Genomic DNA, 70,735 nt, shown 5'->3' with positions numbered 1-70,735 from the left:
TTGCTTTTGCTTTTGAGAGTGAGAGAGAGAGCACGGGGGAGTCAGAGGGAGAGAGAAAGAGAATCCCAGCATGGAGCCCAACGCGGGGCTCCATCTTGTGACCGTGGATCATGACCTGAGCCAAAATCAAAAGCCAGATGCTCAACCGACTAAGCCACCCGGTGCCCCTTTATTTGCTTTTTGAAGGCTAGTCTCGCTGGACTTCAGCTGTTGGTTGAGAGTCGTTACTTCCAGTGTTTTGTAGACGGCACTCTGCTGTCCTCCACCCTTTCTGGGGTGAGGTCCCCCGTTGATCTCATGGAAGTCTCCCTGTGCATTTGAAGTAGGTTCCTCTCCCTACTTTGATTACGTTGTTTTTGTTTTTGACTCTGGTCAGTTGGGCCCTCGTGTTTAGGTGCAGATCTCTTTGAGTTCAATCTACCTGGATTTTGCTGAACTTCTCGGATACATATAATAATAGTTTTCATCCAACTTGGGAAGAGGGGGGGACATCATTTCTTCAAATATTTCTTTCTGTCAAATTCTCTCTTCCCCTTTTGGAGCTCCCATGATGCATATGTCGGTGCGAGTGAGGAGCCCTCGCCCGCTCACTGCCACCTGTGACCCCCAGGCTGTCGCGGGCAAAGGCCAATCTCACTGTTTTAATGCTCATCTCCGCGGCAGTTCTGCGCAGTGTATAACTGCCTCCTTCTTAGAATAGCTTAGTCGAAATATGATCCACATACCATAAAATGTTCCATTTAAAATGTTCAATGGCCTAAGGGGTGCCGGAGTCAGCCAGACATCTGACTTCAGCTCAGGTCATCATCTAGAGGTTTGTGAGTTCGAGCCCCGCATCGGGCTCTGTGCTGACAGCTCAGAGCCTGGAGCCTGCTTCCGATTCTGGGTCTCCCTCTTTCTCTGCCCCTCCCCAGCTTGCACTCGGCCTCTCTCTCTCTCTCTAAAAATAAACATAAAATAAAAAAAAAATGTTTGATGGCCGTCAGTATCCTTGTAGAGAAGTGCAGGCAGCACCACAGTCAACTTCAGGACATTCGCACCTCTGAAAGAAGCCCCATGTTCTCTACTGTCCCCCCACTGCCCTGCACACCCCCAGCACCCCCAGAGCTAAGTGGTTGCTAAGTTCTTCTCGGTCTCTAGGGATTTGCTTGTTGTAGACATTTCGTGTATAGGGAGTCATACAGCATGGAGTCTCTTGTAACTGACTTCTTTCACTCTGAGCCAGATTTCCAAGGATCGCCCGTGTCGTGGCAGGGGTCAGGACTTTATGTCTTGGCGTGGCCAAATCATAGTCCATTGTACGGAGAGATCACATTTTGTTTCTTCATTTGTTAGCTGATGGACAATTGGGTTATTTCCACCTTTTGGCTATTACAAGTCCTTGTCAGGCAAATACTTTCGTCCATTATGTGGGCTGTCTTCACTCTTTTGGTCACGTCCTTGGAAGCAAAAAATATTTTAATGTTGACACAGTCTGATATTTCTATCTTTTCTTTTATTGCTCTGGCTTTTGGTATCATCTCTAGTAATTCATTGCCAAAATTGGAGATCATGAAGATTGATCCCTATGTATTCTTCTAGAATTTTAGTGCCTACGTTTAGATGTCTGATCCATTTTAAGTTAACTTTTGAATATGGTGTGAGGGAGGGGGTCCAACCTCATTCTTTGGCACACGTCTCTTCTGTCACCTCAGAGACATCTGCCAAAAAGGCTATTCTTTCCCCATTGGGTGACCTTGGCATTCTTGTCAAAAGTCAGTTTACCATAGACCACATGGGTTTCCTTCTGACCTCTCAATTTTATCCTATTAGCCTGTATATCTAACCACATGCCAGCACCACACCGTAATGATTATTGCTGCTTTGTAGGAAGTTCTGAAATCAAGCGGTGCAAGTCTTTCTACGTTGTTCTTTTGAAAATTAGTTCTTAGGGGCGCCTGGGGGGCTCAGGCGGTTGAATGTCTGACTTCAGCTCAGGTCATGATCTCACACTCATGAGTTCGAGCCCTGCATCGGGCTCTGTGCTGACTTCTCAGAGCCTGGAGCCTGTCTTCAAATTCTGTGTCTCCCTCTCTGACCCTCCCCTGCTCACACACACACTCTCTCTCTGTCTCTCAAAAATAAATAAAACATTAAAAATTAGTTTTTAGCGATTTCGTATTGAGTTCCTTGCATTGAATATGAGTTTTATCGCCCACTTGCCGGTTCCTACAGAGCAGTCAGCTGGAATATGGACACGGATTGTGTCGAACTCAGATTAGTTTGGGGGACATTGCCATCTTGACAGCATTATGTCTTTTAGTCCATAAATATGGGATGTTTTCTGTGTATGTAGAGTTGCTTTAATTCCTTTGAACCATGTTTTGTAGTTTTCTGAGTATAAGTTTCGCACTTCTGTGGTTAAATTTATGCTGAAGTATTTTATTCTTTTCGATGCTGTTGTAAATGAAGTTGTTTCTTAATTTCATTTTTGTATTGCTTATTGCAAGTATACACAGGCAATTGATTTTTTTTTTGAGAGAGAGTATGTGTGTTAGCAGGGGAGGGGCAGAGGGAAAGGGGGAGAGTGAATCTTAATCAGGCTCCGTGCCCAGTGGGGAGCCCACTACGGGGCTTCATCTCACAACTGTGAGATCATGACCTAAGCAGAAATCAAGAGTTGGATGCTTAACCAACTGAGCCCCCCAGGCGCCCCTACAATTGATTTTTGTATATCGATCTGGCATCCTGTAACCTCACTGAACTAATTTTTAAGTTCTAACAGTATGTCAAGTAAGTGTCTTAGAGTTTTCTCCGTATAGGATTATGTCAACTGCAAACAGAGATAATTTTACTTCTCTTTCCTAATGCGGATGCCTTTGATTTCTTTGTGAATTGGGCTGGAACCTCGATACAACGCTGAGTGGAAACGGTGAGAGCACACATTGTGATCTTGGTCGTGGTCCGACAGGCGTCCGGGATTTCGCCAGCAAATATATAGCGTCCGCTGCAGGTCTTGCACAGACACCCTTTGTCATTTCGAGTAAGTTCCCACCGATTCCATCGTGAAGGGTGTTGGATTCCGTCATACGCCTTTTCGGTGCATGTTGAGGGCGTCACGTGGCTTCCCTTGCTGTATATTGTATTAATTGATTTTGGGATGTGAAAGCAGCTTTGCATTCTTGGGATGCATCCCACTTGGTCAGGCTGTAACATTTTTGGATAATTGCTGGATGAGGTTTGCTGGTATTTCGTTGTGGATTTCGCATGTATATTCAGAAGAGATATTGATCTGTAGTTTTCTGGTGCTGTCAGGCTGATGCTGGCCTGAAGGAATGATTTGGGGAGCACTTCTCCGGCTTCCATATTTGCAAGAGTTTGTGAAGAATTGGTATTGACTTTTTAAAAAATGTTTGCCCCCTAATTCTTACGTGAGTGCAGATTCGCTGTTGAGTTTCTCTTGTGACTGTTCCATTTCAGGCATGGTACTTGTGACCTCCAGAATTTCTACTTGGTTCTTAATTTTTCCTTCCAGTTTGGTCTCTCTCTTCCATGACCTTCTCTGCTTGGGGAGACGCAGTTGCTGTACTTCCCTTTAATTGTTTAAACAGAGTTTTAAAAGCTCTTTGAACATAGTTACGCTAACTGATTTAAACTGTTTGTCTCTTAAATCCAAAATCTGGGGGACCTTAGGGACATTTTCTGCTGGCTGCTGTTTTGCCCCGTGTGGGGACCACATTTTCCTGTTTCACTGCATGTGTCATAATATTTATTGAAACCCGGACACTTAAAACAACATATTGTAGCAATTCTGTCATCATCAGTTCCTCTCTCTCCAGGGGCTGGTGTCATTCCTGGGCTTGTGTGTTTGTTTGCTTGCTTGCTTTTGTTTTTCCTTTTTTTAAAACAATTTTTTAATGTTTACTTTTGAGAAAGAGACAGAGCGTGAGGCAGGGAGGGGCCGAGAGCCAGGGAGACACGGAACGAAGCAGGCTCCAGGCTGTGAGCTGTCAGCACAGAGCCTGATGCGGGGCTCAAACTTATGAACCACAAGATCGTGACCTGAGCCAAAGTCAGACACTTAGCAGGCTGAGCCACCCAGGCGCCCGTGTTTTCCCTCTTGCTGTCTGTGGGTTTGGTGGCTTTCCTGGACCAACACTGTATTCTCTGTAGTGTGAGCCACTGAGTTCTCTGCTGGCTTTTTCTTTAAGTTCCTGTTTATAGTTTCAAGCCCGGCTCCTAGGGCTCCTCCCTGTGTGAATACTACTTAGTGCTTAGGCAGTGATCGATGGGAAGCCTTCTTTCCCTCCCTTAAGCATTGGTTTTCCATCCTTTGTCAAGGTTATCTGTGCCTGGCGGTACACCTTTAGACCTCAGGCGGTTTACGAGTTGTCTGCAGTTTTCACGTCCTGCTTGTTCGGGGACCTGCCAGTCAGCCAGAGGGTCTGCCCCTTTCCCAGGTCCTTCCCGGGGGTGGACGGAGCCCCGTGCGTCCACACCGCCGCCAAGGTTCTCAGAAATATGCCGGATCACTTCCAAGTTCCCTTCGGCCTCCCGGTTACCCCGGTCTTCCCTGTACGTGTTTGGCCAGGCTCAGGTGCCCGGACAGAAATCGAAGCCTCAGGCAACTGTGATGTTACCATCAGATTCTTTTTTTTTTTTTCTTTTCCCTTTTTCAGTAATGCCCCGGGCACTGGGCTTTATTCACAGCACTGAGCTCACAGATCAAAGAGCAACAACACTTGGGGAGTGGAGCTTTCCCTGCAGATCCTAAGCTGTAGGTCAAATCACCTACTGCTGTGGCTTCCCGCCTTGTGACAGAACTGCAGCACCGAGGTGGGGGAGGAGCAGCCCCCGAGTTAAAGAGCCACAGACCCACTGTGGTCACCCAGCTGCAGCAGTTTTTTCTTGAAAAGTCAGGTTTCGATTTGTTCTCTGCCTGCGGTTAATTTCCAGAGTTCCAACGCTGAAGTTAACTGTCTGACAGGCATTTTTGTTGCCGGGAGGGTGGGTCCCTGAGTCTCCAGCTCCGCCAGTCTTCAGCGCCAATGCTTTGGGTCCCAGGTGACAGCAGGTGGCTTCTGGTTTGGTGTAGCGGTCCTGGTCCGTCGTAGGGACGGCCCCCAGGTTCCCTACGCATTCGCTGGTTGAACAGGTATTTTGTGTCATTTCCGACGAGGGGTAATTATGAATAAAGCCACCACTTACTTTCACCTACGGGTGTCTGTGTGGCTACACATACTTCCATTTCCTCTGCATTAATGCCTGAAAGCAAGATCGCTGGGTTATGGGGAAAGTGTATGTTTAAAGCTGTAAGAAACTGTCAAACCATTTTTACAAAGTGGTTCGTAACGTTTTGCATTCCAGCAAAAAACGAGGCTTCTGATTGCTTCACGTTCTCTCCAACACTGTGACACTAGGGTGGAATTTTTTCCTCTTAAAAGTTGTAGCAATTCTAATAAACATACTGCGGTACCAACCTGTGGTCTTAAATTCCACATACCTAATGCTTAGTGATGCTGAATATCTTTATCTTGGCTAATTTTCCATCTGGGAATCGTCTCTGGTGAAGTGTATCTGTTCAAGTCTTTTGCACATTAAAAAAAAAACTTTTTGAAGTTTGGGAGTCTTTTTATATTTGGGATATAAGTCCTTTCTCAGAAATGTGTGTATCAAAGATTTTCTTATATCTGGGGCTTCTTTTTATTAATATTAATAAACCAGCCTTTCAAAGATTAGAATGATTGATTTTGATGCGGTCCGTCCATTAATTGCGTTCACTTGTAAATTGTGATTGTCGCGTCCTATATAAGAAAGCTTTGATGGGCTTGAGGAAGGATACAAAGATTTTCTCCTCTATTTTCTTCTTTTTATTTACTTATTCCATCATTTCTGCTATACTGTGGGGGCTATTTTTATGGACAGTTTTACACGTTTTATATATTTTCTTTCTTTGTTCTATAATTTTAGGTGTTGTATGTGGATCTCTGGTCCATTTCGAGTGAATTTTTGTGTGTATAGCATGAGGTACAGGGTGGGTCTCGTCATCGGCATTTGGATGGCTCATTACTCTGTCAACTATTTGTTGAAAGGACGATTTTTTTTTTAGCCATTGAGTTGCCTTTTCAGCTACGTCCATATTGGCTGCCTGTGTGGGAATCTCTATTTCTGGAATCTCTTATTTTTTCCCATTGATCTGTAGGTCTGTGCCTTCACCAGGCCACGCTGTCTTAAATTTTATTTTTTAATGTTTTATTTACTTTTGAGAGACTGAGACAGAGAGTGAGCAGGGGAGGGTCAGAGAGAGAGAGGGAGACACAGAATCTGAAGCAGGCTCCAGGCTCTGAACTGTCAGCACAGAGCCCGACACGGGGCTCGAACCCACAAAACCGTGAGATCATGACCTGAGCCGAAGCCAGACGCTCTAGCGACTGAGCCCCCCAGGCGCTCCCAGGCCACGCTGTCTTGATTACCACAGCTTTATAATCAGCTATTAGGATCGGTGGTTTAAGTCCTGCAACTTTAGTGCTTCCTTTTTCCAAAACTATTTTGGCTCTTCCAGTTTCTTCTCCTTCTGTGTAAATTTCAGAATAAGCATGTAAATATCTGTCAAGTATCCTTTGGGACCTATGGGTCTCGTTGGAGAGATTTGAAGGCTTGACACTAATCGGTCTTCTAACCGATGGGCATCACTTCGCTTACATCGGCCCTCATTTGTTCTACCCGGTGCCCGGGGGCTGCGCGGACAGACCTTGCACACGGTTTGCTCGACTCCTACCTGAGAACTCTACTCACGTGCGACTGTTAATGACCCTATTCTAGGGTTTTCTCCGCTTTCATAGACTGTAGAGACATGACTGATTTTTGTACACTGGCCGAAGAACCTTGGTAGATTCACTTCGTTCCGGGAGCTTGGGATTCCTCGGGACTCTCCATGTAGACGACATACTTCCGTGTGCCGAGGTCTTACTGCTCCTGTGCCCTTCGGGAGAGGCGTCCGGCACATGCCTCTCACGAGGCTGGAGACCCCCGCTTTGCTCTCCTGTTCGGGGAAAGCGTTCAGTCTCTCCCAAAAGGCCGTGCGCCGTTAGCTGTGGGCAGACACGGAATCAGCGTGCCCGCCCGGGGAACGACTCACCTGAGATGCTTGTATGTTTCAGTTCTAGAATTTCCATGTCGTTCTCTTGGGAACGTTCTCTTTTTCTCCTCTGGGATTCTGTGTTTGTTTCCTCGTTATGTACGCATCTTTCTTTAAATCCAAGGCCATGTTTCTAGTCAGTGCTATCTTTTTTGCTTACTTGTTTCATCGTTTCTGCTGTAGTTTGGGGTCTATTTTTACTGACAGTTTCAGGAGTCATGGTTTTCTTTCTTTTTCTCCTTCTTTTTTCTCCCCCAGGGTTCTGGACATGATGATGCTATTTTGCTCAATGCCTGGTTTTGTCTTCTCCTGCTTTTAGAACGTTGATTTTGTTCCAGTAGGTAGTTAATTTTCGCATGGATAAGCTTTTTCTTCTGGAGACATTTATAAACAGTGTAGCCTTTACTCTCCGACTGCTTTAGTTCTGCTTTTCAAGTGTAGCTTCCAGCCCCCGTCACTCTGGCCAGTTGGAGAGCAGCCATCTGAGCCCTGGAGGTTGTCAGCCTGGAGGTCCAGGGCGCTCCTCGCCCAGCCTCGTGGAGCTGCACCGGGCACACGCACAGCCTGGTATTCAAAGACCCAGAGATTTCTGCCGCTCCTTTGCTACAAGATCCCTCCCCTCTTAAACCTGACCTTGCAACGTCCTAGCAGCCTCGGGAGCCCCGGACTCCAGCCCTGCCCCGCTCATCCCCACAAGACCGCTATGCTCCTTTCCATGTCCCTTCCTCCCTAGACTTGACCTCAGACTGGTTCTAGGCAAAAAAACCCAAAAAACAACTGGTTAATTTCATTGTTTATTCTTTCCAGGGACCCCCGCCCTGTACTGCTCGTTAACCAAAGCCAGAAACAGGACGGTATTCGTTTTCTGGAGCTGCTGCAATAAATTACCACACAGTCCGTGGCTTAAAACAAACAGACGTCTATTCTGTTCTGGTTCTGGAGCCCACAAGCCCTCCCGCGCTCCACGGGGCTAAACCCAGTGCTCGCCAGCGGGGGGCGCTGGGGGACAGACTCCCCGTGCCTCCTCTGGCCTTTGTATCCCTTGGCTCATGCCCCTTCCTCCCGATGCCCGCCGGCGGCATCTCACGGCAGTGGCCACACCTGCCACCTTCTTCTGGATGGAGCCCGTCTCCTGTGAGGACCCGGCTGATTGGACCTGGGGGCAGCCTGGCTGAGCCCAGGTTATCACCCCGTCTCACGACCCTTTAATCAGATTTACAATCTCGGGAGCAAAGCATGAGCCAGACCAAACTTCTCACCCTGGAACTTTGAGTCATCCGGGCCGACCCAGTGAGATTATGGCCGGGCACACGGAGGCCGCGGAGAGCAGTCATGTCTGGGCGGGACTGGGGCCGAGCCCTGCGGAGGGAGTCAAGGAGGCCGGAGATGCTCTCGGGGGGCCTCCCTCCCTCCTCCTTCCTCTCTCCCTCTTTCCTTCCCTTCTTCCTTCTTTCCTTCTCTTCCTCCCTCCCTCTCCCTTCTTCCTTCCTTTCTTCTCCTCTTCTCTTTCTCCATATCTTTCTTCTGCAAAGAGGTGACATGAATACGTACTTGAGGGATCTGACCTTGAAGTTTAGGGTATAAGCAATGTCCCTTCCTTCCCTGGCAGGTCCCACCTCAATCTCTGCCTCCCCTAGTGACTGCCCACAGCACCTCCAGCGAGGGCTGAGTCGGCCCCTCCCACTGGACAGGACGACAATGTCTTGTGGCCCCAGGCTTTGACGCCCCCGGCACATGAAGACCGGTGCACACTGGAAGGTGGCCGGCACCCACTGCAGGGCTGGGCCTTGCCCCGGGCGCACAGGGAGGCCACAGCAGACCCGGGACCCTAGATCACTCCTGACCATCCGGGTCCTAAAGGCTCCCCAGTCTTCCTAGAAGGAAATGGGCTCAGGGACAGGAGGCCATGGAGGAGGGCCGTAGGGACAGGACAGAGCATGCCATCATGGGAACCGGCCCTCACAGTTGTCCATGTGACACCACGGGGAGAACTGGACTGGACAGGCCGCCTCCTTTGAGTCCTGGGGCCTGGGAGGGACTTTGATGGAAGCCAGACTCAGGTTGGAGGGGAGACTGAGTCATGGGAGAGGGCCAATGGCAGTGCCAGGCTCGGCCGCCGCGCGTCGTCCCTTCCTGGACGTGGCCCTGGGGACCTTGTGCGGGTGAGCCCGGGCCCCGTGTGGCCGTCTCCCTCTCCCCCAGCCCTGTCTCTGCCTGCTCACCGGTTCCGGAGGCGTCAGCCCCAGGCTGGTGGCCGTGGCCGCTCGCTGGCGGGCCTCATCTCACCCCCCCATCCCCATACTCCAGACCGAGGGGCCTGCAGGACGGAAGCCGTCGGCTGGACCGCCAGGGAGTCGGGCTTTCAAAGAAACAGCAAATAAATCACGGCTGGGGCTGTGGCCCCGGCACGAAGAGGCTGCCACCCTGGCCGATGCGACCGCGTCCGGCACCCTCGCCAGCCCTGAAGGAAATAACCGGTTTTTGTTTTGTAAGCCATTTGGAAAATGGAAATCGCATGCTCTCCTGCTCAGCGCAAGCTCCTGGGCACACACTCATGTGTTTCAAAGCCCGGTGGTGCCGCTGTTCTGGAGAGCTCCGTGCCAGTGAGGGCGAGCGGGGCCAAGTCCTCGCGGCCTCGAGTGACCCCGGGGTCCAGGGCTCCTTGTTCAATGTCTTGCTGACAAAAGGAAAGCACAGTGGATCTTGGGGTGGCCTCTGAAGCAGGGAGGCACTGTTGTTTCTGACTGGCCTGGGTACCCGCCTGGGGGCCTGGGCGTCCATCTGGGGGCCTGGGTGTCCACCTGGGGGTTTGGGCGTCCACCTGGGGGCCTGGGCATCCGCCTGAGGGCCTGGGCGTCAGCCTGGGGGTTTGGGCGTCCACCTGGGGGCCTGGGCGTCCGCCTGGGGGCCTGGGTGTCCGCCTGGGGGTCTGGGCGTCCACCTGGGAGCCTGGGTGTCCATGTGGGGGCCTGGGTGGAGGGCCCCAAGGGCACCATCTGCAGCCCCTCTGGAGACGCTGAAAGACTCCCGTCGCCGCCGGACTCCTAGAGGCCAGCAGCCGGCCTTGGATGCTTCTCACGGCCACACTAGAAAGCTGCAGACAGCTGTCCTGGCCCTGCAGGGGCGTCCGGGACCTGGGCCGGGACCGGAACCCTCTCCGGCCCCCTGGACGACCTGTTGTCGGCAGTGAGGGAGTGCCCGGGGCCTCACAGCCCCTGTCATGGAGAGGTACAGATCCCGGACACTCCTCCTTAGATGAAGCCAGCTCGTCTCCTTGGCCCTTCGCGCAGGACAGTCATGGGCTCGTTCCCGAGCTGGAAGGGATCTTGCCTCCTCCTCGTTCCAAAGATGGAGAAACTGAGGGCCAGAGAGGGCCAGTGACTGACCTCTGGTCACACAGCAAGGCGGGTCTCATGCCAGGCCAAGAGCTGGACGTCCGCCCTCACTCAGCTCGCTCGGCTCTGCCCCCCAAAGACACCCCGGATTGGCCATTCCCGTTGGCAGAGGGAGGCCTCCTCTGGCCGAGCGGGCCGCTCTGCTCCTGGCCAGCTGGCCCCCGGCCGCGCTCACTCCGCACCCCCAGAAGAACACGGGCAGCCCTGTGATGCGGCCCGGCCTCCGACCTCGGAGCCGCCTGCCTGGGCCCCCAGCCCCCTGGCGGTCCTTGCCAGGTCAAGAGCATACCAGTTACCTCCAGAGGCGCCCAGGGGGCTCCCCCGGGCCCCTCCAGCTCACGGTGACCTTGCTTGAAGCCGGTCCTCCAACCTGATGTGTCTGTCCTGCTGCATGGATGCGGGGTTCAGGACAAAGTTTCCTCCTTTCTTTCCCGGCCCGGGGAGCACAGACCCTTGGCACAAGCCCAGCGCTGAACAGAATGGGGACCGTCCTCTCCTGAGGGGGCGCCGTCGGACCTGCCGGCGTGGCGAGCAGACGACTCCCCTTAGAGCAGGTGAGGAGCTCAGAGAGCTCTCAGGTCGGGGCTTTTCCTCATGATCCGTGGAAGAGCGGGGCACGGAAATTGGACCAGGAATGACCACGCCCCACGACTCATGATGGCAAACAAAGGTGACCTCGGGTGTCTTTGCCTTGGGCTTGGACAGGGTGACAGGGGAGCAGATGGGCCGGAGCCTGGGGCCAAGCCAGTGGTCGGGCCGACTGAGGCCCAGGGACACAGGCAGCTCGGTCCCCGGGGTCATCAGGACGAGGGCGGGGAGGGTGCCCCTCAGGGTCCCCACCTTCTGCCCGGACACCCTGACAGCCGCGTCAGGTCGGCAAGATTCAGACAGCTTGGCTTGATTTCACTGATACAATATTTAACATGGAAGGTCTTTTTTTAATTTTTAAAAATGTTTATTTACTTTTGAGAGAGAGACAGAGCACAAGGTGGGGGAGGGGAAGACAGAGAGAGAGGGAGGCACAGAATCTGCAGCAGGCTCCAGGGTCTGAGCTGTCAGCACTGAGCCTGACACGAGGCTCGAACTCACGAACCGTGAGATCATGACCTGAGCCGAAGTCGGGTGCTTAACCGACTCAGCCACCCAGGAGCCCCTAAGTTTTTTTTTTAAGTTTATTCATTTATTTTTGGGGCATCTGGGTGGCTCAGTCGGTTAAGTGGCTGAATCTTGGTTTTGACCCAGGTCACGATCTCACGTTTTGTGGGTTCGAGCCCCGTGTCGGGCTTTGCGGTGACAGCGTGGAGCCTGATTGGGTTTCTCCCTCTCCCTCTCTCCCTGCCCCTCCCTGGCTCAAGCACACTCTCTTTTTAGTATTTTGAGAGAGACAGTCGGAGAAGACCCCTCCTCCGTCGGCAGCCCGAACCCTTCTCTCCAGGGCGATCACCACCAGAGGTCGGTCGTGTCTGTTCCAGAACCTCACGGAACGCACCTGTTCGTACGTGGCTTCGGACTTCTCTTATCTGGCAAACCATTCTGAGGCTCACTCTCAATGGTGCGTGTAATTCTCCTTTTACTGCTTAAAGTTATTTCGTATGTGGACAGACCGCAGTTTTCCCGTTGGTGGGCGTCCGGGTTGTTTGTAGTTTGGGGCTGTGATGGGCAAAGACGCTGCTACGAACATTCGCACCAAAACCTTCTCGTGGGTTCATGTTCCTCCTTCTCTGGGAGCGGAACCGCTAGCGCCCAGCGAAGCTGTGTGGCTAATTCCAGAAGACACTGCGAAACCGGTCCCAGCGCTCCGTGGGGTGAACAGTGGTGCCTCGCTGTGGTTTTAATTCGTATGTCCCTGGTGGATGGACGGATGCGGCATTTCACGCACCAGGTATCCGTTTGGATGCCTTCTTTTGTGAAGCGCCTGTTCGACCCTGTTGCTCATTGAAGTTTTTCCTTTTTATTATTGGATTAGGGAACTTGTTACTATGTGCTGGTACGTGTCCTTTCTCAGATGCATGTATCTGCAAATATTTCCTTCCCGTTGGTGGTTTTCCTTTTCATTTTTTAAAAGTTGTCCCTATTTTGGTAACTTTTTAATTTTTTTTAAAGTTTATTTATTTTATTTAGAGAGAGAGGGAGAGAGCGCACACACGCACACGCACACACGCATGGGCAGGCATCAGCAGGCGAGGGGGAGAGAGAGAGAAAGAGAGAGAGAATCTCAGGCAGGCTCCGCCCTGTCAGCACAGAGACTGACGCGGGGCTCGAACCCACAAACCGTGGGATCATGACCTGAGCAGAAGTCAAGAATTGGATGCTGAACCAACCAAATCACCAGGAGCCCTGACTTTTTGGTTTTGATATAAGTTTTCGAGAATGGTCTCAGGGCCTCCCCCATCCACGCTTCCCTCGGACTCACAGTTGACATTCGATCACATTTTCTGGATGCTCCTTACATTTCTCCTTTCCCTCTGACGTACGAAGGAACACACGCATGTGTGGGTTTATCTGTAAACACATTTATATGTATATACATATGTGTATAAATATATCCACAGACATGTAACATATACACAGGGGGGGGGTGTGCGTGCACACGTGTGCACACGTGTGTGTAATCTGTCCCCCGGGACTGTTTGTGGAAAGGTTGGGAACATCATGACCCCCTTACTGCACAGTGTGTGTGTGTCTCAAGGAAAGTGACTCTTCCGTACCCACAGAGGAAGAATCAAAATCGGAACATTTGACACTGATACCGATTTATCGTCCAAACCACAGCCTATTTTGGGATCTCATTAACTGATACACAATGTGCAGAGCAGCGAGGCCGTTGCGAGTCCAGGACCCCCGGAGGACGGTCAGGAGCCCTCCGCGTGTTTCTTTGGCCTTGACCGGTTCCTCGGCCTCCCTGTCCAGTATCTGCGTCCTCGGGTTTGGAGGAGAGCAGGCCAGTTGTGCTTTGCGGTGTGTCCCCCAGTTAGGGGCGGCCCCACGCCGCCTCCTGAGCACATCCAGACTGTGTGCTCCTCATGGGGGACACTGATGGGGAGACTCCTCCGTCTAATGCTCACGCCGCGTCAGGTGCAGGGCGCTGCCGGGAGCCCGAGGACGTCCACGCTGACCTCCGTGGTCAGCTGGTGTTCGCCCCGGCCCCTGCTGGGCCGTTGTGATTTCCTCTTGTGATTCCTAAGTGACACGACTGCCAGGCAGCTCAGGGACCAGATTGGGAGGTCACGGTCCGCATGGAGATGTGCTTTTCTCCTCATGGGGGAGCCTGGAAGTCCAAGGTCCAGGTGTGGGCAGGCGGGCCTCCCCGGACCTGTCTCTCCGGCCCCCGCACCCCTCGCTGGGTCCTCCCGTGGCCTGTCTTCCGTGCTCCCATCCCTGGGGTCTCCTTCCTCGCCAGTAAGGACACCTGTCCTTCCCACAGAGGGTCCGCCCACGTGACCTCACGGCGCCTCAGGGACCTCCTTCCTGGAGCACTTTCTACGGTAAAGGGGGTCGGGAGAAAGCTCCGACATGGGTGTTTTGGGGGGACACAAGCCTGTGAGTGACAAGGACGTTTTGAAACTGAGCACGTGTTCCTCCCCCAGCAGGACCCAGCCGGTGGCTTGAGCTCATGCGGAGAACTTTCTGGCTTCGTCTTTCTCTCCCTCTGCATTTATGAGCAGGTGTTCTGAGGGGCGAGCTCCCCCTTCCCCACGGGTATTCGTGTCCGTGTTCATCTTAGTGTCGCCGTGTGGGGTTTACTGTGTGCCGTGGGTTACAGCCCATTGCTCTCGCTCTCCATTTCTGTGCTCCAGTTACTCTAAATCTGGCCGGCCGAGCTCCTTGAAGCTGGTTTCTGGCTTTTTGACACGTCCCTTTTATTTATTAATTTATTTGTGTATTGCTCTATTTTTAAGAGGCATTTTAGGCTCCCGGCAAAATTGAGCCGAAAGTACAGAGATTTCCCATAAACCCCCACCCTCCCTGCACACAGCCGCCCCCGTGTCATTGCCCCGCGTCCTGCGCCACGACGTTGGAGAGCCGCCTGGCATTTGTAGGCTGCTTCTCACTCTCCGGCACCTTCGGGCGTTTTCATTATGTCCAAATCTCAGAGCTGTTTTCCGTAAGGAGTACGTGTGTGGTGATGGTTGTGGGGAGCGGGGTCTTTCACTAGGGGGTGACCGCCCCGTGCAGGAAAGTAGAAACGCTCCCTATTTCTCTCGTCGCCTCAGCTGATCATCTGTGCCTTTTACTTGGCGGCATTGGTCCGGGTGCAGTTAGTGAAGTCACTGGTGCGGTCGGGGTCAAGTCTCAATCTCCTCCCTTGTTCCTTATGTGCTGCATTCTCCTACTGAATTGGTTCCTTTGTTTCTTCCCCCCGCCTGCTTTTGGGTTAACTGATTACTCTCTGTATTCCACTTAATCCCCTTTAACAAATTTTCAGCTCTGCCTCTTTGTGTTATTTTTAGTTGCTTCTCTGGGATTCCCATAGTCCGGCTTGAATGAGTGATGCGTCATCTCACGTGTAACCTAAGACGCCGCCATGAGAGAATTCTGTGTATTCTCTGCCATCTTTGGGACTTTTGTCGTACATTTTACTTCTAAATACGTGATAAGCCCTATTGTTTATCCATTCGATAATTAACCATCTTTTAAGGAATTAGAAAAATCCCGTTTTATACCTACTCACACAGCAACCATCTCCAATGCCCCATACTCCTCTCTGGAGAGCGGATTCCCGCCTGCCGCCATTTTCCTGCCGCGGAAAGAACGGCCATTGGTACTTCTCCAAATGCAAGTCTGTTGCCAAGGGATCCTCTTGGATTTCATTTGCCCCAGAAGGTCATTATTTGTCCTTATTTTTTAAAAGACCTTTTTCTTGCTGGATATACAACTCTAGATGGCATTTTTTTCTTTTACCATTTTTTAAAGATGTTCTTCTGGTACCCATAACTTCAGTGATTTCTGATGGATAGCCAGTTACAATGATCATTGTTCTCTTGTATGTAATGTGCCTTTTTTCTCTGACTGCTTTTAAGACTTTTCTTTTTCTCTTTAGTTTTTACAAGTTTTACTATGGCATCTCTAGGTGCAGTTTTCTTTATATTTGCTCTCCTTTGGCCCACTGAGATTCTTAATCTGTCGGGCAATGCTTTCTGTGAAATTTTGACATTTTTTTCACTATGCTTATTTTAAATATTTTTTCTTCTCTTTTATTTCTCTCTCTTCTTCTTCAAGGACTCCAATCACATAGATATTAGATTGCTCAGTGGCGTCCTTCAGTCCACAGAGATTCTGCTCGAAGTTTTAAAATGTTTTTTCTCAGGGTGCCTGGGGGGCTCAGTCAGTTAAGCATCCAGCTTCGGCTCAGGTCATGATCTCATGGTTCGTGGGTTCGAGCCCCACATCAGGCTCTGTGCTGACAGCTCAGAGCCTAGAGCCTGCTTCAGATCCTGTGACTCCTTCTCTCTCTGACCCTCCACTGCTCATGCTATCTTTTTCTCTCTCTCTCAAAAATAAATAAAAACCTTTAAAAATAAAATAAAATAAAATAAAATGTTTTTTCTCTTTGGGTTTCAGTTTGGCTAATTTCTGTTGACCGGGTTTCAAGGTCACCGATGCTTTCTTCTGCAGGGTCCAGTCTGCCCCTCAGTACATTTTTCATCTCAGATACTGTTTTCCAGTTCTAGGGTTTTCATTGGATTCTTCTGTAGATTTTTCATTTCTCTCTTGATATTCCCTCTCACAGTGGGAACATCTGCAGTCTGCCCATCTTTTCTTATACAATTTTTAGACGTTTGGGGACACCTGGATGGCTCAGTCGGTTGAGTTCCAACTTTGGCTCAGGTCATGATCTCACAGTTTGTGAGTTCGAACCCTGTGTCAGGCTCACTGCTTTCGGCGTGGAGCCTGTTTCGGATCCTACCCCCCTCTCTCTTCCCCTCCCCTGCTTGCATTCTCTCTCTCAAAAAGAAGTAAACATTAAGCATAAGTATCTATAATACTTATTTTAAAGTTCTTGTGAGCAATTCTAACATTTGGATTTTTGTCAGTTTGCTTCTGGTGAGCAATGTTTTTCATTTAATTATGAGTCACAGTTTCTCACTCCTTTACATGCCTAGTAATTTTATTTCATATTATTAATTTAATTTAATTTTTAAGAGAGCGAGAAGAGAGGGACAACCAGGGGAGGGCCAGAGGGAGAGGAAGAGAGACAGACAATCTTAAGCAAGTTCCTCTCCCAGTGTGGAGCCTGATGTGGGGCTTAATCTCACAGCTGTGAGATCTGGGACCTGAGTTGAAATCAGGAGTCAGAACCTTAACCGACTGAGCCACCCCGGTGCCCCGCACGCCTGCTAATTTTAGATTAAACAATGGACATTGTAGTGACGTATTTGTAGAGGCTCTGGATTCTGTTATTCTCTTCTGAAGAGTGCGGCCTTTTGTTCGAGCAGGTAACTAAACTACCAGCAATCATCTCAGACTTGAGGAGGTTTGGATCTACTCCCTGGAAGGGCAAGTTCATCCCAGTTTCCCCTCAGCCCGACAGGGTCAGCCGTAGTCCTGGGACACGACCCTCACACCTGAGGCACAGCCCTTCTTTGGCTTCAGCTGAAGGACTGACATGGCAGAAACTGAACTTCAAATTCTGTCTCTCCTAAACTCATCAGCTGCTTGCGTCTCTGCTGCCACCTTTCGGGTGCCTGGGGCTGCTCTTCCTTGAGGTGTTTGGAGTCCTATCCTGTGTGTCTACAATTTGTAGGAGTCAGTCAAGGTTTGGAAGAAGCATTTGTATGCGAAGTTCAGGATACCTCCTTCCTCCCCTGGCTCTCTCCTCTCCTGGATTTCCCCTCTGGCTTTCTGGCTCCTTGGGTTTCTCTGAACTCAGACATTGATTCCTCAGCTTCTTCACATTGCCTCTTCCTGCTTGAGCTCATTTCTGTGAGCCCTGTGAACTGGGGAGCGCCTCTGGGGGAAGGCCCTCATGCCTGTATTTCTTCTGGGATTTCACTTGTTTTCAGGGTCAGCTCCTCTCAAGTTTTAGCCTGCTTTGGGTTGTTCTTAAGTGTCTTTGAACCGCTGTTTCATATATTTTCCAGAGTGCAGTCATTGTCAAGAGAAGGCACGGCCTGTTTCAAGCCCCTCCACTGCTATTGGAGTATCCAGACTTTGACTTTACCTTTAAAAAATTGTTACAGACTCCCTGGAAGTTGCAAAAATACACAGAGACCAATAATATGTCGTTCTTTCAGTTTCTGCAGTCGTGATAACTCATGCACGGTATCCAGTAAAGGAAACTGACACTGGTAAATACCGTTACCCAGACTGCAGACCGCACTCAGCGTTCACCTGCCTTGATGTGTGCGCGCATGCGTGTGTGTGCGTCTGTGTGTGTGTGTGTGTGTGTGTGTGTGTTTCTATGCAGCACGACCCATGCGTGTGAACCATTCATCATGCATAGGAATGCTCTTGTGGTTTCCCTTTATACTCACACGACTTATATTTAATTTATATTAAGTGTAAATATATTTATATTCCATTCCTGTCCCTTGGAAACCACTACTGCGTTCTCTGCTTCTCTGTTTTCTCATGTTAATGCTGCTGTGCAAGTGGAATTACACAGTTTGTGAGACTCTGAGACTGACCTTCTGTTCAGAGCACAATGCCTCCGGGTTGTTTCAGGTGCCAACACTTCGTTCTTTGCTCTCCTTTTCTTTCGAAAAACGTTTGAAGTTTTAAATAGACATTTCGTTTTAGGACAGTTTTGGACTTTTTTGGAGTTATTCCAAAGGTAAGACAAAGAGCCCCCGTGTACCCCGGGCCCCGTGTCTCCTCCGGTCACACCTCACGTTAGCGCGGCACTTTTCACAGTTAACAAACCAACATCAGAATGTTGTCATTGACTAGAGCCCTTCCTCATTTTTCTCGAATGCCCTTCCTCTGCCCCAGGATCCCATCTGGAACACCGCATTCCATTTAAAGGGTTTTCTTTTTAATGTTTATTTATATTTGAGAGACAGAGGGAAAGAGTGTGAGTGGGGGAGGAGCAGAGAGAGAGAGGGAAATAGAGAATCTGAAGCAGCTCCAGGTTCTGAGCTGTCAGCACAGCCCGGACTTGGGGCTCAGACTCACTAACTGTGAGATCATGACCTGAGCTGACGTCGGAGGCCACCCGGAAGCCCCCTTTTTTAAAAAAAGTTTTTTTAATGTTTATTTATATTTGAGAGACAGAATGTGAGTGGGAGAGGGGCAGAGAGAGAGGGAGACAGAGAATCTATTTAGTTATCGTACCTTCTGAGGCTCCTCTTGGCTGTGACAGTTTCTCACACTTTCCTTATATTTTATTTTCACTTTTTTGGATGACCATGAAAGTTTAGAGCAGTTACCAGGTATTTTGTAGAATGTCCCCCAAATTGGGATTTGTCTGATGCTGTTTTCGAGGCTGGAATGGGATAATGTGTTTTGGGGAGGAAGACCACAGAGGTGAGGAGACTTTCCCATAGGATCACCTCCGAGGCACATACTATCAATAGATCTGATCACTGTTGATGTTGATCTTTTTTTGTATTTTCATTTTAATTTAATTTTTTTAACTTTTTAAATATTTATTTTTTTTATATAGTTTGTTGTCAAATTGGTTTCCATATAACACCCAATGCTCTTCCCGCAATGCCCTCCTGGATCACCCGGCCTGAGGTGGCGTTTTTCAGCTTTCTCCAGGGTGAAGCTACTCTTTTTCTTTCACCTCATCCTCCTTGGAAGAAAGCCACTCCGTGCAGCTCGCCCTGAGGAATAGGAACTACGTTCCACCTCGTTAAAGACTCAGGGCCGACATCATCATCTGGAGCCCTGCCCCCGGAGGCTGCGTGTACCCATTCATTCATGCATTGACGCACTTAGGCCTCTCTGCATGTGTGTGTATCAGTGTGGACTCCTGGATGTTTATTTCATACTTGAGGTTTTAATCCGGTACCGCGGCACCTACTTTGTCACCAGACTCAGCTTTGACCACCGGGAGTTCTTTCAGTTGGCCACTTAATCCCGACATATCTCACATCGCTGTGAGTTTTCTGGTCTGGGTTTTTGAGCACGTTCTTAGTCTCTAGCACCTTAAAATGCTCCGCCTCACCTTGTGCTTCCTCGACCCAGTCCTACAGTCAGCCGTGCGTCCACACAGCCCTGGTTCCTTGCAGTGGAGAAGGGTGCTGACGCGGACATCTGGGTGCAAGGTGTGCCCACTGGTGCCAAGACATCATCGCTTCTGGGCCCCCTAAGCCCACGAGCAGGGGGTGCTTGCTTATACACACCCATCTGCACGAAGCTCTGTGCACACGCCTCTGTGTGGCCATCTGTGTGTTTATCATTCTTTTTTTTTTAAAGATTTTGTTCAACATTTATTTAGTTTTGAGAGACAGAGAGAGACAGAGTGTGTGCAGGGGAGGGGCAGAGAGAGGGAGACACAGAATCCGAAGCAGGCTCCAGGCTCTGAGCTGTCAGCACAAAGCCCCACGTGAGGCTCGAACCCACGAGCCGTGAGATCAGGACTTGAGCCGAAGCCGGACGCTCCACCAACCGAGCCCCCCAGGCACCTCTATATTTATATTTTTCTAACATGAGTCCATGGTGATGTCTCTACCTCTAGTCCAACACCACATGGACCATTCTAGACTCCTTTCCTTGCTGGTCTGGAACTTCTGACTCCCACGGTGAGAAACTTGGTCCCCACCATCTGCCATCTTTGACTTGATTGTTCAGGTCCAGTGTACATGCAGAGTGGTCCCTTAATTGTTAACCTATAGCCTCATGGGAAACAGCGTTTTGAATTGGAATACGGTGTTTCTATATGATTCTTTTTGCCATTAGTCTGATAGACTCCACTATGTTCAAAAGTAACTTAAGTCAGCACCTTCTTTGCCCATTCTCTTCCGTAAGGCTGTGTCACACATTCATGTTCTGCTTTCTATCCTGGGATGCCCCAGCGTCCTAAATGACTTTTTAATTTCCGGATGTTACAGTTTATTCTTTGTGTTGTGAAGTTCTATGGGTTTCGACCAATGTATGGTACCGTCCATTCACCCTACGATACACAATAGTTTCACTGACCTAAAATATCCGTTTTGCCTCATCTATTTAAACCCTCCCCTCCACGCCTCCGGCAACCAGAGCGATTGTTACTCTATAGTTTTGCTTTCCTAGAATGTCACATAATTGGAACCAAAAGCTACGTAGCCTTTTCAAACTGGCTTCATAGGCTTAGCAAAAGACATTTAATATCAATCCCTATCTTTCGGTGAGCCAACAGATCATTTCTTTTTATCGCTGAATAATATTCCGTTGTTTGGATGAACTACAGTTTGTTTGTCTGTTTGGTTTTTTTTCCTTTTCCCGTGAAGGACATCTTGATTGCTTCTAGTTTTGGGCAATTATGAAAAAACTTGCTATAAACACTCAGATGCAGGTTTTTGTGCGGACATACATTTTCAACTCAGTTGGGTAAATACCGAGGAGTTTGATGGATCATATGGTAAGGCTATGTTTAACTTCCTAAGACACCACCAAACTGTCTTCCACAGTGGCTGTGCCGCGCTGCTTTCCCACCAGGGACAAACTGGAGCTTCTGTTGTTCTGTGCCCGCACAAGCGACTGGCATTGGGTTTTAGCCAACAGGATAGGTACATCCTGGTATCTCGCTGTTGTTTCTTTTTGATTAATTTTTTTAATGTTTAGGTTTTTGAGGGAGGGAGGGAGAGAGAGAGAGAGAGAGAGAGAGAGAGAGAGAGAGAGAGAGAGAACAGCAGCAGCGGTGGTGGTGGCGGCGGCAGCAGTGGGGGAGGGGCAGAGAGAGAGAGAGGGAGACCCAGAATCTGAAGCAGCTCCAGGCTCCAAGCTGTCAGCACAGAACCCGATGCGGGGCTAGAACTCCCGAACTCCTGAACCGCGAGATCATGACCTGAGCCGAAGTCAGACCCCCAACCAACGGGGCCCCACAGGCACCCCTCTTGTTATTGTTTCAAATCCCAAGTCCATAAAGACACAGGACATGGAGCGCCTTTCGTGTTTATTTACGATGGGCACGTCTTCTTTGATGAGAAGTCTGTTCGGATTTCCTTCGGATACTTTGATTGGGTTGTTTGTTTCCCTGTTGTTGGATTTCAAGGATTCTTTGTTTATTCTGGATACAAGTTCTCCACATCCGTGTTGTGCAAATACCACCCCCCAACGTGTGGATGGTCTTTTCATTCTCTGATGGCGTCTTTCACAGATCGCGAGTTCTTAAGTTCAGCGGCATCCAGTCCATCACCGTCTTCTTTCACGGGGCAGACGACTGGGTGTCGTATCCAAACGCTCGTTCTCGAACCCGAGGTTAAGGAGAAGTCTTCGTCTTTCCTCCTGGGGGTTTTATAGTTCCACATTTTAAATTCAGGTTTCCGATCCGTTTCCCTTTGATTCCCGAAGAAGATTCCTGGATACAGAGACAGTGGTCTACGGTTCCTGTTCCTTCTGGCTGCCTCTGAATTGGGGCTTCTCTAAATGCGCTGTCACTTTTCTCCGGCTGCTCTTTGGAATTTTTCTTTGTCTTTAGTTTTTAGACTTTTGATTACGATGTTTCTTGGCATGGGTTTCTTTGGGTTTATTCTGTTTGGGATTTGTTCAGCTTTGTGAATCTATAAATTCATGCTTTGGGCCAAAGTAGGGGGACGTTCAGCCCTTCTGTCTTGAAGTATTGTTTTCAGCCCACCTGTTCCTCCTCTCCGGCTGGGACGGGAACGCCGCGAGTGCTAGCACGGGTCCTGGATTTTGTTCACTTTTTTTTCCACCCGATCTGTCTTGTCTCTGCCTCAGCGCGGTCCTCTGCACGCTGTTGACCCATCTTTGAGTTCACTGCCTCCTTCCTGTGTCATCTCTAATCCACTGCTGGGCCCACCAGTGAGGGTACCCTGATCACAGTTACTGTTTTCTCTTGGTTTTTTTAGTTCTGGAATCTCCCTTTGGTGCTATTTTATATTTTCTATTTCTTTGTTGAGATTTTCTTTTCTTTTTTTTTTTTTTCCGTTTGTTTCAAGCATGTCCGTAATTGCTGTTGAAGGATTTCGTGATTGCTGCTTTATATTCCTTGTCGGATAATTCCAACATCTGATTCATCTCCGCACTGGCGTCTGATTGTTGTTCCTCATTCAAGTTGCGATTGCCCCGGTTCCTGGTACAATGAGTGATTTTTTATTGGATCCAGGACATTTGGGGCATAATGTAACACGCCTCTGGACCCCATGCAAGCCCCTTGCTAGCGGGCAGCCACCAGGTGTAGGTGTGATGGTGACGGCTAAGCACGGCTGGCAGTAGGTGTCCGGCTTCCTGCCTTGTGCCCATAACAAGCCCAGGCTCTAGAATTCACCCACTTGCGCCGCCTTGGGGCCAGAGGGTCAGACTGGAAGTTCAGCTTTCCCTTGACCTTGCCGGTAGCTCCAGGCGGAAGGCACGGTACTGCGTGGGGGCAGGATTCGGCCCCCTCCTGGGCCCCCCCGTGGCACCAGCTGAGGGGGGAGCGCCCTTCCCACCCGCACGGCCTCACACCGCCTCCTTCTGCTTCACGAAGTCCTGGTCGTGGAGGATGTTTGGCTCTCGGCTGGACGCCAGCGACACCATCACGGGAGGTGGGTGATAACCAATGCTCGGGCTGCCCCAACCCGTCTTGTCGCCGTGGCCGTGGTGGAGACTGATCTCTTGGCCCACCTCCCCGGGCCAGGAGGCGGGTTTCTCACCATCTGGATGGAGTGAGGCAGGTGTTTGCAAAGAGGGTTTTGCTCTGCTAAGCTGCCCGTCCCCTTTGGCTGCAGGAACAGCCTCTTCTTGGGGCTTTTTTGGGTCCGTGCCTATTGGTGGTTCGGGCTGCGCCCAGTACAAGATGTACGGAAGGCGGAGAGGATGCCTAGGGACCCACTGCCGTGCTGGGTCCACAGTCCCAGGGTCCCTGGCAGGGAGTGCGTCTTCCCAGGTTTGCTGTTTCGCCCGGTAGTCTTCGTTGTGAGAGGCACGAGGGAGGAAGCTGACACACACCGTCTTGGCTGGAACTGGAAATACCAATTTAAAAAGAATTTTTTTAATGTTTATTTATTTTGAAGGAGAGAGAGAGACAGAGAGAGAGACAGAGAGAGAGAGATACAGAGACAAGGCACAGGCAGGGGAGGGGCAGAGAGAGAGGGAGACACAGAATCTTCCCAGGCTCCAGGCTCCGAGCTGTCAGCACAGAGCCCGACACGGGGCTCGAACCCACGAACCGGGAGATCAGGACCTGAGCCAAAGTCAGATGCCTCACCGGCTGAGCCACCCAGGTGCCCCTTATTTTAACTTTTATCCCTACAACCTTTTCAAAGAGAATGACAGGGGCGCCTGGGTGGCTCAGTCGGTTGAGCCTCCGACTTCGGCTCAGGTCAGATCTCACATTCGTGGGTTCAAGCCCCGCGTCAGGTTCTGTGCTGACAGCTAGCTCAGAGCCTGGAGCCTGCTTCTGGTTCTGTGTCTTCTTCTCTCTCTGCCCTTCCCTCTCTCATGCTCTGTCTCTCTCTGTATCAAAAATAAATAAAAACATTTAAAAAATTCTTTAAAAGAGAACGACGTTCTCAAAGGTCCAAACAGGCCAGGGAGTCCTCTGCAGAGACTACAGTTTTTGGTGCACAGACTCTTGAGAAGTGTCTGGAACGGAGTGTTTTACCTTTGCGGCTGGTAAAATAACGGTTTAGATCGTTATGTAAAGGAATGCGCAGCTTACAAATGGCCTCCTAGAATTCGCAGGCTCCTGAAGCTCGGATCTGGGCTCTCGGTTTGGGTTGAGGTGTGACATGGGGTTCCCTGTGCTCCCAGCTGCTGTCATTCCACAGGGGCGTCTCCTCATCCTCCAGTCCCCTGGGCGCCAGCTCTTCTCAATGTGGCAGAAAGACCTGGGTTCCACTCCCGCCCAGCAGGAGCTGAGTCATGTTGGGTCAGGGAAAATGGGACGGGTCCTGGGAGGGCGACTCAGATGATCCAGGGAGGGGTGAGCGCACGGGCCAGGCAGCCGGCTCGCAGGACGTGCTGGTGCTGGCGCTGGCGGCGGCGGGCCCGCGCTCCGGGACGCGGGCCGGGATTTCTGCCTGGATGCGCCCTCTGCCTCCTCCCTCCAGGCTCGCCTCCTGGAGCCACCTCTGAGAGCTTTTTGGCTCAGGGACCCCGAGTGTGACTCCTTTGTGCCTGCTCTTAGCTCTGTGGTCTGGGTTCCAGTCTTGGCTCCCCCCGGGCTGGGGTTTCCTTGAGGGCAGGGCTCACGCACCGCAGTGCTGGGAGCTTGTGAAGACCATCGAGTTGCTCAGGGAGCAGCGGGGCCGCAGACGAGAAGAATCCTAAGACTCACGTCCAACGCTTGTCCCTGATGAGCGGCGGGCAGGACGGAGATGCAGCGGCCGAGGGCGGTTGTGCCACAGAGGCCTGGGGGCGGTAGGCTGGGACGCTGGGCTGGTGAGGTGGACCCTGCTGGTGACGCTGTGGGCGTTGTGCGGTCGGCGTGGGCCCGCCTGGGAGTGGGCGGGTGCTCAGGGGGCAGGGGGCGTGTCCCTCATTGAACAGACAGCGGCCTGGAGGAGGGCGGCCCCTGGCCCCGCCCATGGCCCCATGCAAGTGCTCCCCCAGGAGATGCCCCCAGATTGCCCCAAACACCTCTTCTTCTGACCCTTCCCCTCCCGGTCACCCCTCACCCGGGCCCCGTGGTGACGCTGGCCCACCAGGACAGTCTCCTCGTTTCCGAGTCCTGATCTCCCATCCGCCAAGTCCTCTGCCATCCGCACGTTCTGGGTGCTGGAATCCGTTACTCTGCCGGCCGCAGCCGGGCCCCTGCTCAGCACCCACGGGGGTGGCTCTGGGGTGGTCCCAAGGAGCCGCACCCAGTTCAAGAGGCAGAGAGGTGCCTTCCCTGGCAAGCGCCTTGTGGACGGGTCCAGGCAGGGAGCTGGGTTCCGATGGCATCTCGGGGCATCCGAGGCATCCGTCCTGTGGACCTTGGCATGGGCTGCTCTGACCACACACCCACCAGCCACTGCACTTTTAAACATCAGCTGAGTCAGGCTCGTGCAGGTACGGAGCGGGGTTGCAAGTGTCCCTGTCACTGTGGGATGTCACAAGGTGGACGTCACTCACACGAAGAGAATGCTTCCCCACACGGACACGGGGGCTGGGAGCCGGGACCCTGTATCCGGTCCCACAGCCCCGTGGCCGTCTGGCTCTCAGGTCGGGGAACCCTGTGCTCAGGGCATGCTGTAGACGAGGGAGAGCTGGGCTCGTGAGCTCCTGGTGGGTCGGCCTGCCCCGCTCACGCCTCACTGAACTCTTTGACTTCACTTTTCCCAACATGTGGCTCTGTAATGCCAGGGCCAGAGGCCGGCACCGTCTGGGGCCGGAGGCGTGGGCGGGCTTTGACTGCTAGCTTCGGGAGCCTGCTGGTCAGGGCCAGCGAGGTGCTGGTCCACATGCGGCGTGTGCGGGAGCTCCCTGGGGACACTGGTGGCGGGAGCCCACCACCTGAGGAACCCTCTGTCACCACAAGGTCTGGTTTCCGTACTCCCTCTGGCGGCATCACACCCCTGGGGCCCCTGGGGCCGCCTTACCTGTGTTTTCCCAGAGGAAACTCTAGGCCACCCGTGGACAGGTGGCTCACTGCTTGTGTTTTCTTTTAAAGGAAGAGGGGAAAATATATTTCCTGACCAACAGGACAGACCTTGGGCGAGAGAGGAGGGGCAGGCGTGGAGCCCACCTGTCCTTTCCTCCAGTCCCATGGCTCCCACACCTCCCCCTCGGTCACCACCAGGGCCTCCGACACAGTCCCTGCCGGGCTGTCCCACAGCCACCGTGCGTGTGGGGGAGGCACTGGGTCCTGCCCTAGTCTGCCACCGCGCCCCTCACAGCAGGAATGGCCTGGGCCCAGAGCGGGTAAGTGACTTACCCAAAGTCACAGAGCAGATGGTCCAGGGCAGGCTCAGGAAGGAAGCATCTGCCTGGATGCACGAGGGAGGGTCCCGACTTGCCTCTAGCCAGGAGAGTACGGCAAAGCAGACTGGATTTTGCAGATGTAACTGATATCCCAAATCCGTTCATCAGAAGGAATATTACACCTGGTGGGCCCGAGTCAGAGAGACAGGGACGCCCTGAGGTCCGATTCCCCTCCTTCCGGCCGTGAAGCTGCCATGTTCTGAGCTGCAAGGAGATGAAGTCTGCCAACGGCCTGAAGAAGCTTGGAAGCACATTTCCCCCCAGTTGGGCCTCCAGATGAGAACACAACCCTGCTCCCAAAAGACTGGACTGCTGGCCTGTGCGATGCTGGACAGAGGAGCCAGCTTGGCCCGTGCCCAGACTTCTGCCCCCAGGAGCTGCGGGAAGGGAAACGTGTGCCTTCCTGAGCCCCTGGGTTATGGCACTCAGTTGTGCGGTGCGGATGGTGACAGAGCCCAGCTCTCCTCCAGGGGCGTCAGCTTTGGAGCGAGCTCTGCTCCGTCACTCACCAGCAGCGTCACCTCAGCATTGTCACCTGTAAAACGGAGTCACCAGGCCTTATTCTCTGTGGCTGCTGTGTAGATTAAATCCTGGAAGGCAGATGTCTGCTGAGCTGGGGCCAGGCCGTGACGGATGGAGGTCCCTTTACTGGGGCTGCAACCAAGGACTCAACATGGTCTGCCTGTGCCCACCCACATGGCCAGGTCCCTGGGCAGCGCAGGGCGTGCTCAGGGTCACGACACTCAGAGGGTCCCTGCCCACCGGCCGGCATGAGCTTCCGGACAAGGTGGGGCAACGCCCCCTGGCCCCGAGCCAAAGGCCAAGCCTGGTCCCGCACACATCAGAAACCACTGCCATTCTGGCCTAGCATTCAAGGCCCCCACGTGGCTGCCCCCAGGCGCCCCTGACCCAAGACGCTGTGTATGACCCTGAGCGCTGGAGGGCGAGACACAGGGAAGTGTGGAATTCTGAGCCCGCATCCACGAGGGTCCCGGTGACCTCGAGACAGCCTTGCCCGTGTATTCCCAGGACCCTGGGCCCTTCCCTGTCCAGCAAGCAGGGCGCTCTGTGGCCGGCCGGCACTCTGGGGACCACATGGCACATGGCAGCAGGCTGGGCCCTTGACGGTAGGACGAGACGGAAACACAGCTTTTGCAGATGCACGGGGCCCGCGGGGGCATCGCCTCGGAGCTAACAGACAGGCAGCCTTCCAGCCGCCGGTGGCTGCGTCTCCGCCCAGGGCCGTCTCAAAGCTGCAAACGTCCACTCTGCCCGTGCCCACCAGCCCAAAAACCTGGGGGGTTAACATCCGGGGAGCATCCCAGGGGCTGCGGGCAAGAACACCAGCTCTCCGTCCCCTGAGCGGGCAGTGCTGGGCATGGGTCCCCTCCTGACTCCCAGAGTCCTGGGGTGAGGGGGACGGGTGCCTCCAGAGGGAACTCGTTTGCAAAAGCGTCCCGCTCCCTTTCTCGGAGTTTCGGGGGAGCCGCTGGGGTGTCTCAGGGGCTGCTCTGTGAGGACACCAGGCAGGAAACTGACCCGACCCCCGGGAGGCTCACCACCTGGTTGAGGCGACCGGCGGTTCCCACCGGACACCAGGGACAGATACACCGCCCTGAGCTGCGCAAGAGGCCCCCGTGCTCACGCCATGACCTGCGTCCCTGTGACATCCCGGGGCCTCTGGGGGTGCTGCGAGCCGGCGCAGAGGTGGGGAGAGTAGCGCTTCCTGGAAAACAGGCCTGCCTGCCAGGGCGCTAATCACAGGGAACATGACAGCCATTGGAGCCGACCTTCGATCGCTGATTGGGGTAAACACAGTGGGATTAAAGAAACCACCAGAATTCCAGCTCATTTGAGCTGAAACATTACTAAGCTTGGAACGCCATCTCGTCAGGTCCCTCCAGACCCAGCCAGCCGGCGGAAAATCCGGCTAATTCAAACACGAGTGTGGGAGTCTGCTCCAGCCCGGGCCCCTCAGGTCACGAATCTGGCTGGACGGAGGGTGGGCTCCAGGCCGACCCTGTGCAGGCCGTGACAGCCGTGATGTCAGCCGGCCCTCCCCACTGCCTGCGAGAGACATCTGGGGTCACCCAGAGAGGGCCAGGGGCTTGCCGTGGTCACACGGAGACGGGCTGTGCGTCCCCGTGTGCAGATCAGCACCGCCCCCCCCCAGGCCATGTCAGAGGGACAGCCCCGCACGAACCTCCCCCCTGCGCAGGAAGGGCTGGAAAGCCTCTCTGCCAAGGCACAAAGAGCAAACATTTTAGGTTTTGCAAGCTGCATTCGGTCTCTGTCGCATATGCCTTTGCATTTATTTTCTATGAGCCTTCAAAACTGCCAGGCCATGCTGAGCATACAGGCCATACAGAATTAGGTCTCTGGAGAATTTGGCACCTCGGCTGTACGTCGGCTGAGCCCTGGTCCACAGCGGTTCAGATGCTCACGCGGCACTGATGCTTACACTTCTGCCTCTCACAGACTCCTACTCACCCTTCACAACCCCACTCAAATGGCCCCTTCTACACGAGGTCTTGCCCAGCTCCCTCCGCATAACTGCCCTCGGGTCCAGCAAGGTTTCAGGGCTGTGGCACCCATGCTTGGTGTCACCCTCCTCTGCCATGCCTTCAGTGCCTGCATGGGCATCTAGCTTCCAAACACCAGGGCTAGAAGGGCATGGTCAGTGGCAAGCTTTGCTCGGTCTCAAAGTCTCCACCGTTTCCCAAGTGACGCAGTGCAGGGACGCCGGCACTCTCCAGCTCCCCCCCAGAGTGAGCGCCGCCCCTGTGTCTGAGGTGCAGACCCCGGTTCTGAGGGTAGCCTGGGGCCAGACCACGGGGGATCCAGTCATTTCCAGAGAAGACCCAGGGAGGAAGGGCGGGGGCAGCAGGGACCGGATGGGACAGACTGGAGCTGGAGGAGGGACATCCTCAGGGAGGGAACAGCAGCGACAAAGTCCCGAGGTGGGAATCACACTGCACCATTCAGGAAGCAGTGAGCAGGGTGAGTGGGTGGGTGTCACCATGGGTTCCCATCATTCCATGGGGCCAGGGTTGGCCCGTGCTCTGCTCCGAGGGGCCCCCCGGCTCCCGGCACAGGCCTGGGAGGAACTGGGCTCACGCAGAAGTGTGAGCAGGCCTGTCCACGGTCAGAGAAGAAGCAGACGGGGCGGCGTGGCCGTGGCAGCCTCATGGGGAATGTCTGGGCTCAGAGGGTCACCGACGGAGGAGGGCACTCCGGGCAGGCGGGCTGATGGGTCCGGAGGCTGCTGTGGATGGTGGCGGGAGAGGGTGACAGCGAGGCCCAGGGTGGGTGTAAGATGGAGGGAAGGGTTTGAAAATTGAAAATCAGGCTGGAGACCAGGTGTGGGAAGCAGGAGCTCGAGGCTGGAGCCCAGTCCCCGCAGGCGGCACCAGGAGGCCAGTGCTGAGGGCATGAAAGAGCCGTCCTCAGCTCAGCCAACCCGATGGAGCCTGAGGGTCCAGAGTCTGATCGGAACACACCCAGCCCTTGGCCTGAGCCCCTCTGAAGAAAGGTAAAGAGGCCAAGGACTTTCTGAGGCAAAAGACATGCGTACATGTGCAGAGGAGGGGCAGAGGCCCTAGCATAGGCTAAGCCTGGAAACTTCCAGCAGGCTGAGGAATCTTCTGAGTGCCTGGTGACCTTGGCTCGAACTTCCCAGCGGGCAGGGCTGGGGTTGGAACCTTCTGCGGCCATGTTCCCTCTGCAGGGTCCCCAGTGAGCTCCGGGCTCTTCGGAAAGCAGGCCTCGCCGGCCGTGGCTGGGGGTGGGGGGTGGGCTGATTTCACACTCACCCCCCCCGCCCCCGTCCCCTCCTGCCTCGCCAGCTTCAAAGGCCTCCCCTCCACAGGCAGAGCGTGCGGCCTCAGAGTTCCAGGCCCTCCAGGCCCGGTGCAGCAGGCGCGCCGTGTGTGCCAGACCGGGTTGGAAACACCGGCTTACAGCCTTAATGTGAAGCATGTGTGGCCGGCGAAGCCGCAGCCGCAGCCGCGGAGCCGGCCAGCGACCCCAAGCCCCGGGCCCAGCCAGGCCCCAGCACGCAGCCGCCCCCTGCCACTGCCATGCCTGGGCCACGGGGGGCTCACCCCTCTGAGGCTGGCCCTGCTCAGATGAGGTCTGGGGCCCTGGGGAAGGTCCAGGCTTAAAGCTGCCCGCGGCCGGCCGGCCAGGGCCTCCTGAGATGGACTTCAGGGCTGCCTCTGCCGAGGCCCCTCGCAGGCTCGCCGGCTGCCCTTCCGGGGAAGATCACCCCCCCTCACCCCGTGGTAGGCAGAGCAATGCCCTCGCCAAAGGCACATGCGCCCTACTCCTTGGGACCTATGAACATGTCACCTTACAGGATTGTCGGGTGTGATTAGGTGAGGAGCCCGGATGGTGGGGGTGGGGTGGTGTCACCACAGGGCTCACACAAGGGAAGGAGCAGAGGCCAGAGTGTCAGAGGATAGGACACGAACGGGAGGTCAGAGTGGTACCACCGAGAGCCAGGGACCGCGGGTGGCCGCCAGAGCCGGGAAGGGCAGGGACCAGACCCCTGCTGGAGCCGCGGAAGGAGCAAACGCCGCTGACGCCCTGAGTCTCGCTCCTTCTGGGACTGCGGCCTCTGGGACCATGAGGGGGTTCGTGCGTGTGCTTTCAAGCTGCCCCACTTGTGGTTCATCTACGGCAGCCAGAGACTCACTGGCACCAGCTGCGGGTCCTTCCGCACCCGGCACATGGCCCCCACGCCCCAGCCACGCCCCTCCCGGGGTCCCCAGGCCCAGGTCTGCTCCACAGCACCCCTCTGCCGGCCGATCACCGGCGATGTCCCCGCAGCCCCACCGAATGGCCGCTGTGTGGCTGCTGAGCTGCTGTCTCCTCCCGCTGTCAGGCCCTTGGTTCTGTCACACCCACCAGCCCAGTCCCACCATGGCCGCGACTGCAGGGGACAGCAGGGCTGCGTCCTCCTGCACATGGGCTTGTGGAGCACGTTCTGGCCTGGGTGCCTCTGGACCCCACCCTCCTGCAGCCAAATGTGGGCACACGGGGACAGGACGGCCACCAGCCAGGAGGGCCTGCGGGGTCTCTCCCCGAGGCTGCAGCGAGCTGGACATGATGGGGCAGAAATGCCACCCCCACTCAAGGCCTGAAAACCCAGCTGCTTTTGGCAGGTCCTGCCGCCAAGAGGTGGAGACAGTGCAGTGGTGGGGTGGGGGGGGCAGAGACTGGCACCTGAGCCCCCCCAACCCCAGAACAGGTGGACATGAGGACGGCCCCATGAGCACTCTGGTTAAGCAGCTCATGTGGGAGGAGCCTGCCTGGCCAAGGTCCCCGAGCCCCCAAGCGCTGACACCGAAACCACTATTCCAGGGTGTCCCCAGGGCTGGTGGCTCATGGGTACGTCACACACATCCGGCCAGTGTCGTGGGAGGGGGGCTGCGGTGTCGGCGGCCAGCGAGGAAATCTGCTCGGGAGCAAGTGCCCGAGGACCAGGTCTGCCTCGGAGAGCGGGGGACTGAGGCTCTAGTCCTGCCGGTCAAGGGCGTGGGCCCTCGGGAGGGAGGAGGCTTCAGGGAGAGGGGACGGCCTAGGCAAAGCGGAGGCCCCCCCCACGTGCACCCCTGCCCTCGGCCTCACATCTCTTCCCATCGCATGCGGGGAAGAACCCTCTTCCTGTGGGGTCCAAGGCGAGGGCTTTAAAGACGGACAAGGAGTGAGGGTGCAGAGCACGGCCGGCCGATACAGGGAGACACCGTCCCTGCAAATAACGGTGGAGCCTTCCAAGCGGAATTGGCGGGTCCGAGCATCTGGGCATTTTGCAGCAAGGACGATCCTCCCCACCCCCACGATGTGGTCCCGGCGCTCGTGGCTGTGGACGTGTCCGTGTGTGCCCGTGCCGCACACCCCTGTTAGCCCTGGTTGTTGGGCCAGTGTCACAGGCAGAACAAAAACAACAAAAAAAACACAACAAAACAAAACAAAACAAAAACCCAAACACTTCAAAAACTCTCATTGTCCGATTGTGTAATCCACATTTCCCTGGTTGAGAAGCTCTTCAGACGTTTATTGCTGATTTCACTCCTCTTCTGTGAATTGCCTATTCAGAACCTTTGTCCACTTTTCTGTTGAGAGCTATTTCTAATTAATTTGTAGCAGCGTTTGTTTATTAAGAGTCTTGCCCCTTTGTCTATCAGAAATGTTGCTATGATTCCCTCCGGGCGGCCATTTGTCTGTTGATTTTAGTCTCTGTCTGAGCCTCGCAGCACTTGGAGGCCTGGTGGTCTTCTATTATGGCGGCCAGAGTTTGCGGCTCGCATGGGAAGGCTCTCCCTGACCCCAGGGTCCAGTGCTGTCCCTGTGTCCTCTCTCTTCCTTCCTTCCTTCCTTTTTTCTTTCTTCCTTTCCTTTTTTCTTTCTTCCTTTCCTTTTTTCTTTCTTCCTTTCCTTCTTTCTTTCTTCCTTCCTTCCTTCCTTCCTTGCCTGCCTTCCTTCCTTCCTTCCTTCCTTCCTTCCTTGCCTGCCTTCCTTCCTTCCTTCCTTCCTTCCTGCCTTCCTGCCTTCCTGCCTTCCTGCCTTCCTTCCTTCCTTCCTTGCCAGCCTTCCTTCCTTCCTTCCTTCCTTGCCTGCCTGCCTGCCTTCCTTCCTTCCTTCCTTCCTTCCTTGTCTTCCTTCCTTCCTTCCTTCCTTCCTTCCTTCCTTCCTTGTCTTCCTTCCTTCCTTGTCTTCCTTGTCTTCCTTCCTTCCTTCCTTCCTTCCTTGCCTGCCTTCCTTCCTTCCTTCCTTCCTGCCTGCCTTCCTGCCTTCCTGCCTTCCTTCCTTCCTTCCTTCCTTTCTTCCTTGCCTTCCTTGCCTGCCTGCCTGCCTTCCTTCCTTCCTTCCTTCCTTCCTTCTCTCTTTCTCTCTTCCTCCCTCCCTCCCTCCTTCCATTCCCTCCCCTCCCCCTCCCTCCCTTCCCCGCCCCTTCCCGCCCCTCCCCTTCCTTGTAGGCTTCACGCCTAGCATGGAGCCCAAACCAGGGCTTAACTCAGGACCCCAAGATCAAGACCCGAGCTGAGGTCGAGTCATGCCGACGCCCACTGAGCCCCCCAGGCGCCCCCTCCGTCTTCCAGTGCTCTAGTTATCTGTGATGTGTGCCATCTCCAGTGCACACAGGACACTTGTTTGGCGTGAGGCACAGGACCGACTGCGGTAGGTTTTCCCAGGCAGGTGACCGGAGGAGCTGAGACCTCCCAGGACCCCCCGGAGAGGGCCCTGAAGGAGGGGCCGGTGTGCGGGAGGCTGTCCTCAGACCCCGACACCGCAGGGAGGGTGCGGTGGAGAGAAGGGGTGCCCCCTGCTCACTAGCCTGGTCTGTGCCGCCCCCGAGCAGCAGCTGGACCCCGAACCTGGCCCAGGCTGGGTCTCAAAGGTCCCGAAGCTTCGGACCTGTTTCTGGTGCACCCTCCCCTCTGGAGCTATTAGATCCTGGAGGGGGGCGGCAGGGACGCCCAGAGCCCCCGCTCTGGGTCTGCTCCTCCCATCCCTGGGCAGGACCCTCACCTTAAATGGACTGGAGAAAATGGATGTCCCCTGCTTCTTGTCGGGTCCCTGGAGACTTTTGTTGGGAGGGGGAGGGTCACACTGGGGTAGGGTCTACAAGGAGATGAAGAAACAGACCAGGGCGGGGGCCAGTGTTGGGGCTGCCAAGACCTTATCGACCACCTCCCAGGCCTCTTCCGAAGGCGGGAAGACCTTTTCTGACTTTCTGCCAGTCTCAGGCCGGGACCGGGACACAGAGATTATAACCACTGCTGTGGCTCCATGGGGGCTTCCGTGGGCTGAGCCCCAGACCCACCCCTCACCCCGTCATCACCCGTCTCCACCACAGTCCTGCCAGGTGGGCTCCCTGATCCCTACCTTACAGGGGGGAATCTGCTCAGAGAGGGTAAGTAACCCACACAGAGCCCCACAGCACCAAAGGGAAACTGAAGTCACCTAAGGAGGTGCTGGGGTGATGGCTGCACCGGAGAGAAAGATCCAGCCACACCCCCATCTTCCCCGCCCTGTTCGGTGCCCACTTTCTCTCCCAGACTCGCCCAACACCCGAATCCTTAACAGTGGCCAGCAAGTCCCTGCCCCATGTGGGATGCAGGACAATAGCAGAAGAGTCTGGAAATCAGCACCGGAATGGCAATTGCCATGCATTGGGGACTTGTCCCCGAAGACGCCCGGTGGAGCAAGTCCTTGGCCAGGGACCCCCTCCATCCCCACCCGCGAACAGCCGCCGATCTCACAACCAAGGCTGACCCCGGATCCGGAAAGGACGGGGCCAGCTCTCAGGAAGGAGGGCAATCGGTGGGGGTCCCAGGAGGAGGAGGTCTGCGGTAACACGCGGTGGAGCGGGCGGAGGGGGGTCGTTCTGTTTCCCCGCATGCAGACCTCGGGACGTGACATTTTCAAAGCTTGTCCAACAGAACACAGAGAAGTACACAACATGATGTGTGATTTCAAGTCTAAAAACACAATAACCAGTGAAAAAAAAAAATCGTGTGGACAAATCGGGAGAGCACTCGCTCCTGGACCCGTCGGGCTGCCAACCTGGAGGGAGGCGAGGAGGTGGGCTTCTGGGGGGAGGGGGCACCAGCCAGACTGTGTTTCTGAGTGTGGGGGAGGCTGCCCGGAGGGCTGCACCCCTTCCTTTACGGACGTGGAAGAGAGACCCTTCGATCTGTGGACGATTTTGCCGGTGGGTTACTCTCCGATCAAAAAGCGAAAATTTGTTGAAAGGGAAGCTCAGGGGACGAGAGGGTCCGAACATCATTCCGGAGGCAGCGGGCGGCCCAGCAGGCCCCCCGACCTCCGCGCAGCGGCGGTTCGTGACCAGAGCCGGGTGTTTGGATGATGAGTCTGGGGGGCTGGTGAGCCGGGCAGGGGAAGGGGGAGAGGGGGCGGCGGCATCTGCCCGGAGCCGGCGCGGAGCGCAGGTGAGGGGTAATTCACGACCGCTCCGAGGAAGGCAGGCCGTGCTCCCGCTGTCTGGGCCTTCATTAAATCTCGGAAAGAGAAATGAACCAATTTCGCGGCCCCGGTCTGTGCCTTCTCCCAGGATGGGAAGTCAAAGGCTACGCGACTGCAGGCCAGTAGCAATCCGATTAATTCCCCTGGATAAAGCCTTTAATCTAACACATAACAGCAAATTCTTGTTTTTCCATTAAAAACAATACCTCAGCCCCCACGTGGGCTGCCAAGGCCTTAATGAGATCCCTTTCCCACCCGGGAGGCTGAATTGGACCTTTGTTCCCCACAGCATGGGGTTCAGAAGATTGCTAGTTTGGCGGGAGGACCAGTTGGGGGCATTTGGGCTGATGGGGAGCGTGAGGCTAGATGTGACACAGCGGTGCGGGGTCCTGGGTGACCTCAGCTGAACTGAGAGTTGGCCTAACTTCTTGGAAGAATGTGTGGGGAGTTTTGCCGGGGCCAGGCCAGGCCACGGCCTGTGACAGGAAAAGGCCCCGCGGTTGGGGTCAGAGACCCGGGGCAACGCGGTCCTGAGCCCTAGGCAGGCCTCGCCCCCTCTGGCTTCGGTCTCTTCCCGCGTCACACAAGACGCTGGCCTCTTGGGAAGCCAGTTCCCCTCGGAATCCGGTCTCCGGGTGCTTGGCCCGTGGTGCTGAAGACGGAGGTGAGCACGGGCAGGCGTGTGCCCCTCTGCCTAACTGCGGGGAGGGAGGGGGGCGGGAGACCCCCAGCCCTGGGAGGCAGCCGGGGGGGGGACACTGATGGTGCAGCAACATGGCGGAGGAGAGGCCTGTTCAGCTTGGACCCCGACAGAAGGTGACTTGCCACCAGGGGAGGGGACATAAACACCACCCGGGCCCTGGGCTAGAGCGCCCCCCACATCCCACGCTGCCCAGGGCCTTCTGGTGTTTTCTCAGAAAGCCATGCCTCCCAAGAAACACCAGTGCCAGGCAAACCAGGATGGCTGGTCTCCCACTTGGATAAAAGCTGGGCACCCAGAGGGACCTGACATCAGTCGCACACGCAGTGGCTCAGAACTGGGTGCAAGCAGGTGAGCCCAACCCATGCCCGGTCCAGCGGCACGTCAGGGACTGATCCAGAGCAGAGATGACCCTCCAGGTGGCCCCGGCCACACTGGTGCCCCCTCCCATCCAATCCTCACAGAAGGGGAACTGGAGGCTTCTCTTAGAAGCCCGTCAAAGCTGCATCACCGAACACAATGGGATGGCCCCCACATCTCTGCCTATTTGCCGGCCATATGGTGTGGCGGGTGGACCAGTGCCCTTCCTGGTCTGTGGGCTCCACCACGTCCATCAGATCTTCTTCCCAGAGATCCCTGAGTTCACAGGGAGGTCCCCAGGAGGGCCCACCTGGCCTCACGGCCCCAGCTGACTTCTGCAGTCTGGCTACAAAAGCCAGAGGGGCCAGACCAGGTGAGTGGCCCCCACCAGGACCTGCGTTCAGCCGAGTTTGATTCCGGTCAGACGTGCACTGGTCATGACCTCACCGGCTGGGGCCTCAGGGCCTGGCCCACCTCGTAAGGCCCCAGGCCCTCCAGCTGCCTTTACTTCCAGCAAGGAACAAAGCCCATGGTCATGAGGTGTCCACTCGGCCAGGTCAGGGTGGTCTCGAACCTGATATTCGAGGAGCGTTACAGTATTTGCCCAACCCTAGCTTCCAGGGCTGGCAGTCTCCCCTCCGTTAACGAGGTGTCCCTGGAGAGGTGTCCAGGGCAGGCCGGGGTGCCAGGCAGGCGGGCGCAGCTCCCCACAGACTCCCCGCCGGCTGCCGGGCAGACCGAGGCGGCCAGCGGTCACCTGTGAAATCAGGAGCAACGGGATGCAGGCGTCTTGTCACTGAGAAACTATGTTTATGCTTATTAGACCAGCATTTTTCAGGCTCCTGTAAAATAAACACATTAGGTCAAATGTGGCAGCAAGGACTACGTTTACAAAGAGGCGAGGGAGGCAGGAGACTGTAGGGAGCTGGCAAGGGTGAAAATTTACAGCGGGATTAGTTTCTGCGCCATAAATTGGAAAGTCTAGAGATGTGTGGCCCCGCCGCGGAGGCCCAAACTTCTAAATGAAATTTATTCTCTCTGTAAAATCTGGAAACGACATCTTTGGGGAGAGCAAATAGAGAGAAACACGATTTCATCCTCAATGTTTGCTCTGCTTGCAGACGATTTTCATTAAAAAGGGCTTTATTAAAATGATAAAAATGTTACAGTTTGCTAAATTAAGTCTGAAACAGTTCTATTTAATAAGCTGATGCATTTTAATCATTTTTCTGAAAAGCCTGACAGATTGAAAAGAACCTCAGTCTTGGATACCAGTAAAAAAAAAAATTTTAAATGAAGAAGAGAAAAAAGAAGCCCTCGTAGCTCATCTGAGGTTGTTTGGTGCATATCTTAACTTAAATGTGTCCTCCTCAATAAGGATTGTCGTCAAGTGAGGGAGCCCGTGTTGTCCAGCTCTGCAGGCCTCCGGAACATGCGGAGCTGTGACAGGGGTCATGTGAGATGCGTTTTCTTTGTTCGGTTTTATCTTGGGAATCAAAGCAGAAAAGGGTAATCGCTGTGTTTCCACCTCTTGGCCCCATGACGCAGCACGTTCGGCAATGGGGCGTGTGAGGTGGAGGGGGCAGGGAGGGCCCAGAAGGAGCAACCAGAGCTGGAAGCCTGGTGTGAAACTCTTATGGAAAGTCTTTGGCAAAGAGCAATGGAAGGGGTCTTGCGACTGTGCTTAAGAAAAGCCTCAGTTTGGGAGAAGGAAACTGAATCTGAGCGGGAACTGTGGGGAGTTGTAAGGACACCGGGTCCAGACCACAGAAATTCAGAGCTAGAACACCATCTAGTGCCAGCGATTGGGCGGATGAGTGGATGGACAGATGGATGGATGGATGAGTGGATGGATGGATGGATGGATGATGGATGGATGGATGGATGGACGGATTCGTGGATGAGTGGATGGATGGATGGATGAGTGGATGGATGAATGAGAGGATGGAAGTTTTAGATCCCGATTACCTATCATGACAGAAGGGCAAGTGTTCATTTTGATAACGTACCTGATATTTGCCAAGCAGAGTATCATGTTTGTTTGCTCAATCTTCACCGCAACCGTATTAATTTTATGTGAGAAGTGCACACCTCGGAGGAGCAATGTGCTGCAGGCAGCACAACACCGACAGCGAGAGACTGAGCCGGGCTCGCAAAGCCTATGTCCAGCTTTGGAAAACTGCAGCTTTCTGTGAAACCGTCCCCACACTTGTGATTATTTTTATTGTGAAATAGAATGCTTTGGGTTGGTGGAAGTTTCTAGAACTCAGCTTTCCTGACCTCCATCCTATTGATTCTTCCACAGACTTTCTGATATTCAGGTCAGGGACTGGAAAACATGGGGAGACAAGCTTTGATGAGAGCCAGTTGAAATAGCACTGGGAGAAAGTTCTAGAACATTGTGAGTTTTAAGAAAGGAAGGGTGAAGCACCTGAGGCACCAGTACATGGTGCTGGGTGCTGGGTGCTAGAGAAGGATCCAGGACATGGTGGGCTGGGAAAGGAAGGTAGGGCCCTGCTTCCAGAAATGGAAATCCTTGTCTTGGATTTTCTTCATAAGCACTTCTAGATGGGAAAATGTTTGGCCCCAGGATATGACTCAGAAGGCATCAAGGTACAAAGTAGCAGGGTCCTTAGAAAAGTCTCCATCAGCCCCCACCACATCCTCTCTGCCAGATGTGTCCTTGGAGAGCCATCTTGCTTCCTTGGCTTCAGTTTCCCATTCCCTACCACAGAACAAAGACTGTCTACACCCTGTGTCTACACCTTGAAGCCACGGTGGGGACAGAAGGAACGTGGATATGGTTGGTCACCGTTAGGCGATAAGGGACCCATCATGCAGTAGCCCTAGAGCCTACCTTTGCAAATCCACTCACTTCTCCAACCTTCCCAGGCACAGCCCCGGCCTTGGAATCCTTCCTCCCCAGACCCAGCCTCTCATGCTCTCCAAAATGACGCCTAGGACACCGGCAACTTCTGCGACAGAAAGCACAGACCCCAGCTTCGTCGATTTTGGATGAGTAGACTCTGGAATGGTGTCAACCAGAGACACTGTGGAAGCACCTCGGTCCCTAGAGGTTGTTGTGGCCAGGCCTGGAAGGGACTCGATTGTCTCTGGGCGGCCCCTCCCGGAAACCACTGCCGTGTGGTTACCTCATTTGCTCTTATTTTTTTCCTCTTTTAAACAACCTTATTAAAGATGACTTAACTGCAAAGTGAAACCATCCCCAGGCTCCTAAGTGAGATGTGACTCCGTCCGTGAGTGCAGGGTGGCCTGTGCGCGGACACGCTCTGCCAGGATGTCTGTCCTGTGTGGGGCCGTAACAGGTCACCCGGACCTGGGACACCTCCTCCAGCATCGGCCTCATCGCATAAAGTGTCAGGGATGCTCTTACCTCGGCTTGTTGTTTTTTATTTTTTAATGTTTTTTATTTGTTTTTGAGAGAGAGATTGCAAGTGGGAGAAGGGCAGAGAGAGGGCGGAGGGGGAGGGAGACACAGAATCGGAAGCAGGCTCCAGGCTCTGAGCTGTCAACACAGAGCCTGACGTGGGGCTCGAACCCACGGACCACGAGATCATGACCTGAGCTGAAGTCGATGCTCAACTGACTGAGCCCCTAGACGCCCTGTCACCTCAGCTTGTTAAGAGGTAGATTTCAGTCTCATCAACACTGATTTAGATGTGCTATGTCCACTATTTCTCTTGAACGCAGTTGGCCAGTGTCCTGTGAGGAAACTTCTGGGCCCAGCAAGCCACGGTGGACCTGGGTCTGGACTTCGGTCCGGGGCCCCTGCTATAGCCTTGGACACCATTGTGGGCCTAGAGTTCTTTTCTGTGATTTTATGGAAAGACCTTATGCCTCCTTGTCCCCGGGGCTGTCCAAGGGACTGTCACTTAAATCCCTCTCTCAAAGCCAGAGATGACTGTGTTTGTCTGTCCACCGGCTACCAGTTTAGCAATCAAATCAAAGCAGAACATAGTTGATTCTGGGTGAATCCCATGTTTTGCTTCCAGAACCACCATTTTCTTTTTGGCCTCGATGTTTTCAGGCCATCTTTATAAAGTCTCTTCCAGAATCTGACTGAGAGCACCCCGAGGCCAGGTAGAACTCCTGGGATCTGCAGGATTCCTGTTTGCAAACCTCTACCTTTGTTCTGTGATCCTGAGACATCCAGTCCCACCCAGAAAGTCTCCCGTGCTTGGTGCCATGGGCTACCCAGAGTAAGTGGAGCAGGGTCTAAGGTCGGAGGTCCCCAGACTCTGGGGACTCAAACACGAATGTGTTCACAGCCTTTTTGATACCCAAGTGGTCAGGTGCAAATTTTTCTGGGCACAGGATCCACAATTTCCATATTTCCAGAGACTTCTATGTGCCAGAGAGGGGTCACCCCGAAGAATCTCCTGACCTCACGGGAGGCCATGAGGCACAGTGGGAAGGTTCGGGTCAGACCGGCCTGGAGTCCCATCCAGCTAACTGGCTAATTGTGGATGAGCTAACCGCCCTGCATGTCTGCTCTTGCTTGTTCAACAGGGCTGCCTAGACCCACTCTCTAGGCCATCAGGACAAAGAGCTGGGACTCTCTGTGGCCGCGATGTTTGGCGTCTACATGGACACATCAGCGTTCTTGTTCCTGGGCTCATGCTGAGCACAGAGGAGCCGGAGGAGTTCGGAATGGGGACAGAATCTTCTAGAATCTTCTATGGTGGGAGTCATCATGTCCCTCTAAGGTCACAGGGCCCTCCCAAACCTGTCGCAGGTCCATGCCTCGGTTTCTTAGTTAGCTCCCCCAGGCCAGGCTCCCTAAATATAAACACAGGTCCTGAGAGGCCCATAGTCAACTTGTGGTGAGCAAAGGATGGACCCTGCCCGGCCTGTCTGCCCGGCTGTCTGGCCCAAACCCGGACCCGTCAGCAGATCTCACTCCCCTGAAGTTTCTAGCACGGAGCAGGTGTGTGTGGGCATCGCTGATCACAGCTTAGAAAGCCTGGTTTTTTTTAATTCTGTTTCATCTTGCCCCAGACACGTACACATTTCTTGTATTCATCTCCACCGAAGCAGAGAAAAACATTGGGCTTGTCGCCGGAAGAAGCCCCACGAGGCTCGTTAGGAGAGCTGGGGGCTCTTGCCGGCGTAATAAGTGGTTATCAGCCCAGGGCCACGCGGCCTGCTGGGCGCCGGTTACATAAGCACCTTGCCCTCGGCTTCCCGCTGCTGGCATTAGAGTCCCCACACGTCCGGCCCCCTGCCTCGGAGCGGCCACAGTCAGCGTGGCGTCTGCTGTCACGCGCCCCGGGCGACCCAAGCAGGCGGGAGCAATCACGTCGGCCTGATGCGGGCGAGCGTGCAGTGCCAGTCAGCGGGCCAGCCGAGGCCCCCGGGGCTGCGCCAGCCCTGCAGAGAGGCAAGGGCCCACAGCCCCAGAGACAGACTCTCTGTATGGGGATATGGGGCCCCGACGGGGAGCTCACTCCCAGCCCAGTTGGTTTTAAATGTAAGAAACTTCTGGAGGTGAGGTGAGAAGCAGCCCCGTAGGCCCTGAGCATGCAGCTGGCAGTCTAGGGGCCGGTCGGGGGGCCTCCTGTCGATGGCGGCCACAAGGCCACGGCATACTGGCTCAGGGGAAGGATGATTACATACAGGCCAAGAGAACGTGCAAGGGCCGGAGAGGACGCCTCAAGGAGGCGGCACCACGCAGCCCCGGAGGCCGTACCCTGTTTACTGCAAACCCGGGAACCGCAGGAGGGGAGGTGGGAAGAAGGTGGCCCTTGGCCGGTTCCCAGGGGATGGCAGGAGGCTGTCCCTGCCACCGGAACCTTGCTTCCTCGCAGGAAAATGGGAAACAGTGAGACCATCAGGTCCGAGCTCAAATGGGCACAGTACTGAGGACCAAAGAAGCATCCCCGACCTAATTCCAGAACTTTCTCTGGCTCCTTCTGCCCTGAGAGCTTTGTGGTCACAACAGAGCAATCCTAACTGAACCTGGCCCCACCCACACCCTGGCCTTCCCGTCTTCAGGAGAAATACCTGGCCTCCAGCAGGCCCCCATCCAATAGCCTGGCCCCCACCTCTGGACAAGCTGGGTCCCCGCAGTGTGGCCTGCTGGTGTCACTGCTCAGTGGGGGGCCCTCTCCCGCCTGACCTGAGCCCACTGGCCCCACGCAGGCTGTCATCACGCCTCCCTGTTGCTCTCCAAGCCGCTCGCTGGTTTCAGAGCCTGGAACCACTGACATGTTTTCCCAGCATTTGCTTCTCATTTCAAAGTGTAAACCTGGCAAGTCAAAGAAGGGTCCGTGTTTTCCCCTCCTTCTGGGCCCCTGGAGTGTTCCGACCTCTGTCTGCAGGGAGAAGTGTCTCTAAAGTTGACCTTGAGTGGTTGTTCTCAAATAACTGGGCTCAAGGAGCCCAAAGCAGCAAGTGAGACAAGCCCACGTCTCTGGCAGCGTTGGTTTCCCGTTGAATTTTCCAAAGAGAGATTTTTGTGCAAAGGGTGTTTCTTGAGTTCGTCCGCTTTCTCTCGTCCATGTTGACGGCTGTCCACAAGTCACCACATTTATCACGGGGCGGCCGGGCCCCACCCCGTCTCCAGAACCCAGCCAGCCACCCTCCGCTGCTGCCAGCCCTGGGCACCGCCAGGCCGGCACCTCCACCATCCGCTCCAAGCGAATTCTCCCCGCAGCATCCAGTGTAGACAGGACGTCAGGCTCCTGCCCCCTGGGAGCTCCACTGGCCAGCAAGGGTGGCAGCAGAAGGGAAGACACGAGAGGGAGCAGGACCCGGGTTCAAGGCTGAATGCAACCGGCAAGATCCTGGACGCCTCACATCGCCCGGCCTCCGCGGGGCGCCTTGTAGGATGGAGACAGGACAGCATCCAGGATCTGAGAGAGCCAGTGCTCCGGGAAGGCGGCTGCAGTTGTGCTCCTGCCTGTCATGCTCGTCCACCCAGAACCTTCGTTTGGCTCATTTCTACCTACCCAAGTGGCCAGAGCCTCACACCCGGGGAAACTGAGGGCTGCGTGTTTCCAGGGAGGAGGTGTTAGGTCTCTGCTTCAGGGACCTATAGCTTCTCTCCCAGAGTGAGGCACTAAAAGGGGCCCCTCTGCGGCCTGCCCCCCAGGGGCCCGGAGCAGGCTGGAGGCTTCTTGGTCAGGTGGCCTGAGGCCGAGGTGAAGGGCACAGACCCCCACCCACCCTCCTCCCGGAGGCGTCTCTGACCAGAGTGGGCCTTCGTGCACACTTCAGGAAGGTGAGCCATCTCCCGAGAAAGTGCGCTCTCCCTGCCCGGCTCAACGGGTCCAACTCACTGCAGAGATGGGAAACCGAGGCTGGGCATTTCCAAGACCGTCACGTTGCCTAATGCGCAAAGCGGAGGGCCAAGCCAGATGCGGGTCCCCTCGCCAGCCGCTGGGGACAGTAGCAGGCCTCCACCACTCACTGAAAGTCAGATCCAGTCTCCGGGGGAAACGCAGAAGGCTCAGGGCCCTGACCTTTCTGGGCTAATCAGGAGGAACGTCGGATGCCATAAAACATTTCATTATTAAAGCAATCAGGGAAACCTTTACGGAGGCACAGCCAACAGGCTTTCTCAATTAGAATGAACACAACCCCCCCCACCGCCCACCTCCCCGGGCTGCCCACCCGGGCTTCCAGAAGCCAGCAGAGGCCCGGCCCAAACCGCAGCCTCTCCGGCAGGGAAGGGCGGTTGTGAGTGCAGGACGCCGAGGACGAGGTTCGCTTTCCCCCCGAGGGCTCCGCCCCCCTGGGCCTCTGTGGTGCCAAGCCGCTGCCTGCACCCGGCCCTGGGCCACGGCGACGAGCTGGCTGTGGGCCACACCTGGGAGGGGTGCCCCCCGGCCGACGGGGCTGGGGTGGGCATGCAAACGTGTGCAACCTCCACGGGGCTCTACAGGAATGCTTCCTGGAGGAGAGAGCGTGATGGGAGCTGCCTCTCCAAGGAACAGAGGAGTTCGCCAGAACCTTCTGGAAGCCAGGGCACCAACTTGTGACTTGGTTCACCCATCGCTTCCAGAGGATGCCCAGAAGGCTTTCTCGAGACTCCTCACCTCGCCTCGCCTCGTGAGCAGTCCTGGGACGGGACAGGGGTGGGGGTGGGGAGCAGGGGTGAGGGGCACATCCAGACCAGGCACATGGGAGGCAGGCTGGTCTGCTGAGCCTCAGCCTCAGCCCAGCAGGGTGCCTGGGGCTTGAGACCAAGCAGCAGACCCCTGGCCACCCACCTGCAGAGCAGCGAGCCCCCCGGGAGCCCCTCCCTGGGCAGAGGGTGAGCAAGGTTGGGGTCTGGGGTGCAGCGCCTCAGATAGGGGTTCCCCGGGTGGATACCAAGAGCAGGTCCCCAGCAAGGAGGCCTTGTTCTGGAATCAGAAGCCGGCCCCCAGTCTCTCCCGCTAAGCTCTGGAGGCCCACCCTGCACCCCACCACCACAGCCTCGCCACCCTGCGGCCAGCCAGCCCATCTCCCGGAAGTCCCGCTCTGCGCGAGGCCCACGGGCCCTCGAGACAGCTGGCTGTTTGGAAGCCTCCGGGCTCAGAGATGGGCTTCCCTTCCCTGCCCCTCCCGCACCCTGGGAGGGCCGCCTGATGCGGGATCTCGGGGGACCCTAGTCATTGCCTGGACCACGGCCCGCGGGCACCAGGAGAGCCTCAGGCCCCTGCCCCTGCCTCTCCTTCCCTTCGACCTGCGGCCTGTCCCTCACGCTCCCTCGGAGCGCTGCCCACCTGGCCCGCCTGCGCCCACCTTGACCCAGAGCCCCCCCCTCTTCGTGCCCCTCTCGTGCCCCCAGCCTCCACTGTGGGAAACAAGAGTCTGTTCCAGGGGAGGGAGGCTAAAAGGCCCAATGTCTTTTATGTAAACTTATTTTCTTAGAAGGGGATTGAAAACACATTGGTAATATTGTCTTCAGTAAAAAAAATAAAAATTAAAAAAATTGCCCAGCTGCTCTCTGGGACGCACTGTGTTGTTTGTGACACAGCCTTCTGATGACACCAGGACACGGACTTGACGGTGCCCCCACCGCGAGCCCCCCATGGGCTGGGGCTGAGGCCAGGGAGGCACAGAGCAGGCCCCGGGCCACCCAGCCATGGGCCAGCCTGGCATCGGCGCCCGCCCTCGTCGGCCCGACCCAGAGCCCCCGCCGCGTGTCTCCCCGGCCCCCTCCACGTAGCACCACCAAACCAGGCAAGCAAACGCGCCTGGCTTTTCCCACCTCCGGGCATTTGCACGGGCTCTGCCCTCCACGTCCCTGGCAGGCCCTTCTCTGCCTCAGACACCCTCAGAGGTGATCCGGGAGAGCCACACCATCCCTGCCCGGAGGGAGGCCGCCTTGGGTCCTCATCGTGTGGGCACCTTACAAAGCCTTCGGACGGTGGGACGTGAGCGCCCGGGGAGGGGAAGGCGCCCTGCTCAGATGATCGGCCCCCACGCATCAGTAAGTGGCCACACCCGATTACGATCCTCCTCTAAGAGATGGCCGACCCTGGAGCTCCGAGAGGTTGAGCGCCCTGCCCAGGTCACCCAGCACACGGCGGGCCCGAACTCAGCCTCCAGCCTCCCAGCTCTGCCCTGATCCGCCTCTTCTCCGGGCACCAGGCAGGCCGGGAGGCTCCGGACCGGTCTGTGGCCCGATCCTGGAGCCCACCCCCAGGTCTGGAGCGGGGGCGTGGGGGGGTGGGCGGGGGTGTCTGAGCCTCCAGATCTGCAGAGTGCCCCCCAGGGCGCAGCGCAGCCCGGCCACCTCCGGATGATCTTCCTGCGCTCATTAATTCCCGGATTTCACCCTCTCATTACGAGGAGGTGGGCGGCGCGTCTGGGGCCACATGCCTACCCAGCTCTGAGGAGCAGTTACGGGAAGGCCTGGCAACTCCTAATTGCCTCGCCTGGCCTCACATGGGCTCATTAGAGGTAATGAAATCTGGGAGCCCGGGGCAGGGGGAGCGCTGCGTCTCTCCAGGGAGATGGGCGGGCAGGAGCCCTCTAGGAGGACCACAGCCTGGCTAGCAGGGGGGGCAGGCCGGACACTGTGGCCCAGTGGGAGGGACGGCTTGGGGACCAGGCCTCCAGGATGTAGGGTCCAGTTCCTTCTCCCAAAGTTCCACCATCTCTAGAAAGAGCAGTTCCTACTGCCTGCAGGCTGAGTCATGGGCTCTGGGAGGGGCAGGGCCCGAACCCCCGCCCTGGCCTCAGTCTCCAGTCTCTCCCTGCCCTTTCCCTGTCCACTCAGAGAGCCCTCCAGAACCCACCCGGCTGCCCAGGCCGGTGAGACAAGCCCAGACTCAGCCTCACGTTCAGCCCTGCAGGTCGGGCCTCAGCTCTCCGGATCCGCACGCTGCTCGGCCTCCAATCGGGGAGACCCCTCTCTGGTCCTCCTCCCCCTGGGGTCCCTGCTCATGCCACACGGTCCCCGGGCTCCCGTTCAGCTGGACACGTGTCTTGCACTCGATTGGGCCTTTCCTGTGCCCGCCCCGCCTGCCCGCACTGTCCTCCGCTCACCCCAGCGTCTCCATCCTGTGCCGGGAAGTCTCCCTCCAGATTCCCAAGGACACCCAGCCCGGCTGCGTGCACAGCAGGGCCACGCCACGGGCACACCGGCAGGAGCCGGCCTTCTTGCCGCCATCTCCCTGCACCGGTTCTGTGGCTCCTGGCCCCCTCTGGGCTTTAGAGCCAGCCCCACCCAGCGCCCTGGGGACAGGGCAGCTCCGTGCCCTCCCGAGCCTGAGGGACAGGGAATGTGTCCCTGCTTCCCGTGACAAAGAGAGAGACTGCCAAGAAGCCCAAATGGAGAGGAGGGGTGAGTGGGGTAAGAGGTCAACGCACTGCTGCCTTGGTGTGGGGAAGGGGGAGGGCTGGGCGGGGGCGGCCAGGGCAGCTCCAGCCCCGGGGACCACGATGGTGGCCACGTGCCCTCTGGGCCCTGAGTCACTGGCTTCTCCGCCGCCTCCTCAGCGCCTTCCGTGGCACTCCCGATTGTGCCCCACGCAGCCGGGGTGGACGGCGAGGCCGTCTGTGTGTCGGTGTCCTCCCACGCGGTGCTGGGCCGCGACACCAGTGGGCTCGTGTGGAGGCTGTGGCCTGGCCCGTTCCGGCTTCCCGGAGCCACCGCTCCCTCGGCTCGAAGCGCCGCAGCCACTAGTGGGGACCTTCTCCCAGCGCATCTCTCAGACCCGGACCCCGTGACTCCCTCTTGGCCTGGGATGACACTGAGCCCCCCGTGGCAATCCGGGGTCACTCCTCATTCCTGGGCCCTTAATATGAGCCCCTGGGCAAGGTCCTGTTGCCACCTGGGGTCGCAGAGTCACAGGTTTGGGGATTAGGGAGTAGACTGCTTTGGGGCTGCGGTTCTGCGGACCACCGTCTGGCCCTGCAGAGCTGTCTCAGAAAGCAGAGGCCTTAGGAGGATGTGAAGGGTGCTCCGAGGGCACCGGGGACTCTGACCCACTCCCCTGCATGTTGGGGACGGCATTGGCGCAGAAGCTGGGCTGGACAGAGGCCTGCTGTCACGGCCGGGTGGCCCTCTCCCTGGGGGCAGAGAGGAGTCTGGTGACAGAGAAAGTTCCGGTCTGTGCGGCTGGCTGCAGCCCCATCTCCCGGCGTGAAGCAGCCCGGTGGGCCTCCAGGCACCTGCTGGCCCTGGCGGTGGAGGCAGAGGCCTGCCAGGAACTGTGAGCGCGGGGCCCCTTCCTCCCCGCCTCCGCCCACCCTCCTCGGCCACCTGGACAGCTCCTCCCTGCAGTGATCTGGGTTTCCTCCGACTCCCATTGGCCTTTTCTGCGACTTCTGGTCCCGGCACCTGGAAATCAGCATCCCCAGGCTGGCTGGGCCTCTAATTGGACATCTCGCGCATGATGCCCAGGCCAGCCCAGGCTTCAAGCCTGCCAGCGCACTCCAGCCGGCCACGGGCAAGTCCTAGCCCAAGCCCAGAAAACATTATTTGGGCAGGTACGTGCACGGTCCCATTCTGGGATGACTTCTGTCTCCTCTCTCGCAGACGGTCTCCTGGGACCTTCAGGCCCCCTAGCCTCTGACAACTCCAGCCGTCTTTGCTCTGCCGGCCAGACCTGAGCTCCTGCAGGCTGGGCCCTCTGCCTCGCCCTCCAAGGGCACGGTGGGCCTGGCTGAGGGGTGCCTGGGCCTCATCTGTGGACTGTCTGCAGAAGCAGAACGTTCCCAGTGCCGGCTGAGCCCCTCGGCCACTGAAGCTGACCTGGTCTGAGACGCCGAGCAAGGTTACAGGGCTGCATAGAGTTACGGCCCCAGAATCATCAGGGCACCATCTCCCCCCAGCCCTTCCAGCCTGCCTCTGCCACTTAAAAGATGTCCCCAGTGACACGGATGTCATGAAGGTCCTCTCTCCCTCTGTGTCACTTTCTTGATGACTGCGGGATCAAGCAGAGTGACCTCTCAGTTCAAACAGAAGCAAGAGATACACGTCTCAGGGCAGGAAGCGTTCAGTCCTGGGGTGGGTGGGCGGTGCTCTAATGTCCTGGGCGCCTGGCGTCCATTGGTGGGCATTTGGGCTGTTTCCACTCATGGTTATTATGAATAATGCTGCTACGAACAATGAGGAGAAGTTTTTGTGTGAATATAGGTTTTTGGTTCTTTGAAGCATACACCTAGGAGCAAAATTGCTGGGTCCAGTATCAACCACATCTAAGTCTCGGAGGAAGTGTTTTCCAAAGTAGTGGAACCATTTCACACTCCCTCCGGCCTTGGACGTGGGCTTCAATGTCTCCACAACCCACTAAAACAAGATTGCTACGTCTTTTTGGTTATAGTCACCCTGGTGGGTGTGGTTTTGATTTGCATCTCCCGAGTGACTAATGACATTAAGCATCTTTTCATGTGCTTGTTGGCTATTTGTATGTCTTCTTTGGAGAAATGTCTGTTCAGATGATTTGCATATTTTTTAAGGTTTGTTTTTTTTTTAATTTTTAGAGAGAGAGTGCAAGCGAGTGGGTCAGGGGCAGAGAGAGGGAGAGAGACTCCCAGGCAGGCTCTCCAGAGCTCAGCGTGGGGCTTGACCGCATGAAGTGTGAGACTGAATTATTTGTTTTTTTAATGATTTACTTCTTTATATATTCAGGATGTAATTATAAATAATATGCAAATGCTTTCTCCCATTTGATAGGATTTGCTTTCACTTTCTTGATAGCGCCCCTGAAACACCGCAGCCTTTAATTTGGATGAACCAACGCATCTATGTTTTTCTTTGGTTGCCTGTGCTGTGGATCTCATAGGCAAGAAACCGTGACCTAATTCTAAGTCAGGAAGACTTCCACGTGTGTTTTTTTCTAAGGGTTTTAAAACTCTAGATCCTCTTACATTTAGGTCTTTGTCCCTTTAAGTTAATTTTGTATATGGTGTGAGGTAGGGTCTCAACTCTTTTTTTTTTTTTTTTTTTTGCATGTGAACATCCAGCTCTAGCAGCACTATTCATTGAAAAGATTATTCTCTGGCCATTGAATTTTCTTGACACCCTCCTCAAAAGTCATAACGTACCTGTAAGGGTTAATTTCTAGACTCTCGGATCTACCATATTGATCTATATGCCTACTCTGAGGTTCGTACCACACGTGATTCCTGTAGCTTCATGGTAAGTTTTGAAATCAGAGGGTATGAGCGCTCCAACTTTATTTGTCTTTTTCAAGATTACTTTGGCTATTCTGGGCTCTTGCATTTCCCGGATGCCTGTTAGGATCAGCTTGTCAATGTCTGCGAAAAGTCAGCTAGGATTTTGACCGAGAATCCACTTACTCTGAATCAGTTTAAGGGAATATTGACAGCTTAACAGTGTTAACTCCTCCGATCTGTGAGCATGGAATGTCTCTCCATTTATTTAAGACTTCTTTAATTTCTTTCAGTGATGTTTTGCAATGTTCACTGTACAAGACTTAGCCTTCTTTTGTTAAATTTGTCCCTAATTATTTAATCCTTTTTAGTGCTATTGCAGTTGGAATTGTTTTCTTAATTTCATTTCTGATTTATTCAATGATAGTGTAGAGAAATACAATTAGGTTTTGTATATTGGTTTTTGTATCCTGGAGCCTTGCTGAACTCGTTTATTAGATCTAATAGTGTGTGTGTGTGTGTGTGTGTGTGTGTGTGTGTGTATTCCTTAGGATTTTCTACATACAGGCTTATGTCATTTGTAAATATAGTTTTATTTCTTTCTTTACATTGTGAGTGCCTCTATTTCTACTTCTTGCTTAATTTCTCTGGCTAAAACCTCCAGTACAATATTGAGAAGTAAAGAGATTGGGCATTCTTGTCTTGTTCCTGAGTTTAGGGGGAAGGCTTCACCTCTAAGCAGAATGTGAACAGTGGATTTTCGTGGATACTGCTCATTAGACTAAGAAAATTCTGTTCTATTTCAAATTTGTTGAGTGAAACAACATGAAAAGGAGGTGCAAAATGGTATTCATTTTTTTTCAAACTTGGTTTTGTATCTAGTGAGATGATTATGTGGTTTTTATCTTTTCTTCTATTAATATGGCATGTTACATTGATTTTTGGATGTTAAAGCAATCTTGCGTTCCCCGAATAAATACCACTTTGTCATTGTGTATAATTCTCCTTATGGGTTTCTGGATTTGTTAGTATTTGGTAGAGGGTCTTTGTGTCTATATTCATAAAAGATATCAATTTGTAGTTTCCTTGTAATATCTTTGTCTGGCTTCGGTATCAGGGTAATTCTGGCCTTACAGAATGAGTTGGGAGGTGTTTGCGCTTCTATGTTTTGGAAATTTTTGTGAATGATTGGTATTACTTCTTTACGCTTTTGGTAGAATTCATCAGTGACACCTCTGGTCCTGCGCTTTTCTTTGTGAGTAGTTCTTTATTATTATTATTATTATTATTATTATTATTATTATTTCAATCTCTTTATTTACTACAGATATATTAATATTTTCTATTTCTTCTTGAGTCAGTTTCAGTAGTTCATGTCTTTCTGGGAATTTGTTAATTTCATCTAGGTTATCTAATTTATTGGGATACACCTGTTGTATTTCCTTATCATCTTTTTTGTTTTTGAAAGAACAGTAGTTATGTCCCCTCCTTCATTCCTCACTTTAGTAAGTTGAGTCTTTTTCTTTGTGGTCAGTCTAACTAAAGGTTTGTCAATTCTGTTGATCTTTAAAACACACACACACACACACACACACACACACACACACACTTTTAACGCTACTGATTTTTTTTCTGTTTTTCTATTCTGTCATTAATTTCAAACCTATCATTTGCCTCCTTACATTTGTTTTTGTGTTTAGTTCCTCTTTTTTTAGTTTCATAAGGTAGACAGTTAGGTTATTGGTCTGAGATCTTTCTTCTTTTTTAAATATCAGCATTGATAGCCGTAAATTTCCCTTGACACTGCTTTAACTGCCTCCCATAGATTTTGTATATCGTGTTCTCATTTCCCTTCACCTCAGTGTTTTTTAATTTCCTTTGTGATCTCTTCTTTAACCTGTAGGTTAATTAGGAATGTGTTGTTTAATTCCTCCATATTTGTGAATTTCTCGCATTTCCTATGTGGTTAATTTCCAATTTCGTTCATTGTGGCCAGAGAACATACTTGGTATGGTTTAAGTTGTTTTAAATGTACTGAGACTTGTCCTATGGTCTGATTGGTAACCTACCCTGGGGAATGTCTCATGCACACTGGAGAAGAAGGAATATTCTGGTGGTGTTGGGTGAAATGTTCTATCTGTAGATTTGTGTCAGGTCTTGTAGATTCTATTGTTGTTTGATTTCCTTGTTCTTCCTCATAAAAGTGGGGTCTTGAAGTCTCCAGCCATTATCTTTGAATTACCTATTCATCACTTCCTCTTCCTTATACGTCTTTGTGACTGTTGCCTTTCTAACAGATTCACCCTTCTATTATTACAAAATTTTGTCTCTAGTAACAATTTTTTGCCCTAAAGTCTATTAGGTCTGATATAAGTATACTTTCTACACCTATAATCTCTTTTAGCTGGATGACATACATATCTTTTATCCATCCTTTTACTTTCAATCTATCTAATTTTCTTTAAAAAACCAAAGTATGTCTTTTGTAGACTAAAAATAATTGGATCTTATCTTTTAATCCATTCTGTCAATGCATGTCTTCCACTCGGAATGTTTAATCTATTTACATGTAATGCAGTTACTGGTAAGGTAGTGTTTATGACAGCCATCTTGCTATTTGCTTTCTATAAGTCGTTTTTAACTTCTGTATCCCTCCATTACTACCTTCTTTTGTGTTAACTAGATGTTTTCTAGTATAAAATTTTAATTCTGTTGGGGGTTTTTTCCTCTGTATTTTTGAGGTTTTACTTTGGGATTACAATTAGCATCTTTACTTATAACAATGTAGTCCACAGTAACACTAAATTGATTTCAGTAGTATACAAAAACCTTGCTTCTCTATCCCCTACCTCCTCCCCTTTCCTTTGTGTTATCACTATAAAAATTACATTAATATATGCTGTATGCCCATCAACATAGATTTATAACTATTGCTTTAAGCAGTTGGCCTTTTTTATTAGATAAGAAGAAACTATCCACACAGTAGTTTCCCAGCCTTGTGCTCTGCCTTTTCATCCCTTCTTAAGCACCGCCCCTAACTCCTGGTGGCCACTGATCTATTTACCTTCTCTAAAGTGTTGCCTTTTCCAGAACATCACCAACTGAAATCACGCAGTATGTCTGCACCTCCCAGTTCACCTACTGACGGCCATCTTGGTGGCTTTCAGGTTCGGTCAATTCTGAATAAAGCTGCTCTAAACATCAGAGTACCGGTTTTTGTGTGAATGTGTTTTCAACTCCTCTGGGTAAGTCCCAAGAAGCGTGATTGCCGGATCGTATGGTAAAAATATGTTGTTATATAAGAAACCACCAAACCACCTTCCAAAGTGGCTGCACCACTTTGCATTCCCGCCAGCGATGCATGACTTCATGTTGCTCCGCACCCTGAGCCGCAGTTAGTGTTGTCAGTGTTCCAAATTTTGGCCATTCTAATGGGCGGGTAGTGATATTTAATTGTTGTTTTAATTTGCATTTCTCTAGAGATAAATTATGCGGAGCATCTTTTCATATGCTACTTTCCACCTGTATATCTTCTTTGGTGAGGTATCTTTTAAGGTTTTTGACCTATTTTTTGATTGGATTGCTTGGTCTCTGCTTGTTGAATTTTAAGTATTCTTTGTATATTTTGGATGACAGTTGTTTTTTTCTTTATCAAATCTTTGGCAAATGTTTTCTCTTAGCTTGTGGCTTGCCTTTCTTTCTCTTGACAGTGTCTGAAAGACACAGAGCAGATATTTTTAAGTTTAATAAAGTCCAGCTAATCAATTCTCTCTTTCACAGATTGTGCTTTGGGTCTTGTACCTAAAAAGTCATTGTAAACCATAGATTATTAAACATTATCCTATATTATCTTCTAGGAGTTTTATGTTTATAACTATGATCCATTCTCAGTTAATTTCTGTAACTTTATAGTAAGTCTTGAAGCCTGGTAGCATTGTTTGAATGTTTGTGTCCCCGCCCCCCACCCTGCCAAACTCACAAGTTCAAAGCCTGATGCCCAATGTGATGGCAGTAGAAGATGGAGCCTTTAGTATGTGATTAAATCATGAGAGTGAAGCCCTCATGAATGAGTTTAGTGCTCTTATTTTAAAAGACCCCACAGACCTCCCTAGCCCCTTCCGCAATGCAAGGATACCTTGAGAAGTCAGTAATTCAGAGAAGGATTTTCACTCAACCCTGCTGGCACCCTGCTCTCATACCCCAGCCTCCAGAACTATGAGAAATCAGTTTGCTTTTTATAAGACACCCTGTCTGTGGTATTTTATTGTAGCAGTCACAAAGACTAAGATATCTCTTTTGGCCCTAACTAAAATTAGTTTGTCTGTATCCAAAAATAGCTTGTTGGGATTTTTATTGGGATTTCATCGAATCTATAGAACAAGTTGAGAAACTGATGTGTCTAAAATATTGTCTTCCCATCCATGAACATGGAATACTTCTCCATTTATTTAGTTATTCTTTGATTTTTTTCATCAGTTTAATAGTTTTCATCATATAGATCATGTACATATTCTGTTACATTTATACCCAAGTGTTTCATTTTTGTAGCACTTATGTAAATGATATTTGTGTTTTTTATTTCAGATTCCACTTGCTCATTTCTGGTATGTAGAAAAGCAATTGACTTTTGTATATTAACATTGTATCCTGCATCCTTTCTATAACCATTTGTTAGTTCCAAAAATTTTTATTGACTCTTTTGGATTTTCTGCTTAGATGATCATGTCCCTGAGCAAAAATACTTTTATTTATTCCTTGTCAATCTTTATACCTTTTTTCCTTTTCTTGTCTTGCTGCCTTAGCTGGGGCTTCTAGGACAATTTTGAAAAGTAGTGGTGAGAGGGACATCCTTGCCTTGTTCCTGATTACAGTGGGAAAGCTGGGTTTCTCGCCAATGAGTATGATGTTGGCTCTCTGTTTTTTTTAATAGAAAGTCTTTGTTAGGTTGAGGAAGTTCTCCATCTAGTCCTAGTTTATGGAGGGTTTTTTTTCATCATGAATACATGTTATTGTTGTTGCTTTCAGTGCCTTTCCTGCCAACATTGATTTGATAATGTGATTTTTCTTCTTTGGCTTGTTGAAGGGATGGATTACATTTATCGACTTTTGAATGCTGAACCAGCCTTGCATGCCTGGGACAAAGTCCACATGGCCATGACGTATAACTCTTTTCGTATGCATTGTTGGATTTGATTTCCTAGTATTTTGTTGAGGATTATTGTATCTATGTTGATGAGAAATATTGGTCTGTGGTTTTCTGTAATATCCTCGCCTGGTTTTGATATTAAGATGATGCTGGACTCATAAAATAATCAGGAGCATCCCTTCTATTCCAGTCTTCTGGAAGAGATTGTAGACAATTGATATAATTGCTTTCTTAAATGGCTTTAGAGTTCACGAGGGAACCCATCTGGTCCTGGTACTTTCTGTTTTGGAAGGTTATTAGCTATTCATTCAATTTTAAATAGATATAGGCCTATTTATATCATATATCTTTTCTTCTATGTGTTTTGGAAGATTGTGTATTTTTTCTAGATTTATTTTCTCTCCTTTATTGATACTATCAGTGAAATCATTCCATGCATTGAATTTGCTATTATATTTTCTCACACTTACTGTGTTGGGAAATGACAGATTGTGTCTTTCAAGGAATAGACCCATTTCCTCTAGGTCATCAAATGTGTCGGCGGAGAGTTGCTCATAGTGATCCTTGATTATCCTTTCAATGTCCCTGGGATCTGTAGTGATGTTCCCTCTTTCATTTATGACATTAACAGTTTGTGTCCTTTCTATCTTTTCTTGATTACCTGGATAAAGTCTTATTGACTTGACTGATCTTTTCAAAGAACCAGCTTTTGCTTTCATTGATTTTCTCTATGGATTTCCTGTTTTCAGTTTCATTGATCTGCTCTTTTAGTATTTCTTCTCTTCTGCTTACTTTGAAATTAATTTGCTCTCTTTTCCTAGTTTCCTGAGGTAAAAACTTAGGTAATTGGTTTTAGATTCTTCTTCCTCACATTCGCATTCAATGCCATAAGTTTCCCTCGAAGTACATGGCTCTCACTACATCTGACAAATATTGATAAATCATGCTTCCGTTTTTATCGAGTTAAAAATATTTTTGAATTTATCTTGAGATTTCTTCTTTGGTCCATGTGTTATTTGGAATTGTGTTGTTTGATCTCTAAGTATTTTATGATTACACAGCTATTTTTCTGTTAACAGTTTCTATTTTCATGCTATTGTGGTCTGGGAGCAAATATTGTATGAAATCTATTCTTTAAATTTGTTAAGATGTATTTTATGGCCCAGAATGTGATTCATCTTGGTGAATGTTCCATGTGAGCATAAGAAGAGTGTATGTTTCTCCTGTTGTTGGGTGAAGTTTTTATTCTTCCTTTCTTTTTTCATGTTGTGGTTTTTCATTCTTGAAAACTGGACATTAAAATCATATAATGTGCTAACTCTGGAAATCAGATTCTCCTTCTCCCCAGGGTTTGCTGCTGATGCTGCTATTTGTTTGTTTTTGTTTATTTGTTTGTTGTAGTTGGTTAGTTTTATTTTGCTCTGTGACCCTTCTGAACAAAGTCACTAAAGTCTATCCTTTGTCATGTGTGGCCAATGAAGTCTTTTCTCACTGGGCTTAGTATTCAGTGAAAGAACAGAGTTTTCCTTCCGTATCTGGGAACTCTAAGTCTCCTAGTCTTTGCCAGGGTCGCCTTCTTGTGTGTGTTTGGGGGCTCCTTCATTGCTCAACCAGGAAATTAATAACCCCGCCCTGGCTTTTACTTCCTGGCCTCAAGATCAGCTGGAGGTGAGAGCTTAGGGCCTTCTAGGGTCTTTCCAGAGCAAGCACATAGCTTCATATGGCCTTCTAGATTCCCAGGAATATATTGGAGCTTCCAAAGCTCCTATAGGCAACCGACGGAATGGGAAAAGATAATTACAAATAACATATCAGATAAAGGGCTAGTATCCAAAATCTATGAGGAACTCACCAAACTCCACACCTGAAAAACAAATAATCCAGTGAAGAAATGGGCAGAAGACATGAGTCCTCCAAAGAGGACATCCAGATGGCCTACAGGCACATGAAACGATGCTCAGCATCACTCATCACCAGGGAAATACAAGTCAAAACCACACTGAGATACCACCTCACGCCAGTCAGAGTGGCTAAAATGAACAAATCAAGAGTCTATAGATGCTGGCAAGGGTGTGGAGAGATGGGCACCCTCCTGCACTGTTGGTGGGAATGTAAACTGGTGCAGCCGCTCTGGAAAGCAGTGTGGAGGTTCCTCACAAAACTATCAGTAGAACTATCCCCAGCAGTAGCACTGCTAGGGACTTACCCAAGGGACACAGGAGTGCTGATGCATAAGAGCACATGTACCCCAATGTTCATAGCAGGACTGTCAACAACAGCCAAATCATGGAAAGAGCCTACATGTCCATCACCTGATGAGTGGATCAAAAAGATATGGTGTATACAATGGAGTACTGCATGGCAATGAGAAAGAATGACATCCGGCCATTTGTAGGAACGTGGATGGACCTCCAGGGTGTCATGCTAAGTGAAATAAGCCAGGCAGAGAAGGACAGATACCGTATGTTTGCACTCATAAGTGTAACAGGAGAAACCTAACAGAGGACCATGGGGGAGGGGAAGGGGAAAAATAGTCACAGAGAGGGAGGGAGGCAAACCACGAGAGACTCTTGAATACTGAGAACAAACTGAGAGCTGATGGGGGAGGGGGAAGGGGGTGCTGGGCACGGAGGAGGCACTTGTGGGATGAGCACTGGGTGTCACATGGAAACCCACTTGACAGTAAACCATAAAAGAGAAAAAAAGAAATCTTGCTTGAGCTTAATAGAGGTTGTATTTTTGAAAAGCAACAAAATCTTTTATGCTGTAAATGAAAATTTTTAATCAAAAATGAATATGAATTTGTTAACCTTAATTGGAAGATGTGCTAATAATTGAAACATAGTTATTATAAACAAATTATTGGCCAACACAACGAACACTTCAAAAAAAAAAAAAAGCCCAAAAAACAAAAAGCCAAAAACCTCCTATGTGTGACTTTTGATCCCTGCGCTGTGAGTTCAAGCCCCACGTTGGGCATAGGGCTTATATATACAAAATAAAAATAAAAATAACAAAATTAATTGATTGATTGATAAAGCAGGCTTCTAGGAACATTTCATTTCCCGGCTTTCCTTCTCCAGCTTTCCGGGTTAGCCTCTTGTTGGCCCCAACTGCCGCCCGCTGCCTCCAGATGCCATGAGATAAACATTTGCCCATAAATGTTTTCAACAAATGTCCTCCTTGTGCCAGGACAGTGCCAAGTGAGGTCAGACAAAAACAGCCTTGCAAATAGGGTCTTTTAACAAACGGTCAGACCAGTTAAGTAATGACAATTCTCTGGTAATGGGGCTTGGAAGTGCCACCACTCCGACCACCCCCACCACCAGCTACCAAGCTGCTGGCCTCCAGCAGGATTGTGAGTTGAGTTTCAAGACCTCAAGAACAGAGAAAGGACGGGGAGATGGTGGGTTAAAATGCTACCCCGTTTATTCCTCTGGTCACGATCCTGCCATGTTTCTTGAAGATGCTGTTAGAATTGTCGTAAGCCTTCGGTCCATTTCGGGAGTTCCGAAACCGTTGGTCCCACTAATTTTTGCTGGACAAAATTGCTGGAGGTCCCTTCTCACCGGCATTATCCAGTCTGCCTCTTATAGGGGATTCTTTCCTGTATCCCCAGGAAGAGGGGTCTGGGGAGGCCCGAGGCAGGAGCCCGGGGACACCTGGGAAGGCTTGCCATGCACAGCTCAGCCCCATTTTCCACAATGGGAGAAAGACGCGGTAAGCTTAGAGGTCATTCCTCCCGCAAATCTCCATCTCTGAGCCTTGCCCAGGGGCAACTTGAGAACAGGAAGGGGGTCTTTTCCACCTCAGCGTCCCCTAAACAGCAGCTTTGAGCTTCTGCACACTCACTTAGAAACCATGGTGTGGCCCGTGCACTGTGCACACACGTTCGCTCACACACGTGGCCTACGGGGCAAACACTCCGCCCAACAGCAGCGCTGCAGGGACACACTCTGACTTCCTGTCCTGTCTTATGGCTTTAGAAGAGTGTGTGGTCGTGGCCCAATGAAATGACTCCCCTGACCCGCCGATGCACCCGCACCCCCAAGTTGAAAACCCCAGGCCTAACGCGCCGGTTCAGGGAGGGTGGGCGCTCTGCGGGAGAGCAGGTGGGTCTCAGGCTGTGGCTGGAAAGGCTGGGGTTTGAGGAGGGTGTTCATTCGGGCGCCCAGAGGAGAAGAGGCTGTGGCACAAGGGGCCAGACTCTCGGGCCACCGGATCCACCTCCCCATAGCTACGGGCCGAACTGTGTCTCCTCGAAATGCATCCTGGTCCCCGAAGGGACATTTGTAGACAGACGGGGCCTTGGGGACGTCGTTAGGTCACAAGGATGGAGATCCCATGGTGAGATCGTGTGTTTATAAGAGACTGAGAGATCGCCCTGCGAGCACCCCACCCCCTGAGCACCCCGCGAGCACCCGCGAGCATCCGCGAGCAGGGAAGAGAGCCGGCACCCGCCTCTAGATCGGTGAGCGAGAACCTTCTGTTGTTCGAGTGCCCCCCCCCCCCCGTCCTCAAAACCCAAGGAAGCACGCGCACCCACTGCGCTCAGACCCGGACCGGACCCCAGCGTCACCTGCAGCACTCAGTGAGGCCGCCCACGTGCGGGCCCCTGGGGAGCGCACAGCGAAGGGGACTGTCCCTGCCCCCAGGACAGGGGTGCGTAGGAAACACCGTTTTATTTCATGAAGCCAGACACCTGAGAGGCGAGGGGCGGGGGCCGTGCTATGGGCTCCGTTCCGAAGTGACAGGAGAGACGTCTGCATGGGAAACGCCCCGAGCTCATGACCCAGAAGGTCAGTGCCACCTCAGTGCGCCTCTCTGGGGGGGGGGGGTGGCTCTCGGCCGGGGAGACGCGGTGAGGGCACCCGTGCCCGCCCCCTCCGCACCCGCGCGGCAGAACGCCTGCCGTCCGCACCGTTACTTCTGTCTTTATCATCGTACTGTTGTCATCGCCTCGATCTTCACCTTCGTCAGTGAGACGAGAAGACCGAGCACAGGCCCTGGCGCGGAGCAGGTGCTCAGGACATGCCGCTCCGCCCTTCCCCGCGTCACAGCGGTCTCAAACCGAATCGTGGTAACAAAAACAACGGACACTGCCGTTATCCAGCGCTCACCGCAGGCCCGAAATACCAAATAAAAGCTCAAAGGCAGCCGTTGGCCGAATCCTCACACCCTCCCAAGCCCCCAGAGAAGCAGAGGACGCAGAGCGGAAGTGTCCTGACCGCGCGCCGTGTTTGCTTCAAGGACAGAGCTGAGCGAGGAGCCGGTTCTCGGCAGCGGGGCCACGGGGCTCCCCCCCCCCCCGCCCGCAGGAAATAAGGTCAACACACCGTCACACACCGCACACGCCACACCCACTCACACACCTGTGCCCGCACCTGCCACATGCAGACCCTCACGCAAACTCACGTACACATACGCCCCCAACACCCATCCTTACGGCCCTCCACATGCAGACCGACCGGCACACAGAGCTATCTACAGGCATGCACACGTACACACCACACACACACAAACCCAAGCGAAGGTTGATTTTATGTGTCAGCGCAGCCATGCCATAGCGCCCAGGTGTTTGTTCAAGCCTTATTCCGATTGGCACATTGAAGGTGTTCTTCGCATGAGATTAGTATTTAAATTTAAACTTTGTGGGGTGCCTGGGGGGCTCAGTGGGTGAAGCGTCCGACTTCAGCTCAGGTCATGATCTCACGTTCATGGGTTTGAGCCCCGCATCGGGCTCTGCACTGATAGCTCAGAGCCTGCAGCTGCTTCAGATTCTGTGTCTCCCTCTCTCGATGCCCCTCCCTTACTTGTGCTCTGTCTCTCTCTATCTCTCAAAAAATAAAGTAAATCATTAAAAATTAAAAACATAAATCAGTGGATTTTGAGTAAGACAGATTGGCCTGTGTAATCTGGGTGGGCTTCATCCAATCAGCGGAAGGCCTGAATAAGTAGAGCTGAGCTCCTTTGAGCAAGAAGGAATTCTGCCAGAGGACAGCCTTTGGACTTGAACTCGACTCTTCCCTGCTGACCTAACCTGCAGATTTGGGACTTGTTAAGCCCTCCCATAGCCGCAGGAGCCAATTTCTCAAATCTCTCTCTCTTTCTCTCTCTCCCCACCTCCCATCTTGTTAGATCTGTTTCTCCGGAGAACCCTGACTAACACACACACACACACACACACACACACACACACACACACATGTGCACGTGCAAATAGTCACACTCACACCCATACGTATGTTGTCCACGCACACACCATGCTCGTACACACGCACACCCATCCACCCACAGGATGCATGTACCACACACACACAGACACACCACACGCATGCACACACCACAGCCGCTTATGGATGGACACACGCTCCCTCTCTAACCACGCCCACACCCACACATCACAGACACACACATGCGCACGTGCCCTTCCCTAAACGCCCAGTGAATGATCTGCAGGCCGGTGTGGATGGTCCTCAGACCCTAGGGCTGTGGATTCGTGTCACTCCGGGTGGGGTCCAGACGCCACTTCTGAGGACGGGTCTACTTCTTGGCCTCCTTGATAGGACGTGTTGTCTTCGAACGTGCGAAGGAAACTTGATATCAGCACAGGGTGGTCGCTGGTGTTGAGGTCAGTGAACAGGGAAGTAGGCATTTCCCGCTGGGTGATGTTGGAACCAGGTGGCCCCTGAGGGGCTCCTGGCCCAGCGGAGGGGGGGGGGCAGGCCAGGCGTGGGCTCCTCGGCTTCAGCAGGTAGAGACAGGCAGGCAGGATGGAGGGGTTGTTCTGGAAGACCCTGGCCCTGCCTCGCCCCTGAGCGAGGGCGGGAAGTCAGCCCGGTGGCCGGGCCGCAGGGGCGTCACTCCGAGGACCCAGGCTCCCTCACTGGCCTCAGGTCAGCATCCCTGGGATCAGAAATACGATCCCAGCAAAACGCAAGCTCTTACAGCAACATCTGCCATGAACGTCTGCTTCAGCTTCTTAACGTGTGGGAACCATGCCTTCCCTTCCTCCAGCAGGAAAAAGTCTTCATTGACAGCAGAACTCTTAGTAGAAGGTTCCATGATCTCTACGGGAGCCTAGCTTTCCACGGGCAGAACCAAAACCAGCGAAACCCCAATCAGTGGCTGGCTGTGCACCCGAGAGCTGGGAGGCCGCACTGGCCCGGGCGTCTGGAAGGTGTCACGTTACCTCACGCACGGTCCTCACGCAAGGGCAGCGGGTCCAAGTGTGATAAGGGGCAGGGGAGGGGCAGGGGAGCGGGACCCTGGCCGGGACCCCCACCCGGACATCCACGTGGAGAGCAAGAAGCGGTGGGTGAGACGGCCAGAGGACCCGGGGCGGCCCTTCTGATCTCCCAACCACACACTCTGAAGACATGGGAGGAGCCCATTCCACATCTGGGGAAACTGAGGCTCCAGGAGGATCAAGGATTTTTTGTTGACGAAGAGGAGGCAGCCGCCTGTCCACCTCTGCAGTCTGGGGAGCCTCCTGGCGGAAGACAGGTCTGATGAGAGGCCGGAGGTTTTGGTTTTCCTTCACAAGGTCGTGGGATCGGCCCCTTGTCACTGATCACGCCCCTCTGCGATGACCCGGGGACACCCGCACGAATGTGTCCTCTCGTCCGTCTATGAGACCCGAGAAGGTTCCGGGTTCTCTCCTCTGCACTGCTGAGTGTGTTGAAATTCTGTCCAGACCTTGCACGCGCTTCCCCGCCGCCTGTGTGCGCGGAAAGCTGATCGCGGTGACTCCAGATTAAAGCGCATCCTCTCCTCGATTCTAGGACACAGAGTCCTCCGTGGACGGGTCGGTCCTATTTCCCCTACACATGACAGAGCGGCAGGCGGGGGCTGGGACCCTCCGCGTCACCGGGCCGTGCCGCCCGAGCAGCTTGGGGGTCTCGGGGACGGGATCCGGGGGTGGAGGCTTCCAGCCTTCCTTGTCTGCACAAAATGCTCTCACATGCGACCTGACACTCACACCTAAGGGCTCCGGGGGTTTGCGCTGTGAGCCTGGAAGCAGCGTCCTGATGAGGCCCGCACCGCACGGGCGCCGCGCAGCATGGTGGCCGCACACGGGTGCCGATGACTCCCGTCCCCCCACCACCCCGCCGAGGTGGGCTTGCCAGGAGGCACTCGCCAGCCAGATGGTGGGGGGAAGACGGGCCTCTTGTTGACGGGGCCACAGCGGCAGGGACGCAGCCCCCGTTACGGGCAAAGCACTTCCAGGACCACAAGCCTGATGCTTTGAACAGAGTGGGGGGCTTGTTTCACACCCCCGTCAGACTGCTTGCGCAGGGAGCTCATAGACGTGCTCTAGAAAGGATTTCAAATGCACTCTAAGCAAAACCTGTAGCAGGTGCGCCACCAGACTCTCCCAACCCCGGCTCTCACGTCACCGTATGGCCGGGGCAGGCAGCGCCCGGTGCCTTCCGTGAAGGGGGCTTAGCTCCTGACGGCCGGCGGTGCCCTGGCTCCAGCCATCACCCGGAACCAAGTGGCCCAAAATGGCCCTTGAAAGAATTAGAAACAAGGTATGAGGGTGTCTGGGGGGCTCAGTCGGTTAAGCTTCCAACTTCGGCTCAGGTCATGACCTCGCGCGTCATGGGTTCGAGCCCTGTGTCAGGCTCTGTGCTGACAGCTCGGATTCTGGAGCCTGCTTCTGATTCTGTCTCCCTCTTTCTCTGATCCTCCCCTCACACTGTCTCTCTCTCTCTCTTTCTCTCAAAAATAAATAAAAACATTAAAAATTTTAACAAACACTATATATGTTTCTATCTACAGTCACCGTTCCTCACATCTTCATCCCGTTGTGAGGGCTCCCATGTCCATGTGGTACCCGCGTCAGGCCACGAGGACTTCCTTTACTTTTTCTTTTCTTTTCTTTTCTTTTCTTTTCTTCTTTTCTTTTCTTTTCTTTTCTCTTCTCTTCTCTTCTCTTCTCTTGTTTTCTTTCTTTCTTTCTTTCTTTCTCTTTCTTTCTTTCTTTCTTTCTTTCTTTCTTTCTTTCTTTCTTTCTTTCTTTCTTTCTTTCTTTCTTTCTTTCCTTCCTTTTCTTTTTGTAGTCCAGGTCAGATGACCCTAAATTGTTTCAGCTTTGTGTATCTAAATGCATCTTTATTATTTTAAAAAAATTGTAACGTTTTTATTTTGGGAGAAAGACTGAACAGGAGAGGGGCAGAGAGAAAGGGAGAGGGAGAATCCCAAACAGGCTCTGCACCATCAGCAAAGAGCCCAACGTGGGGCTTGAACTCCTAAACTGTGAGATCACGCCCTGAGCCGAAGTCAAGAGTCGGACGCTTAACTGACTGAGCCACCCGGGCGCCCCAAAATATGCCTTTATTTTGCCTTCATTTTTGAAAGATGAACTTATTTATTTATTTTTGCTGGATATAGTAGAGAAATCGGGCAATTTTCTCTCTTTTGGTACCTAGAGGATTCTCCCTGTGGTCTTCTCACACGCACCGCTCCGATGAGAAGCTTCTCTCCACCTTTGCCTCTGTTCCTCTGTGCTTACGATTTTAGTTGCTTCCAAGATTCTGTCACTGTTTAAGCGGTTAGGTTAGGATGTGCCTTGCTGCGGTTCTCTTCCTGGTCCTGCTGTGCGGCGTTCATTGGGCCTCTGTGTTTGTTTATCCATCAACTTTGTAAAATTTTCTGCCATTATTTTTTCAAACATTTTTTCTGCCTCTCCGCCCTCACTTCAAGGACTATTTTTCATACCCATCCAGCCACTGGGAACTATCCCACAGCTCCCTGATGCTGATTCGTTTCTCCAGTGTTCTCCCCTCGATGTTTCACTGTGGAGAGTCTCTGTTCCTAAGTCTTCACACGAACTAATCTTTTCTTCTACACTGTCTGATCGTGGGTTCATCCCCGACATTGTATTCTTGTTCCTTGACATTTCACTTGCACCTCCTTCCTTATCTTTCATGTGTCTACTTAACACGTTCAGCCTTTCCTTTTGCTTCTAGAACACAGAAAATAGAGTTATGAAAACTAGATTAATCACGTTTACCATCTTTGATTGGGGTTTCTCTTCATTATAGTCATGTTGAGTTTTCTATTCATTCTAGTCCTGTTTTCCTGCATCTCTATATGCCCAGGTAATTTTTTATTGGATTCCACACATTGGAGATTCTACACTGGCAGGTGCCGGCCGTGCTTCATTCCCTAATAAATATCGCTGAGCTTTGTTTTCAGGCACAGTTGCTTGGACACAGTTTGATCCTTTGATGCTTGGTTTTAAATTCTGTTAGGTAGGTTTCGATCTAGCACAAATTAGACCCCAGAGCTGAGTCCGTACCCTCTGAGCACATTCCCCAGTGCCCACAGGCCGCGAGGTTCTCCAGGCGGGCTCAGGAGCTGCGGTCCGCCCCCCCCCCCCCAGCATGGGGGCTGTTTTCTCTGATCCCTTAGGATGCCCCTGGCCCGCCTGGGGTGGCTCGCTCACACGTGCGTGCTGATCCTCCCCTCCTCAGACTCTGAATGCCCGCTCTGTGCTTCTCCCTCTCCACACTCCGCCTCTGGACCCCGTTTACCCCTCACCTCCTGGCCCATCCCCTCTGCTCAGGAAGGCGTCTGGCGTGTGTCTGGGCCCCTTCCCTGCTGGTGTCCCGGAAGCCGGCAGACAGTAAGCCGAGCAGCCCCGGGCTCACACGGCTTGTGTCCCCCACCCGTCAGGGATCACGACTTGACCTGTTCGACGTCCAATGTCTGAGAGCTGTTGACTGCATGTGTCTTGTCCAGACTTGTAATTGTTTCAGGCAGGGGGGTAGATCTCCCCATTATTCCTTCTTGGCCAGAGGCAAAAGTTCATCAAATATTGGCTGAATGTCAAATATTTACTAAGTGCCAAAGACGGTTGGTTGTCAGGCAAACTTCTGTACATTTGGGATGCTTCAGAGGAGGAGATCCGACACCTCGACCCCGGGGGAGGGCGCGGGGGTGAGAAAATCAAAAACAAACTTAAGAAATCAATAAATTACATATCGCATTCTGTTAGTTTGCTGGGGACGCTCAGAAAACACCACGCACTGGGCGGCTTACGCCAGAGAAATGGACTTTCTCACAGTTCCGGCGGCCCCGAGGCCAAACCAGGCTGTCGGCAGGTGGGCTGCTCCTGAGGCCTCTCTCCCTGGCTGGTAGGTGGCCTCACCCTCCCCGGGTGCCCACTTGGTCTCCTCTCTGCACACGGCCGTGACCTGATCTCCCCTTCGCATAGGATTCCAGGCACACGGATCAGGGCCCGTCCTGGTGACCTCATTCCACTGAGTCCCTCTGCCAAGGCTCTGTTTCCAGATACAGTCCCATTTTAAGGCACTGGGGGTAGGATTAGGACTTCAGCATGTGGGTTGAGAGGTGGGGGTACAACTTAGCCCATAAACAGTACGTTGGACGGTAACAAGTGCTGTAAAAGAAAACAAGCAGATGAGGTTTGGGGGACTGGGGTGCAGATGACGTTCTGGTCTCTCCCCTCTACTCCGACGGGAACTGTGGTGTGATCGGAAGGGGCTAAGAGCCACCGCGGAGCCAGACAGCATCCTTGGAGGGACCTCGTTCCAATCCCCGGATGGTTGAAAGCACCCCGCTCTTGGAAGCCCCCGCTCCTCGGCCAAGGCTGGGATGGACACGGAAAGGAAAATGTGACCACCTCTCAGGCGCGCGAGGCCCTGAGCCCTGCCCGGGCCGTAGTGAATGGAGACACACGCTCTCAGAGTTTACACGTGTTTATTCCACACAATCTAGGACCCAGATCCGATGAGAAAACGCATTTTCCTGGTGGGTCGGATCAGACCTCTTGTGACCAAGGGTGACTGAGTGAGCGGTTCACACCGGTCAAGCCCCAGCAGCTGGAAGGCCGTCCCCTGAGTCTGAGATGTGCTGTGTCCACAGCTGTGTCTATGACACTCGATCCCTCCTGCTGGGTAGGCCATGCCCCCCCCACATCAGCCCTTCCCCGATGAGCTCGGTGCCTGGGGTCGCCTCGAATGGTGCTTGTACCCAGCGCAGTGGCTTTCCTTCCCATGGATCTGTGTGCAGGACCCCACTGCCGGCTCCAAGGCTGGCCAGGTCCCTGCACCAAGGAGTATGGGCTCCCTTCCCCTGCCCGTGCCCGGTCACAGCCCATCCCCCACAACATGCAGATCCCCAGCTGCCCTCTCCACGCTTGGGCTTTTGGAGGCCAGAGTCCCCAGTTCCTGCCTCCACACTGGCCTCTAAGACACACCCCATCCCACATCCCGCCCAACCTAGGCTCTTTGACCTCCTTCACGCCAGTGACTGCCCTAAACCCCATCCCACCCCTGTCACCATCCCTGGCCGGTCCTCCACCGTGCCGGCCCGAGCGCCCTCCTGGGCTGGAGCCCTGCCACGGAGACGTGACAGCCAAGAGGCGGGGCCCTCGAGGGCACGGCTCTCAGGAAAGGTGACGGCCGCCACCCGGGGCCTCGGGGCCGGCTGAGGGCACTGTGCAAAGATGCACCGAGGCCCAACATCGACCATGTTTTCCAGTGTCGTCCCTGCCCTTGCCCTCCCGTCCTGTCAGAGCCCGCGGCACGGAGGCAGGCAGGCACCGAGAGGCACCCCGGGGGATGGGGGCACGCTGGCGGGGACGGAGGACGCAGCTCCTTCTCGCAGGTGTTTCAACCCCAGCCCGTGGGTTCTTCCAAATCTCCCAGTTTTGTAGATGCACCGAAACAGCATTAAAAAAACTTTTTTTAATGTTTATTTCTTTTTGAGAGACAGACCGACAGACAGAGAACAAGTCGGCGGAGGGGCAGAGAGAGAGGGAGACACAGAATCCAAAGCAGGCTGCAGGTTCCCAGCTGTCCGCACAGAGCCCGACGCGGGGCTCGAACCCACAGACCGTGAGATCGTGAGCTGAGCCGAAGCCGGACGCTTGACCGACGGAGCCCCCCAGGCGCCCCTAACTTCTTCAAACGTTTGTAAAACTTTCTTGAAACTTTAAAAACTCTGCCCTCCTCTTTTTGCTCCAACCCACAAACCCTAAAGGAGGCAAAACCAAACCAAACCAAAACCTCAACATTCATCTTTGAAACTCAGGCAGCCATAGGCCTTACAAAGCCCCCCGTTTGCAGGTGGGGCCTGGCCCACCCAGCCCATGTGTGAAAAGCTGCCCTTGACTGTGGCCCCCACCCCACCCTTTGTCTGAACACCTGGAGGCTTCCAGAGCCCAGTGCCAGGTCTCGCTCTGGGTCGGCGCCCCGGGACATATGGAAGCAGCCTGGGGTGTGGGGTCTGAACACAGCAGGCTGTGTGGACATCTCCCCTGTGGCCTTCTCTGAGTCACCCATCCCCCCACATGCCTCAGTTTCCTTTCCATGGGGTGTTGTGTGAGATTAAATTGTGGTTTGTAAAAGGGTTTATTGATTCTCAGTGGGAATATGATTTACTAACGTGTGAATGCGCCCTGAGCCCGTGGAATAAAGAGAATTTTGACCCTGCAGACTCCTGCTTTCTCTCCTTCCACCCAACCCTTCCAGCAAGCTCTCTATTTGCCAGCTGGGTTTCAAGCTTCTTTATGATGCAGATTTGGGCCAGAGGACACAGAGAGAGAGAGACTGGGGGAGGGGGGGTCTCAGGAGGGAGAGAGCTCAAGATGGGTGGGGAAGCAGGGGTGAGACAGACAGGCTGCGTGAGTCCCCTTTGTTGTGGGGAAATTTGAGGGGTTGGACAGGGCAAAGCCTAAGGAAACAAAAAAGAGGCTGGAGGCTGAGTCTAGCTCCTCATGAACAGGCGGGAGCCAGAGGGGCTGCTGGAGAGACAGAAGGCCCACGTGGCGGGCAAGGGGGTCCCCGGCAAGGGCTGGGGTGAGGAACTGGGGAGGAGGGGGGCTGGGTACACAGGGGTGAGGCCATGCACTGTGGCCTCTGAAGGTTGTTTCCAAAGTCCCCGGCGAAGACCGACCGGGGCCCCTTGCGGATCCTGCGGCTGCCCGACCCCCGCTGTGTCCACAGCTCCGAGCCGAGCCGAGGACTCAGGGGCCCGGGGCGCGTCCAGGCCGCAGACCCATCTCGGCAGAGGCTGCGCGCCTGCTCTGCCCCAGCCCTGTGGCTGCTCCCGCTGGAGGACCGCAGAGGCCTGGAGTGCCCGTGCCCGGCGCGAGGAGGGGCGAGGGGAGGCCCAGGAGGGCAAAACTCCCTCCTCTGCAGTCGGAGAGGGCCGTCGGCCAAGGCACGCGGCTAGGAGAGGACATGGGCAGCCATTCTCAGCGGAGGGCCAGGCCCGGGCAGAGGCCCTGGGCACGGGTACCTAAAGACCTGCCCTGACGTTAAAGGATCTGTAGGGAGAGAGTTGGATTTTACCCTGAAGGTGAAAGGAGTGAGGGAAGGATTTACACCTAAGGGTGGTGGGCTGGTCAGCTGGAAAGTTTGCTGTGGTGACACAGGAGGAAGGACCCGGGACGGAGAGACGGAGACGCCAGCTTGCCGCGGAAAGGAGATGTTCCCTCCTGGCAGGCGCGTGTGTGGGTGTGGGGGGGCCGTTCGGCTCTGAGACCTCGGGGACCCCGAGCCAGGTCCCCTCCCTTGCACAGGGACCCTTCCTCAGGGCTCCCAGGGAAGCTGAGGGCCCTCAGGCGGCCCCTGGCTGAGGGACAGACGCGGCACAAACAGCTGGAAGGGACTCAGTTTGTTCTCGGCTATGGCCAGACATGAACCAATTAGAGCAGCCCCGACAGGGGCCTTGGTGTGGGGAGAGCAGAACACGAGAAGGGCAGATCCAGGCATGTTAATCCTCGCCGGTACCTTCCAGCTGCCTGTAGGATAAAGCCCAGACTCGCAGGAAGGTGGCCAAGACCCCGGGCTGCTCCCCGCCTCCCTCACCACTGCCCCCGCCTCACCCCTACCCAGAACCAGCGGTGGTTCCAGAGGGCCTCAAGCAGAAGGTTCCCTTTCCTGCCTCAAGCCCTGTGCTCCCACTGGGTCCCGGCCAGGGTTGCCTGCCTGCCTGGTGCCCGCCTGCTTCCCAGCCCCTGGCTACCCTGTGCTGCTGGCCTTTGGGGCCGCAGGGGCTCCAGCGAGGTCCCTAGGAGGATGGGAGCCCTGGGGCCTCCGCTCCATGTCCCAGCTCTGGGCCAGGGTGGAGGAGGGGGACCAGGATGGCTGGGCCTGCTCTCCAGCCTCACAGGCGCGGTGAGGGTTCAGGGAGCTGGTGCTCCTGGTGGCCGGCCGCTTGGGCACCGCGCACAAGGACCCAGGAGCCGGGCAGCCAAGCTCCCTTGGCCCAGCCTGCCTGGCGTCACTGGGTCAGCAGTCCCCACACATCCACGGGTGCCCAGTGGGTCCTCGGGAAGTCAGGCTGTTCCTCAGTGGCCCTGCTGCTCCTCTGACTTCTGGGCCCCCCTCGGGGGCCCCTCCAAGCCCGCCCCCCCTCTGGCTACCAGCTGTGCCAGGCTGGGAGCCTGGCCCCCTCCACCCCCACTGGTTCCC

The 70,735-nt window shown here is 53.5% G+C and overlaps 1 long non-coding RNA gene across 1 annotated transcript; it reads left to right on the top strand.

Annotated features, from left to right (window-relative positions):
- The first annotated feature begins 35,917 nt into the window (after nucleotides 1-35,917).
- Nucleotides 35,918-39,952, top strand: LOC115302019. Its single transcript, XR_003913390.1, has 3 exons — nucleotides 35,918-36,163; nucleotides 36,417-36,550; nucleotides 39,452-39,952. It is a non-coding gene; the product is annotated as an uncharacterized LOC115302019 (long non-coding RNA).
- Nucleotides 39,953-70,735: the final 30,783 nt, after the last annotated feature.

Source organism: Suricata suricatta, chromosome 9 (genome assembly GCF_006229205.1).
Source record: "Suricata suricatta isolate VVHF042 chromosome 9, meerkat_22Aug2017_6uvM2_HiC, whole genome shotgun sequence".
NCBI classification, from domain to species: domain Eukaryota; kingdom Metazoa; phylum Chordata; class Mammalia; order Carnivora; family Herpestidae; genus Suricata; species Suricata suricatta.
This window is presented reverse-complemented; position numbering and strand designations above follow the sequence as displayed.